General features: G+C 38.7%; 1 protein-coding gene and 1 long non-coding RNA gene across 3 annotated transcripts; both read right to left on the reverse strand.

The window, feature by feature from the left end:
* Positions 1–13,859: 13,859 nt before the first annotated feature.
* LOC109105764 (gastrula zinc finger protein XlCGF57.1-like) lies at positions 13,860–39,793 on the reverse strand. Of its 2 annotated transcripts, none has more exons than XM_019119036.2 (3): positions 39,575–39,793; positions 38,569–39,060; positions 13,860–15,063 (listed from the first exon to the last, which is right to left on the reverse strand). In XM_019119036.2, the coding sequence occupies exons 2-3, from the start codon at positions 38,993–38,995 to the stop codon at positions 14,168–14,170; spliced, it is 1,323 nt and encodes a 440-aa protein (XP_018974581.2). In that variant the 5' UTR covers positions 38,996–39,060; positions 39,575–39,793; the 3' UTR covers positions 13,860–14,167. The 2 variants fall into 2 exon arrangements, with proteins under 2 accessions (XP_018974581.2, XP_042600059.1); XM_042744125.1 differs by lacking the exon at positions 13,860–15,063 and adding an exon at positions 21,401–24,735.
* A 17,116-nt stretch (positions 39,794–56,909) lies between these two features.
* On the reverse strand, positions 56,910–65,734 carry LOC109067527. The gene is made up of 3 exons (XR_006157117.1): positions 65,692–65,734; positions 65,065–65,206; positions 56,910–59,579 (listed from the first exon to the last, which is right to left on the reverse strand). It is a non-coding gene; the product is annotated as an uncharacterized LOC109067527 (long non-coding RNA).
* Positions 65,735–72,089: the final 6,355 nt, after the last annotated feature.

Below are 72,089 nucleotides of genomic sequence, written 5' to 3' on the forward strand. Positions count from 1 at the left end.
AGAGAGAAAAATAAATGCAAACTTAAATCTCTGGGTGCGTTTCAATCAGCTCCCTAGTTCAGTAGTCAGCTCACTAGTAAGGGAGTTAGTCAGACTTAGAGCCTTAAAAGACCAAAAACACTCAAAACTAGCACTACAAATCAATAAAAGACCACAACCTACACAGACACTTAATATTTATTCATATTCATTTGCTGCTGCTTTTTAAAAGTTGTCATTATAAATGTTTGTTTGTTGTTCTCGTTGCATTTATACGGTTTTGAGTGAATAATTTAAATTGATTCAGTTGACTCATAGTTTCGAACTGCTCCGTTTCTTTCACCACTAACGTTACTCGCCAGTGATCAAAATAAAACGATTCACTATACAGGGAGCAAAAATGAGCCGCGTCTCACTTGTTAATCATGTGGATGCGCTTTACTTACACAACTAACCTTCATTAATGGTACACGACGCATTGAAATGTGCATTCAGTGGTGATTAATTAATTTTACATCGCTTGTAAAAAACATTGCCTGAACGGTTTGTATCGCTGTAAATACTAAAATGCCCGAAATACAAACCTTTTTTCAGCCGAATACAATCTATGACCGAATCACAAAAGATTCAGGAGATCGGCGCAGCCTTATGACGTCATATGCGCAAATGTGCATAAAATATATATAACTATCAATGAAAGAATACTAAGTATAATTCTGTCTAAAAGGCAAAACAGTAATGTTTGAGTGCAGAGACCATTCGTGCTAAATTGTTTATAAAATTAATTGTTATAGGCCACTGGACCCTACATACAGGGGAAAGATAAAGAAAACGAGAAAATCTGGGAATGTAAATAATCATCAAAATGTGAGTTCTGTGAGAATGTGTGCATTCTTTATCACAACATATGTAATGTAACAATGTACACTGCTGCACAGAAGTTTGGAGTTTATTTTAAAATGTAATTTATTGCTGCGATCAAAGCTGAATTTTCAGAATACAGTCTTTAGTGTCTTATTATTATCAACAATTAAAATGGTAGTGCTGTTTCATATTTTTGTATATGGTTCAAAAGTTTGGAGATTTTTTATTTTTATTTTTCCCCTCTTTGTGAAGATATTAATAGCAAGGATGCATTAAATTGATCAAAAGTGGCAGTAGAGACTTTTATAATATTACAAAAGTGTTTTATATGTTATATGTAATTTTTTTAGTTTAATTTTCTGAATAAAGTATCAGGATTTAAACACAAATATTAAGTAGCACAACTGTTTTCAACATTGATAATAATCAGCAAATCAGTGTATTAGAATGATTTCTGAAGGATCATGTGACACCGAAGACTGGAGTAATGTCTGCTGGAAAAATCAGCTTTGCATCACAGAAATATCACATAAAATATCTAATAAATGCAGCCATGGTGCGCAGAAGGGACTTCTTTCGAAAAACATTTAAAAAACCCTAAAGATTCCAGACTTTTGACTGGTTGTGTACATACATTAGTGACATTAACAAGATGATCCTCCCTTTCAGCTGGCAGAGAAGAATGATGACAGTACAGACTCAGGATGACGAAGAGGAAGAGGAGAAACACGTTTGACATATTTCTCATACCTTTGCCATGTGTTCAAACAAAAAGAAATAAACCTGACTACAAAAATATGGTAAATTGTATTAAAAGATTACAGTTTGCAAGGAATCTGGAGTCTCTGACTCTGCATTAGAGGAAGAACAAGAGCTGAGGAAGAGCCTCGTTCTACAGCAAAACACTGCATCAGTCCTCCATGAAAATATCAAGAGTGAAGAGTCACCTTCCTGTACTTCCCTCAGAAGAGCCTTGTGCTGCTGGGGTAAAGGGGCGGTCACACTGCACTTTTCATTCCATTGACTTCCATTCATACGCATTCGAATGCATCAGACCAGAAATGCAAGCTCATGTGAAAAATTTCGCATTTCGCTGCATTCCAAAGTTCAAGTTTGGTGATTTCTGACCTGCGAATTCACATCACGTGAAGACGTGTGACCAGTAGAAGATCGATACATCACTGCGTGACCTCTCTGTACAGAAATAAAAAAATGGAGGAAGCGCTAATTTTAACCGCAGCGCAGCTTAGCATCTTTAAAAGATTATAAATATTAAATAAAAATAGCTGCATGGTTCGCAGTGTCAATGGAAACAGGAACAGATGGTAAATTTGAATATGCTTTATTTTTGCGATGTGCTTGTACTGTGTCTTTTGTGACGGCATCGAAAGTGTCTTATATGGTTCTCTCTCTCTCTCTGTCACAAAAGAAACAGTACAAGCACATCGGAATCCATGTTGTGATAACTGAGAGGAAACCTAGGTGCCTAATGTGATATCCTTTTCCCGCCCATATTCGCATTTTCTTAAAAACTGTTGAAGTATTTTTTGGGTGGGGGTTGACCAAATAATACAGGAGATATGCTAGAAATATTTTGAAATATATTGTTCAATGTTATCATTTTCTATATTTCTATTAGCTTCTGAGAAGCTCAAGAACTGAAGCTCTTTGGTAATTGTAATATTGTTTAGATTTAGCTTCCCTTTTGTTCAGATCTATGAGCCCCTGGACCGTGATTTCAACTGAGGGGGTCACTGAGCTAGTTTAAGCTGGTTATGAGCTGGTCCTAAGCAACTAGCTCCTGCTCAAGACCAGCTTATGACCAACTAAGGACTAGCTTAAACCAGTTTAAACCAGCTGCTGTGCTTCAAAACATACCTAACCAGCATATGCTGTTTTTCAACAGGACAGTCTTCACCAGCCTTCAATTCATTCTTAATTATGAAATAATTAAATTCCATCTAGACCAGTTTGGATTTAGGTTAGGAGACAATGAGGATTTAACTAATATGCTTTTTCGTGAGGTCCTATTTGACTCTGTACTTGAGTCTGTACTGACTAAATATCAAATAAAAAGCCAGTTCAACATGTGCTCATGTTAAGAGTAATGGGAAAGAGGACATCTTTCTATATATCCGGATATCTGATAAAGGTCCAGCTAGAGAAACAGGACATTTTTGACTCTTTTCGGAGAAGAAGTGAAAAAGCTTCAAGTGATTTTTTTTTTTTTTTGGGAAGATTTTTCAAGAACAACCTTTATTGGAGATCCAAATGTAGTGCGTTTACATCTCTATACAGATGCATTTTAAGTGGTTAACCTTTAGGTTCCAAACGGACTGTGCATAAACTCACAGCTTTCTACTTCACTATTGAAAATCTAGAACTAAATTACAAATCTCAACTGAGACACAGACATTTATGCATACTTTTGAGACTTCAACTTCTTCAGAGATACTGTTTAAAGGACATTCTGCATTCTCTCGTTCGTGATCTGAGAAAGCTCTACGCAGATGGACTTTTGATCAGTGTGAATGGACAAGATATCAACTTAAGCTGTGCTTTGAATATGATTTCCATCTTGGCTGGATTTCTTAGCTGTTTCAGCAGTGGATGGGTGACCACATACCAAGATTTAAAATATCACGTTAATGATGACAATGTCATCATTCAGCCTTCAGAAGTTCACAGGCACCATCTAAGTGCACTCAGGGAGATTGGAGAGATCTCAAAACAGATCTCAAAACAGTACTCTTGTAAATGGTGGTAGATGGTAACTCGGAATAGAAGAATTGCGCTGCCTGTGTTAGGGTTTCCCTTTGTATGGCATCATTGCAGAAAAGGGATCCCTAAGGTTGTTGATTCACTGGAGGTCTAGTACCACCAAAGTCACATCTTGGGAAGCCAATTGTTGGCCATTGGCTGAAGAATGAAAGAACTGATTGATAGAAACGATTCAAGTAGGATTATCACGATTCAAAGTAGGACTTTTCACACTGCAAGCACACACAAACACACACACACACACATGCTTCAGACTTGTGCATCCAAATCTCAACATATTAGGATGAGAGTTTTTGATTTTTATCAAAAGGTGTAAACAATGAGGGCTGATATAAACTGTGATCCATCAATTCACGTGTCATCATATTAACAAAATTACACAAAAAAAAAATTCCCCTTTCCATCCCTTTAACATTATGTTAATTTCAGTGAGTAATCTCTGAGTCAACAAAAGAACTCTAAAGAGTCTTCTCTCAGTCAACACAAAAATGTCTCACAAAGAGTCTTGTCTCTGAAGTGTCCAGGGGCAATAATCAAGAAAGAATGCTGATTCCTACTGCATTGTTTCAGTGCATTCAAGATAGTCCAGATGTGAGTTGTCTATTTGACTACTAATCTTGCCACTTCCTTGTCCCAATTTGATAAATCTGTTCTGGATTGGAATTTAATTAGAAAGTGTCCTTTGTTTTCATATGCAAGCATTGGCTTTCTGTCTTTTTACAAAAAGAAAGAAACTTCAGTTTCTTAGACTTGCTCATCAGATGGCTGTGGCTCTAGATGGAGCAGGGCTTGAATTTCAGAGCGGGATTGCTCATAATTCTACTCATTCCAGATGGAGCAGGGCTTGAATTTCAGATCGCTAATAATCATATTAATTTTCAGTCCTTTTAAGTCTTGCCTATTTAAACATTCAAGCAAACTTAAACACTTCAAGCCTTTTAAGTCTTGCCTATTTAAACAAACAAAAAAAATTAAACACTCCAACTCTCTTATTGACTGTTTTCAGTGTGGCCACACCCAAAGTGTGTACACATAAAGCCGCCTCTGAAACAAGTCAGTGCAGCACAGCCACACCCAAAGTACAGCACACAGAGAGCCGCCTCTGTCCAAAATGCCTGTCTTGGCGAGTATTCACGAAAACATACATTGTGCCTAAACTGCCTAAACGCACAAAAAAATACAAAAAATGCCAAAATTCCCGACTATTCAAGTAAACAACCTAAACAGTCGGTATATAGCTCCTAAAAGAGGTGCTTCCAGAAGTCATAGATCCTCTTCTGACTATTATTAGGGTTGTTATTAGGATATGAGTCCCGGGCGGCTTCAAAATGGTGGGTGGGGGGAGTCATGTAAAGTTCAACTCTCCCCAAAGAACTATTATAGACCAATCTTAGAATGCCCTTGAGCAAGGCACTCGATACCCCCAAATATCCCCGGGCGCACAGCATAAAATGGCTTCCCAGAGAAAAATGGTGTATGTTCACAGTGTGTGTGTCAGGATTTAGACTGCTCTACTGAGTGTGCTCTCGGAGGGTTAAAATGCAGAGCTCTAATCATCTGAGTATGGTGTTTTAGCATACTTGGCTTGACTTATCACCGCACTTCAATTCACTTCAGTGAATGAAGATTATCATATCATTAAGTGCAATTCCTGGAGTACCTAAAGGCTCATAAAAGGCCGTTACTGCTTTACGCTTTAGTCTACCACATTGGGAGATATCATCAGGAAACACGGGCTTAGCTGTCTTTTTACAATAATGATACCAGCTCTCATTCATTCTGCCCGGCGAAACGGAAAAACGATGACGCCATGGCTGCAGCTTGCTTATTGACATCACTGTTTTGCCGCTCAATGTCATTCACAGTCAAGGAATTTTTGCTTTTTATGGAGCAAAGATTGAATTCAAAATGGCGGATTGCACTCATAATGCCGTTCATTCTTGCAGGTTTCGCACTGTAGTAACGTTACCTATACTGTTTATTAATGGATCATTTGTATGTGCTTTTAAGTCTTGCCTATTTAAACATAAGCAAACTTAAACACTTCAAGCGCAAAAAGATGTGAAATTGAACCCAACACAGTACTCGCGCACTCTCTTATTGACTGTTTTCAGTGTGCCCACACCCAAAGTGTGTTTACCATAACCCTGCCTCTGAAACTCCTGTACACAACGACGCAGCATTAGAGTTATATTTTGTTCGAGTGTGAATTAGACGGCCAAATGCAATCTCAAAATTTTGCCAAAATGCCTGTCTTTGGCGAGTATTCACGTAAACTGTCGGGCGCTCCTCCTAAAAGCTTTGCTTCCAGAAGTCATAGATCCTCTTCTACCTATTATTAATGCCGCATTTACATTAGCCTGAGAGGAGTGGAACCTTCAAACTGGCTGTTTTTTAAACATTTCAATCATTTAAACCACAACTTGACCCCAGAGAACTATTTATAGACCAATCTCGAATCTCCTTTCTGTTTTCCACGATTACTAGATTAATCTAGGTAGTATCCTCACAATTAAATTCCAACTTCTTAGAGAAAAAATTTTTATATGTGAGGATTTTTCAGTCAGGATTTAGCTATTCACTATCTTAGTACTGAGTCATCTGCTCTCCTTAGAGCTACAAGTGACCTGCTCTTATCATCTGATTTTCAAAATGTTTCTTTTAGGGAACTCTGTGAATTGTCAATTATATGAAGAAAACGCTATCAATTCGTAGCAGTCCTTCTCAGATTATTAGGTATCATATCGAAATCACACTTGCATCTGGAGTACCTCAAGGCTCTAGTACTAGGGCCGTTACTCTTCACGCTTTACATGTTTCCCAACCTATCATAAGGAAACACGGTGTTAGCTTTCACTGTTATGCTGCCTTGATACTCAGCTCGGCCTGTCTCTAAGCTTTCATTTTTATCAAAACGGAGAAAAAACGATATGAACTGCCTTTTTAAATGTCATTTTGCATTATTGACACACTGGTTTTCTAATGTTCATCATAGCACTGAGTCTTTTGCTTAAAGTATTCAATGAAGATTGTGTCAAAATGGCGCCAGTGCACTCTGTTCCGCTCTCTCTTGTGTGTTTCAGTCTGTAGTACAGTTATCTATACTGTATTCTTCTCTCTGTGAAAATGTGTTTGGTACTGGTATCATTAGACTCAGTACTGACCTACGATCGCCAGCCCTATTTAACATCAAATATTGTAGGTGGAAGTTTTCTTCATGAGAAACTGCCCATTTCTCTACTGCCTCAAGCTCTCAAGGGCCTCTTCCATTCATATATGTGCCTTTGGGAGTGCATTTACCAATGATTCATTTCTGTGTATCCTCCTGATACGTTGTACATACGCCGCAGAAAGATTCAACCCCTTATTGGCCTGGCTATGGGACAGTGAAGAATTAGACTTTCCGATTGCTTTCTTAGATCTTACAATTAAAACCCAGTTTTCCCTGGATACCCCATAAGTTGAGGGGCATAACCATGGCGCGGCGCTCCAGGGATTATCCCCAATTTTCATCTTCCCGGTTTCGGTGATTCTTCTACCTCTGCTTTGCCGCGTTTACAACTTCGCCTGAGAGGAGTGGAACATTTAAATCTTAATCATTTAAACATTTAAATCATTTAAAGGTCTAAGTATTTTTCAGATTTGATTAATACACATTCTCATAGACTTGGGTCTTCTGTTTCATCCACGATTAATTCAATACATTAATCCAGGTTGTCAGTTTCATGTGGACAGATCACATGAACGTTGTGAATTTTTTTTTTTCCTGTCAGTTTTTTTTTAGATAAAGTGTTTGCTATTCAAGCTCTTCTTTTACCCCATTGCAGTCATCAGATCTGTCACTGTTTTCGCCAGGCTCTAAGATCTTCGGCTTCTTTTTTGTTTCAGGCATTCTAAATAAGAGATAGGGCTTTTTCTATTGCGGCCCACCGTCTCTGGAACCAACATCCACTGGACATTCGGCTTGCACCTTCTATCACAACTTTTAAAGTGAAGTTGAAAACATATCTTTATTCCCAGGCATTTTAAATTGGATTTTATCTATGTTCCATTGTTTTACTGTATCATCTGTTTTGTTTATTTTATGTTTATCTTTGACTTTGTTCAGCGCTTTGGTCAGCTTTGCTGTGATAAATGTACTATATAAATAAACTTTATTTACTTACTTAAAGCGCTATATAAATAAAGGTGACTTGACTATAGGGTATTAAGTGAATGTAACCTGTTGAGAAGCAAAACACACGTGTAACAGTATTAGATCCGCACACAATGTTTTAAAAAGACAGCAGCCTAAATAAACATGCTGTTGTCTATGTCATTACTGTTTATGCTTGGTACACACCACAAGATAATAGGGCTGATTTTGGGCCGATTTGTCCCCTTCCGACAATCCTAGGTAATGTCCACATTATCTTGGAGGTTCTAAAGATTATCTTATCAGATTTTCCTGTGGTGTGAGGTGTGTTAAGAGTGACTGAATCTGCTCAGAAGAACATCGGAGGTGCCCTGATCGTGAATCGAAAATATTCAGTATGTTTAATAATTATGATCAGAAATCCTGATGTGTTGGGGGAACCCCGAGGACAAACATGCTTATGATCTGGAGATTATCACATGAAACGAAACAATATCCAATCAGAAAGCGAGCTGATAGAAGACGGAAGCATAATAAATGCAGTCATTGCAATTTCTTCCTGCCTATCGTCCACCATGTTTATTCTCAAGTCTCGAGAGATTCCTCGCGTTCACAGTCAGGACTCTGGTTGAAGATCTGTTGGTGTGTGGTGTGCTGTCTTTGTCACATCATGGCACATACCACACAATAGGAGCAAAACAGTTAAATCTAGGATTTTTTTGTCCTCCTGTTTGTGGTCTCTCACAACACTGATTTACATATCAACACCAAAATCCCAGTAAACTGTATGATGAAATGACCTTTGGCCAGGCAGACACAGCTGAGCATGCTTGGATGAGCATGTCTGACAAAGGCACACTACCTAGTGAACCCTTCTGAATTTGAAGAGTCGTGGCCTAAAGGATAGAGAGTCAGATTTGAAACTCAGAGGTCATGGTCTCAGTCTCGGTACCAGCAGGGATTGTGGGTGGAGGGGAGTGACTGACCAGCACCCTCAAAACCACGACTGAGGTGAGAACCTTGAGCAAGGCACCGAACCCCCAACTGCTCCCTGGGTTGCGCAGCAAAAATGGCTGCCCACTGCTGTGTGTGTGTGTGTTTCACTACTGACTGCTGTGTGTGTGCACTTGGATGGGATAAATGAAGAGATCAAATGGGACACCTTACTTGGCTAAATGTCGCTTTCACTGAATCAGATCAGAATGAGCTTTATTCACATGCACAAACACACAAGAAATTAGTTTTGGTTTTCAGGAACTCTGGGTACACATATATATACACGAGAGAAAGAATGAAATAAAACCTTTACATAAGTAAAAATGTATATAAATAAAAAAACAAAGTAACTTGCATTAGATCTGATGGTTTATGTACAGATGTGAGCATTATGTACTGTATACAGCTGTATGAATAAAAATATGTTTCCATATTGCCTAATGCCACAAAAGCACTGAATTATACAAAAGCAGGTAGTAAATTATCCAAATTTTGATATAACATTTTAATTAACCAAAAGGTAGTAAATTATTTAGTGTTATTTAAAATGGTCATATGATGCTGCTAAAAATAACATTATTTTGAATATTTGGTATACTGAAATGTGTTTATCCTGTTTAAGGTTAAAAAAAAACACATTATTTTCCACATACTGTACATTATCGTTTCTCCTCTATGCCCTGCCTTCTCAACCATAATTTTACGAAGCTACAAGAATACTTTTTGTGCGCAAAGAAAACAAAAATAACAACTCTGTTCAACAATTCTTCCCCTTCTCATTCAGTCTGCTGTGGCTTGCCTCCATTTTGGGGAGTATCACGACGCATCCGCGCACATCTGCTTCGTGTAAAGTTTCTGGATGTTGATCGTGGTAGTACCCTTGCTGTCTATGGGAGGATCAAAGAGCTCTTGGAATGCATAAAAAATATCTTAATTTGTGTTCCGATGATGAACAAAGGTCTTACGAATGATTTGAGGGTGAGTAATTAATGACATTTTCATTTTTGGATGAACTATCCCTTTTAAAAAATTACTAGCCTGGTGGACACGCATGCTAATTTATATTTAATGCAGTGATTCCTCACACTTTGAGAACCACTGTTCTATTGCACAGAGATCTGTAACGTCTGCCTGAGGGCAGAAGTGTAAACAGGCTGTGGCCTGGGTGTGATGGGTCTGTGATGATGTTGCCTGCCTATATCTTCATTCTGTATGTGAGTGTCCAACTTCAGGTCTTAAATGATGGTCGTGCCCAGGAACTTGAATTACTCCACTGCGGCCATGGTGCTGTATATGATGGTGAATGGGGGGAGTGCAGGGAGGTTTCTCCTAAAGTCCACAATCATCTCCACAGTTTAAAGTGTGTTCAGTTGCGTGTTTCAGGATGTAGTGCAGTTCCATGTTAACTACATCATCCACGGACCTGTTTGCTTGATAAGCAAAATGAAGAAGGTTTAGCAAGGGTCCGGTAATGTCCTTCAGGTGGGCCAAAAACTTAATGACTCAAAATTACTTAATGACTACAGATGTTACGGCAACAGGTCTGTAGTCATTTAGCCCTGTGATTTTTGGTTTCTTGATTATAGGGATAATGGTAGAGCTCTTGAAGCAGGAGGGGACTTCACACAATCAGTGTGATTCATCTTCAACAGATCACTGGAGCTTTGTGAAGATGAATGACATCTGGTCAGCACAGGCTTTTAGACAGGCCAGTGAGACACCGTCTGGGCCTTTGGCTTTCCTGTTCTTCTGTTTTCTGAAGACTCTATAGACATCTTCCTCACAGATCTTGAGAGCAGGTTGAGAAGCAGTAGGGGGTAGAAATGGGGTACATTTAAAGGTTGTGTGGTGAGACAGTCAGAGCGAGTGAGACCAGGCTTTTTAAACATGCAGTAGAACTCATTCAAGTCTTCAGCCGGTTGTTGATTTGCCTCAGTGCTGGGGGATGGCATATTGAAGCTGGTGATGGTTTTCAGGCTGTTCCACACTGATGCAGGGTCATTGACTGAAAACTGATTTTTTTTTCAGCTTTTCAGAGTAGCTTCTCTTAACCACTCTGATGTCCTTCGTCTGTGTGTACAAGGCTTTATCCCCACTCCTGTAAGCATCGTCTTTGGCCTGGCGAAGCTGGCATATAAACCATGAAAACCCCATAATAACCAATAATAATGAAAAATAAAATGGCATGAACTCTGCTATTTGTAAGGGATATTCCATGGATAGCTGTGCATTAAACAATTTTAATGCAGAACGCAGAGACAAAGAACCACCTGAACGCAAAGCATTGGGAACTTTAAGCAGTTAATAATGTTTGCTATAAAATATATGACCAGGGCCCATATTCACAAAACATCTTAAGGCTAAAAGTAGCTCCTAACTTGCCGATTTAGGAGAAAATAGTGGGCGTGTCAGTCCTAAATTTAAGACTAAATTTTTGCACTGCGAGTATTTGACAAAGCCTTTTAGCGCTAAAATTAGCTCCTAAATCTGTGAAACATTAGGAATAGTGAAGAGGACTCCTAAGTCATTAAGACCAAATCAGAAATATCCTAAAATGGCTGTTGCCAGCAATCTACCTCGGAATATAAACATTTTATTAGAAAAAAAAAATTCTAATTGGTTTGGTTTGGAGGTTATACCAACTCCAAATGTTTGATTATATTTTTAATATATAGTTGTTCTTGCGTCCAGTTTGGTTTTCTTTTATGTTTGCTATCAGCCATGAATATTTTGCTAATTAAAAGGCTGTTTATATGCATTATACCAAAATTTTATTAGTCACTTAGTCGCAGGAAAAAAAAAAAAATTCTACGTGAAGTGGCGAAATCACTCAGTCTGTGACGGACAAATCGTTAACGGCTGGTCTATGTGATAATATAGTACGTTGGGCAGGACATCCATATGCTCACCTTACATTCATCGACCTCAAATATGGCTTATCATCTGAGATATGTATGTAGTAACAATTTTACATGGCAGCTCAATCTAATCTTAGCCTAGAAAAAAAGTGTGCATGTTTGTGCGGAGTGTGGAAACTGAACAGTACCGCGCTTGGGCTACTGCAGGACAGATATAGGTGCCGATGCTATCATTTGCTATTAAAATACTTTGTCATTTTTGATCATACAGATAAGAGTAATGCATATTTTGTATCTGTAAAGACTTTGTTTATTCGTGTGCACTTAGAATATCAACGAAATATTGCACTTTTGTAAAATAATTAAAGCAAATATGTTGTGCTTTCTGCCATCTTGAGCAAGTCACTTCGAAACCCCGTGGATGCTTGCCTTATTACAGACATGAAAAATATATCTTTAGAGAGTGAGTTAAATGAACCAATTCAAACAGAAAACAAATATTTTCACATTATGTAGCACATAGGTTTCACATTATGTAGCACATAGGTGCTACAGAGATGAGTCACTGTCGCAGACTTCATCTCTTAAAGCGAAAACAGAAAGCACTAGTGTAACAATAAATTACTACATTACAATAAATTAAAACGTTAATGCAGTGTACTTGCTGTTTTTCCCCAACAAATTCATAATTATTATATTTGCCTTTTTTGTGTGCACTTGAGCTCTTATTAGGCTATTTTTGTGTGCACTTAGCTCTTATTATTGACTAATCAATTAAAGGCTCATTATTATGATTTATATGGTTTATTAATAAAAGTGCGACTAATAGTCGACTAATGCTTAAAATGAACGACTTCTAGTCGGCCAGAAAAATTTTTAGTCTAGGGCAACCCTAATGCATATTGACTGATTGTTTACGAGGTCAACGTCAAGGTTTATTAGTGACACTTAGCCTGCATTTTAAAATCTTTATTTAAATGTGGCAATTAACATTTTTATTTTAAAACCTTTATTTAAATATGGCAACATAATATTGCGCTCTACAATATTTCTATGAATAAATCTCTGACAGAGACAATCAGCCAATCACTGTGTGCATAGTTAGTACGCATGCTGACATCATCCATAGCAACGAGTTCAACCCCGCCCTTACTCTTAGCTTAAGACTTCTGTCTATTCCTTAGTAAAAGTTTGTTCTCAGCAGCTTTGTGAAGTAGGTTTTGAAAGAAAAACTCTTAGCTAAAAAACTTTTACTGCACACTTTGAGCTTCAAAACCGCAATTGAGGAGTCTATGGGTGACGTCACGGACACTACGTCCATTTTTTTTTACAGTCTATGATATTGACTAATTGTTTACGAGGTCAACGTCAAGGTTTATTAGTGACACTTAGCCTGCATTTTAAAATCTTTATTTAAATGTGGCAAGTAACAATTTTATTTTAAAAACAAATATTTTCGACATTATGGCAACATAGGTTGCACATTATTGCGCTCATAGGTGCTACAGAGATGTCACTTGTCCATGCAGACTTCATCTCTGAAAGGGAAAAACCGAAAATCACTAGTGTAACAATAAATTACTACATTACAATAAATTAAAACCGTTAATGCAGTGTACAAGCTGTTTTCCCCAACAACAAGTTCATTACTCTTATATTAAGACTTCTTGTCTGCACTTTCTTATTAAAACTTTGTAGGCAGCAAGGCTCTTATGTGATTTAGGTTTTATTAATAAAAAGTTAGCAGCTAATAGTCGACTAATGCTAGAAAATGAACGAACTCTAGTTGGTAAGATAAAATGTTTAGTGAAGGGCAGCCCCAAGAAGTGTTGACTTAGTGTTGTCGAATGAAGGTCAAGGTTTATTAATCACATTAGCCTGCATTTTAAAAAAAACCAGGTTTTTATTTACATGGCTAATTAACATGTTATTGTGTAACCTTTATTTGAATATGGCAACATAATATTGCGCTCTACAGTATTTCTATGAATAATCTCTGACAGAGAGACTATCAGCCAATCACTGTGTGCATAGTTAGTAAGTATGCTGACATCATCCATAGCAACAAGTTCAACCCCGCCCTTACTCTTAGCTATAACACTTCTGTCTATTCCTTAGTAAAAGTTTGTATCAGCATGCTTTTGTGATTATATTTACATAAGAAAACTACAGCTAAAAATATTTTTCATCTTTTACGGCTCGTTAGATGTAGCATTCTAAAAACATTATACAAAACACACAGGCCAAGAAGTGTAAAAATATTTTTCATCTTTTACGGCTCGTTAGATGTAGCATTCTACTCACTTTATATCAAACACAGAAATGAAGTAGTGTGGTAAGATCACTTTTTTTAAATTAATGAATTGTAGCATTTAGTTATTAATTAATAACTTAGTTAAAATTAATTATCGAGAGAGATTTAAAATGTGCGTGTGAATTACCTATCCATAAGTTTTCCAATGTTTGTGCAACTCTGTCCACAATGATGGCACATTATCCACTATGAGAATTTTTTACATGATTCTTAAGGTGTTTCTTTTCTGTGAAACTCCTTTCACGCTGATGGCATATAAAAGTCCTCACCAGTGTGAATCCTCATGTGATTATTAAGGTGCATTTTACATTTGAAACTCTTTCCACACTGATCGCATGCGAATGGCTTCTCTGTAGTGTGGACTCTCATGTGGGTATTTATGTGTCCTTTATGTGTAAAACTCTTTCCACACTGTTTACAAGTGTAAGGTTTCTCTCCGGTGTGAATTCTCATGTGAGTCTTAACATTGTTCTTTCGTGTGAAGTTCCTCCCACAGAGACTGCAGGGGAAAGAGCTCTTTCCAGTGTGAATTCTCATGTGAACATTAAATGTTCCTTTTTGAGTGAAACTTTTTCCACATTGTTGGCAGGTGTAAGGCTTTTCTCCAGTGTGAACTCTCATGTGGACTTTAAGGTTTCCTTGTTGATCAAAACTCTTTCCACACTGTTGGCAGATGAAAGGCTTCTCTCCAGTGTGAAATTTCATGTGTACTTTATGGTTTCCTTGTTGATCAAAACTCTTTCCACGTTGCTGGCAGTTGTAAGGGCTCTCACTAGTGTGAATTTTCATGTGGTAATTAAGGTTTCCTTTACGTTTAAAACTTTCTCCACACTGCTCACAGGTGTAAGGCTTTTCTCCAGTGTGATTCCTCATGTGGACTTTAAGACTTGCTTTGTGAGTGAAACTTTTCTCACACTCTTTGCAGGTGAAAGGCTTTTCTCCAGTATGTCTTTTTATGTGGACTTTAAGGTTTGTTTTTCGAGCAAAGATTTCTCCACACAGTTGACAGGTGAAAGGTGAAGTCTTTTTTGTATTTGAGCAATTTATTTCTCCAGTTATGAAATCATGTTTCTCAAATGGATTTTTTACTTCTATTTCCTTCAGTTCATGACTCTTCTCTTTTAGCTGATTCAGTTCTAAAGGAAAACAAAAGCAAATACATGTTAACCACGTTTTAATGGCACAAAGCAACAGTCATCAAAACCAACATAAAAGCATTAATGCATCAAAACCAGCAACAATTATTCTAGATCCTGTACGCACTAGGCTACTAAAAGAGATGTTAAAATGTTTAATCAAAATAATTACATGATGTTGATTGATTAATCAAATGAAATTGCAAATTATTCACACATCAATTTTGAAATTACCCCTCAAAAACTGTTGAAAGTCATTACTGTTACAACAGAAAAGCAACAGACAATACAAGTAGCTTTAGAAATGTATATATTTTATTTGATTCAACATAAAATTTATTACACAGATATGTTAAGACTAAAACATTTAGATTTAAAAGCCTTTTTTATTATTTAACAAACTTACCAAAACATAATATTAACATGAGCTTAATATTTGACATCTAACATCATCTGGCTTGTGTGTTTACTTCAACATGAAATGCTGCAAGAACTAAGTGCTAGTCTCTAGTTACTGCTCATTGCTGGTGGAGTTTGATACTATTAGATGCAGATCATTCTATTTGTTGTGGGATTTCACTTTGTAATTGAAAAATTAGGGAATTAATATCTGCCTTACATGCTTTTTTGGAGTGTTAAATAATGGCACAAATACCAGTCATTTGACTAGCGCAAACGTTAGTAAATTATGTTGGGATTCATTTTAATACTCTTTGTGTCTGAAAGGGAAACTCCTACAAATGCATATTCAATGAGATCGAGCACAAAAATAACTGTCCACGCCTTTTCAGCGCTAAATCTTCACTGCACGTTTTTAGTATATCCTGACAGTACTATTTCAGTATCATTTTAGGATCACGACAAGATGGCGGCGCGTGCACATGCTGCGGCTTCTCTCTCGCCAATCAGAACGGTGTTTTTGTGTTTTTTGAGCCGCAGTATTTTTGTATGTCTTCATCACGTCTACCTGTCTTTAAGCGCGCATACAGTCGTGAGTTTCTGCTCGATGTCGGCAGAACCACTTTTTAAGAGTTAAACTCCACGCACACTGAAGAGCTGCAGGATCTCGGTCTGCTACAGAGGCCTTCACCATCACCGACCCCTACTACTGCATCTCGCCCACAGCAGAGGCGCCACAAGCGGCGTGAGAGGAAGCAGAAGATGGATAAACGCAGAGGTATCCGGGCTAGGCTAACCCACACAAGCCAGCTATCCCCACCATCGTACTGGCTAACGTACGCTATTTGGACAATAAATTGGATTACATCAGATTACTACGCTCGACTCAGAGGACTGTAAGAGACTGTTGTGTTTTTGTGTCCACGGAAACATGGCTCAGCGACAGCATTCCAGACTGCGCTATTCAGCTCGATCAGCTGACAAGCTATCGAGCAGACAGAGCTCTCGTCGCGGAAGGTAAAACCCCCAGCGGCGGGCTTTGTGTTTACATCAATGAGGCATGGTGCCACGATGCTGTTGTGGTCTGCAAACACTGCTCACCCCTGGTGGAGTTTATGATTATTAAGTGCCGGCTGTTCTATCTATTGAGGGAATATACAACCATACTGTTTGTTGCTGTATACATACCTCCGAGCTCCAACAACAACAACAGGAGTGAGGCACTGAATGAACTGTACCAGCACATCAGTGAGCAGCAGACAGCCCATCCTGATGTTTTTTTCATCTTGGCCGGGGATTTCAACCACGCAGATTTAAAGAGTGTGTTCCAAAAAATACACCAACACATAAACTTTCCATCACGGGTTAACAACACTCTGGACTTTATTTACATCACCCAGAGAGGAGCTTACAAGGCTCTCCCCCACCTCGGTCCCTCAGACCACATCCCTGTCATGCTAATGCCTGCATACAGACCGCTCGTTAAAGTCGCCAAACCAGTTCACAAACAGATACAAGTGTGGCCGGAAGGGTCATCACACGCTCTTCAAGACTGTTTTTACACCACTGACTGGAATATGTTTAAGCAGGCTGCCATATACAATAACACCCCAGACATCCAAGAGTACTCAGAGACTGTCATCAGAGAGGCTAAGAGACAGTACTCCAGGAGGATAGCCCATCGTTTCAGCAACAGCAGAGACACTCTGAGCCTGTGGCAGGGTATACAGACTATTACGGACTACAAGCCCCCACCGCAGACCTGTGTCAGCACCATCTCCCTGCTGAACGCCTTCTTTGCTTGCTTTGAGGCACAAAACAGCACCACTGCACAAAAGACTCCTCCTGGTGACCAGGTGATGCTGTCATAGCCACTATCCTCCACTCAGCACACACACATCTGGAGAAAAAAGACTCATATGTCAAAATGCTGTTTCATAGACTTCAGTTAAGCATTCAACAGCTCATTCACAAACTGGTCCAGCTGCATCACTGTGTGGTATGGCACCTGCAACACATCCTGACACATCCTGAAGTCACTTCAACGCATAGTGAGAGCAGCTGAGAAGATCGTTGGTGTCTCCCTTCCCTCCCTCCAGGACATTTATGGAACCCATCTCACCCGTAAAGCCCTCTGCATTGCAGGTGATCCCACCTGTTTTTTCACAAAATTAATTAATACACATCAGACTCGGTGTGCATGGTTTCTGTGCGTGACAAACTTTTAGGATTTTGAATACAAAAAAATTTCTGATTCAAAAAATGAATTACAGAAAATTTCTGACTCAGTGTGCAGAGACCTTTAGTGTTCATCACTATAGAGAGATAATGAATGTCTGAAAACTAAAGTTGCTGACCTTGAGGGGCAAAGCAGATGGCAGAATATTCGACTGGTGGGTCTACCGGAGTCTACTGAAGGTCTGCATCCTACCTTGTTTTTCTCCAAGCTCCTATTCGAAGTTTGGGATCTCAAATTCTCTCTTCACCTCCTGAATTGGACAGGGCCCATCAAAGCCTTGCACTCAGGCCAAACCCAGCCCAGAAACTGTGACCAGTCATTTTACATTTTCACCATTTTCCAGGTAAAAGACGTAGTAGTTCTTGAGGCATGGAGAAAGCGTAAACTTGTCGTTAAACTTAGCGTTAAACCAAGGTCACACAATTTGCATCTTTGAGAACTACTGCCCTGACATTTAAAAAGTTGCACACAAAATATGGTTCTAGGTTCAAAGCAAAGCTGCGCATCACACTTCCTGATTTACAACAGGAAGTACTTTAACTTTTCTGTAATACAAGTCAGATACCTCCAAAACATGCATACTTCTAGTGGTGTTATAAGGCACACCTCCTGGAGTGTTAAAGGGCTGAACTCTAGATTGAAGTGTAATAAGATTTTTAATTATCTAAAATGTCTAAACACTAAAATTACTTTACTCCAGGAAACTAATCTTCAACCTGCAGATCTTAAAATTTGCATGGGATAGGTGGGTAAGTTTATCACTTTTTTTCCAGTAATTCCAAGGGAGTTGCTGTTCTTATTCACAAATCTGTGCCTTTTTCTGTCTGTGATGTAATCTCAGACCCTAATGGCCATCATTGTCACTGGCCAACTATGTGGGGTACCTTTTTAACTCTGGCTAATATACACTCACTGGCCACTTTATTAGGTACACCTTGCTAGTACTGGGTTCAGAACTGCCTTAATTCTTCATGGTATAGATTCAACAAGGTGTTGGAAACATTCCTCAGAGATTTTGATCCATATTAACATGATAGCATCACACAATTGCTGCAGATTTTTCGGCTGTACATCCATAATGGGGCTCTCCCATTACACCACATCCCAAAGCTGTTCTACTGGATTAAGATCTGGTGACTGTGGAGGCCATTTGAGTAAAGTGAACTAATTGTCATGTTCAAAAAACCAGTCCGAGATAATCTGAGCTTTGTGACATGGTGCATTATCCTGCTGGAAGTAGCCATCAGAAGATGGGTACACCGTAATCATAAAGCAATGGACATGGTCAGCAACAATACTCAGTGAGGCTGTGGCGGTGCTCAATTGGTACCAAGTGACCCAAAGTGTGCCAGGAAAATATCCCCAACATCATTACACCACCACCGCCAGCCTGAACCATATGAAAGTTGCAGCAGAAATCAAGACTCATCAGACCAGGCAATGTTTTTCCAATCTTCTATTATCCAAATTTGGTGAGCCTGTGCCAATTGTAGACTCCGTTTCCTGTTCTTAGCTGACAGGAGCGGCACCCGGTGTGGTCTTCTGCTGCTGTAACCCATCTGCTTCAGGGTTCGATGTGTTGTGCGTTCAGAGATGGTATTCTGCATACCTTGGTTGTAACGAGTGTTTATTTGAGTTACTGTTGCCTTTCTTTCTTCTCTAACCAGTCTTCCCATTCTCCTCTGACATCAACAAGGCATTTTTGTCCACACAACTGCCTCTCACTGGATATTTTCTCCTTTTTTGGACCTTTCTCTTTAAACCCTAGAGATGGTTGTGCGTGAAAATCCCAGTAGATCAGCGGTTTTTGAAAGACTCAGACTAGCCCGTCTGGCACCAACAAACATTCCACGTTCAAAGTTACTTAAATCCCCTTTCTTCCCCATTCTGATGCTCGGTTTGAACTTCAGCAAGTCGTCTTCACCACATCTAGATGCCTAAATGCATTAAGTTGCTGCCATGTGATTGGCTGAATAGCAATTTGTGTTACCAAGCAATTGAACAGGTGTACCTAATAAAGTGGGCTGTGAGTGTATATGGCCCTAATTGGGACAATGATGCTTTCTTTCAGAGATTTTTATTTTCCTTTCCCGAGTTAGATACCAGCCAGCTGATTTTAGATGGTGATCTGAACTTCTGGATGGATCCGGTTTTAAGCCGCTCATCAACCCGGTCTCCTGCTCAGTCTAAATCTTCTAAATCATACATCTTTTTTTGGAGCAGTTCTCAGTTTCTGACGTTGCTTTTTTAACCAAAAGTACAAAGCATTTTTTATCACCGTTATAACAATCCTTTTCACGGATTATCTTCTTTTTGATAATAAATTACTTTCTTCAGTCAATTCCTGTTCATATTACTCCATTGTGACTTCTTACTAACCAACATAACTCGTAAAAACAAAATTACCTGGTAGATACATTACTCGGTCACCTTAGTGTTTTCAGTCTCAGAGTTTAAAATGATAAATATCCATATTTAACTTTTATTTCTACCAATATAACTCCTGATGTCTCAGCATTGACAATATGGAAGTCATATAAGGCCTTTCTTTGGGGGGAAATAATCTTGTATTTTACTCACTGCAATAAACTTGCCACAGAAAAGACTTCCAGTCTACTTATCTGAACTTCAGTCAAGATGTGCCAGTTCGGTGTTGAAAATAGGCCATCAAGTTTCTGACCGGACAACTCAATACCAACAGTGTTAAAACCTATTTACGCAATTTGGTCTCATATCAGGCTATACATCGAATCTACACAAGAGTGAACTAATGCCTATAAAAGTGAAAAGTGAAAGTGACGTGGCCAAGTATGGTGATCCATACTCGGAATTTGTGCTCTGCATTTATCCCATCCTAAGTGCACACAGAACAGTGGGCAGCCATTTTTGCTGCGGCACCCGGGAAGCAGTTGGGGGTTTTGTGCCTTGCTCAAGGGCACCTCAGTCGTGGTATTGAAAGTGAGAGAGAGTGCTGTACATTCACTCCCCCACCTACAATTCCTGTCGGTACGAGACTCAAACCCACAACCTTGGGGTTATGAGTCCGACTCTCTAACCATTAGACCACGACTTCCCCACATTAAATTCTACTGTATCCACTGCACAGATTGCCCTTTAAAGCATCACTATATAACTTTAAATATTTAGGCATATGTGTGACAAAAAAACTTTCCGATTTATTTGATGATAACTTCACTCCACTGATTAATAATTTAGCTTAAGATTTTAAGCATTGATCTCTCCTGCCCTTGTCTTTTGCTGGAAGAATTAATTGGATTAAAATGAATGAACTTCCTAAATTATTATAGGTTTTTCCATGCCTCCCAGTTTTCATCCCAAATCTTTTTTTTCACACTCTTAACAGTTCGATTTCTCAGTTTATTTGGAATAGTAAAGTTCCAAAGATTCGCAAAAGTATCCTATAAAAACTTAAACATTTGAGTGGCCTTGGACTTAACAAATTTTTATTTTATTATTGGACAGCAAATATGTGGTCTATGCTCCATTGGTTTCATGCAGATGGGTCTGAGATTGACCCATCTTAGCTCTGCATCGAGCTCTCCTCCTTGTCTGCACTCCGCTGTCTCTCCACTGCACTATTTGCAGTGAAATATTCCAAAAATATGTAAGTGATTATAGCTTTAAGATATAAACCCGGTCTTGTCTCTTTTGCAGACTTCTATATTGATGATAACCATGGTTGGAGCATTTGCCTTTTAGAAGGGTGGTCTTGTCTCTTTTGCAGACTTCTATATTGATGATATTTTTGTGCCTTTCTCACAGTTAATTTATTCTCTTAACGTTCCTAAAAATTCTTTTTAGTATTATTTACAGGTTTGAGATCTCATACAAAAACAAATTCCTAAATTTCCAGGAAAACCTTCACCCTCAGCGGTAGATAGGATTCTAAGTGTCAATTCATGTCAAAGGGGGTCCATTTCAAAGTTGTACAGTGCAGTCTTCTCTTTTCAGTCTACATCTTTCGACTCACTTGGGCAGAACTTCTCAATCTGGTTTATTCCTTTTCTATTTGTGTTCATCATGGAGTGATATAATGTATAGTTGTCGACAGAGCACATTCGTCTAAAAATAGACTGGCCCATATTAATCCTGCCATTGACCCAGAATGTGATGATGCCATTCTGGTCCTGCCACTCTAATACATGTTTTGGTCTTGCCCTGCCTTCTCATTTTGGTTGTCTTTTTCAATTCTCTCTCAGTTATTTCCTCTTCAAATATTCAACCCTTACCCCTCATTGAACTGTTTGGTTTCCTGCCTGATGATTATTTTATACCCGGCTTTTTTACTAATTTTATTGCTTTTCTCAAATTGCTGGTCAGACAAAGAATTTTGCTTAAATAATTGGAAAAACTCCCATCTTCCATCACAGTCTCGGTGGATTAAAGGTGCCTTATATTTCATTAAAATATATTTTCATTAATCAATTCTCTTCACTGGCCCAACAAATCATTCTCCAAAATCTGGAAGCCCTTTTTATCATAAATACAAAATTAGCAAAATCTTAAATTGTCTGTTTAACCCTTTTCATTCAAACTTATAGATTTACTTTTACACTGATATTTAGAAATCAGTTTTAAGTGGACATAACTTTGTTTGTCTTAGTATTTCCTAATTTTCCATTGTTATCTGCTGATAGTATGTATTTATATATTTATTTTACTACTTCCATTTTTACTTGTCATGCTTTTTATTTTTATTACTGTTACTTTTTAGCTATTTCTTTTTGTCCACCGATTGTATCACGAAAATTTTTAATTAATAATAAAAATAGGTTTACTTAATTTTTTATATTTAAACTGCTTTTAACTTCACGTTAGACTGAATAACATATCTGCTCACAGACAGATCCACTAATAGACGCCTGCTTTAAAACACTCCCATGTGTATCTGTGTAAACATTCAGTAAAGAGCATGCGTATTTGATTATTAAGATGTGTATTTACAATGATTTTGAAGCGATGGTCACTGTAGCCAAATCACAGACATATCTGTTAAATGCGTGAACACAATGGCCAATAACAGATATTTAAGACTCAGCTCAACAGCACTCAAAATGCTCTTGGTACCGATGATTATACTTTTGACAACACAGTTATATTGACAAAAGGTGGTTGTTTGAATTGTCAATAGTGAAGTCAGATTAGTTTTAGGAATTTCCACGACAAGTCAAGTTAGTCAACTTTTAAAGAGCTAAGAAAAAAACCCTAAGGCCAATTCAGGTTAAAAAAAAAAAAAATTCTACGAAAGACAAAATGTGGTTATTCAGTTAGAATCACTTCAGTTTTGATACAATTCAGTTCAGTACCTGTGTCAGTGGCTGCATTTACTACACTTGGCATTAACATGTGACCCGTATCTGGATGTTGTCCACATACACATTGAAAAGACAAATGTACATATGCTTCTGATCAAAATCTGATCAGTGTGTCCTGGTCCAGAGGTATTCGATGAAGCATTGTGATTGGATCTCAGTGTAATGTAAATCCAGCCATCGTGTCTGCATTCGCAGGTAGACGTCACGCAAAACCCCGCCCCCCTACCGAACTGCCAGAAGAAAGATTGAGGACACCAGGCCGTGGAGCGTTAGTGAGATTCGTACACTTAACACTGTCTACACCGGTCATAACAGATGTTGTGCCGCACCACAACAGCGTGAATCTGTCTACACTAGATGCAATAAAGTGCCTGTTGCAAATCATTTTAACTTTGTGTCAGTACATCATAAAACAGAACGAAGCAACAGTTTACTGTCGGGGATTTGACGTGTCGTGTCGTGCCACACCACATCCAGTGTAGATGGCATCACTGATTAGAATTTAATGGTTTCTAAAGTATTTCATCGCACCATGCCACTCGCGTCCGGTGTAAGATTATTTAAATATTGAGCTGGAATTGGTTATCCAGATAGAGAAGTCACTTGATGTTGCCAAGTGTAAACATGCTGTGTCCTGATTGCATGTTAATATGAAGTGTAAAAGCAACTTTACAGATGTTCTACTTGTCTGTAAAAAAATAACCCACATTAATGACATTTAAAATGGTTCTTTCGAGGCAACTGTCATGTGTTACTTAAGGTTTCCCTTTCAGTTTAAACATTTTTACACTGTTGGCAGGTGAAAGTTCTCTCCAGTGTAAATTCATGGAAAATTCTACATGAGGGGCAAAGCACACTCTCCACTCTTTTGGCATCTCTAACGCTTTTCTCCAGTGTGAGTTTTAAAGTGCCTGTTAAGGCTAACTTTATGATTGAAACTTTGTCCACACTGCTGGCACGTGAAGGGACTCTCTCCATTGTGAATTCTCATGTGGACTGTAAGGTTTCCATGCTGACAGAAGCTTTTTCCACACTGAGGGCATGTGTAAGGCTTTTCGCCAGTGTGAATAGTCATGTGCCTTTTAAGACCTATATTACGAGTGAAGCTTTTTCCACACAGCTGGCAGGAAAAGGGCCTCTCTCCGTTGTGTATTTTCATGTGGATTTTGAGGTATGCATGTTGACTGAAACTTTTTCCACACTGAGGACAAGAGTAAGGATCCTCTCCAGTGTGAATTCTTATGTGGACTTTAAGGTTTCCTTGTTGAGCATAACTCTTTCCACACTGAGGGCATGTGTAAAGGTTCTCTCTAGTGTGAAGTCTCATATGAACAGTAAGGTGTGCTTTTTGAGCAAAACTGTGTCCACACTGAGGGCATGTGAAAGGCTTCTCTCCAGTGTGAACTCTCATGTGCTTGTTGAAGTTTCCTTTTTGATTGAAACTTTTTCCACATTGTTCGCATGTGAAAGTCTTATTTCCAGTGTGAATTCTTATGTGGTCTTTAGGGTTTCCTTGTTGAGTGAAACTCTTTCCAAACCGCATGCAATTAAAATAACTTGCTCTTTTTCGTGTGGAAGTCTTTTCAGTCTGAGAGCAACAAAAAGATTTTTCTCCTGTTATAAAATCATGCTTGTCATATTGATCTTCCTCTTCATTTTCTTTAAGTACTACTTTCTCCTCTTTCAGTTTTATTAGGTCTAAGGTGAAAAACAAAGAAAAGTTAACAGCAGTTTAATAGCACAGGTCAACAGATATCAAAACATCAACATGAAATTTAGATCATATGGGTGGGGTTTATTCAGAGTTTGCGGCACGATGTGTGTTATATAATACAGTACATCGTGTATACACTCACTAAACAAAGAGTGATAGCTTTTTAGTGGTTATGAGCACTCTTTGCTAGATTTGTAGTCTATAATCCATTTAAAAAGTAGAACTTTGTTTCACACACACATTGCAAAGTTTCGGGAATGACATATTTATTTGGGATTCGCTCTCGAAGTAGCAGTGATTGACATAGTGATAACCATAGCAATAGACAGGACAAAATATGTGAAAATGTGCATTAAGAGAGCACCCTCACTAATTTCAGAAGCACCCTCAGTGATTATTTCTGGAAACTGGTTGATATGTTTTTATTGCATACAAAAACAACAAAATACAAAGGCAAGCACTTAACTAAAATAAGTAGGCTATTAATAAAATAAATAACTAGAGAAGGCGGATTATAATCAGCTTGCTTCCATTTTGTGAGATAAGCCTACTCCTCACCTGAATTAGAAAAAAAGCTCTTCTGGTCATCAGTGATGCAAAGAAGAGGTTTGAGCCTGTACTCGCAATATCTGAACGAGAGCAGAGACAATTCATAAAAGAACAATGTATATTTAAAAGCACACGTCCAGTTTTGTGTGAGGAAAATCCGCTTGCGAGTGGAGACACGTAACTTCATGCACTCTCAATATTTGTCATATCACGCTATAGAAACTGCCCAAAATTAAGTATAAAGAGGAGAAGAAAGGCAGCTGCCTACACATGTCAGGATCCACCACTGCCAGGTGCAGTTAGAAATTTCCTAAAAACAAGCCTATCGCAAGATATCTGGTAGGGGTATACTTGGCCACCACATAAACACACCCCTGGACCTTGAGGGCCAGAGTTGAGAACCGCTGCGCTTCACCATATTTCTAACTATTTACTTTCTTTAGGACAAGAGTGTTCAACTGGGAGTCTGCAGCAGTACAGCAGGGTCTGCCAATTAGTGTTTGATCAAATAATTTTTTGTTTAAGAAAAATAAAACTTGGGTGGGGAAAAAACAACGAAACAAAAGCATTAGTTAGTAGTACAGTTGATACTGTAATGATAAAATATTATTGGCAAAACCGATTTAGCAAACGCTCCATTGCATTTTTGCATTTGAGCTTTAGATATCGCAAAAAAAAAAAAGTTCTTATTTATAGTGTTTTTGCAGCGGTGAGAAATTTAGCCAATCACAGACATGTTTGTTGAGCTCTTGAATGCAATGGCCAATCAGAGGAGTTTAAGTTAAAATCCACTCACCTCTGAAAATGTCAAGAGTTTTTGTTTTGCGAATCCTCTCATTAACAAACAATGTCACGACGTAAGTGAAACACTATTAATAAAAGTATTGTTTTTCATACTGCCAAGAGAACTGATGGTCAATTACACACTGGAAAGTTTTGGAAATATAGCTATAATCCACTGAATTAAAGTATTGTTTTTCATGCTGCTTGATGAAGATTGATGGCCAGTTACATGCTGCATAATTTTGGAAGTGACATCTACATATAAATGCGTGATTCACACATTTATACGGCATTCCAAAATAAACGGAACAAATGTCTTGTTATTAATATTAAATTCACAGAAATTTGAGTGACCAAACCACACAGCAGAACAATGCAACGCATGGCTTAATTTACATTTAAGAGCTCGATCACGTACCTTATTAATTCGGCATTAATTTAAATGTTTCCATGGTCACAATGTAATATTTGCCTGCTCACCCAGTTCTACTTGGCCGTCATTGAGTCTATCCTGTGTTCATCTATAAATGTCTGGTTTGGCTCAGCTACGAAATCAGACATCAGGAGACTACAATGGACAGTCAGGACAGCTGAGAGAATTATTGGTGCCCCCCTCCCCAACCTCCAAGAATTTTACACCTCCAGAGTGAGGAAAAGGGCTAAGAGAATCACTCTGGACCCCCACACCCAGCACACTTCCCCTTTGAATTGTTGCCTTCTGGCCGGTGCTACAGAGCACTGTGCACCAAAAGAGTCAGACACAAAAACAGCTTTTTCTCCCCAGGCCATATTCCAGCTGAACAACACATAACATCTCAGGACTGTACATAACTTCTCAAAAAAATTTATCTGTAAAATAGTACATTTGCATTCATAATTCTATTCTATAATTCTGATATTAGCCTGTTTTATTCTTATTCCGAGATCACTGTAGCCACCAGTCTGTGGATCCAGTCTCTATCCAGATCAAATGGTCCCTGCAGTCACCTGGATCCAGTCCAGATGGTGGATCAACACCTAGAGAGGACCTCTACAGCCTTGAATGTCAGAGGAGACCAGTACAACTAGATGAGCCCCAGAGACAGATTCTCTGTGAAGACCTCGTCACCGCGACAACCATCAGCACAAAACCACTGGAACTAGATAAGTCCACTGCTCAATCTGACTTGTGTCGCAGCCTGGAATCAAACCACATCACGCTTTACTGTTTCCATGGAGATGCATCATGTTTTTCATGTGACACACCGCAGCCACAAAAGCGCTGAATGACAAGCATCACTTTTATATATTTTTTTACTTTTTTATTCAAAATATTCACTGACCTGTTCACTATATTATGAAATGTCTAATATTCAGATTCTCAAATACCTGATAGTAAATGTACTTGGGTAGTTTAAACCTTCATAATAGCGGGTAATGGGTTCCGCCATGTTAGTTCGTGCTGAACCCGGCGAAATTATGCACAGGCAATATAAAAAAAATAAAGACAAGGATGTGACAAAAGAAAGCAGAGTTTTGAAACTTTTATGATACAAGCCCTCATGTTTTGCTTGTCACTGTAATACACATGAGTTCTGACACATCACACTTCCACTGATTGATAGCTTTGGGTATGTAAAATCTATGATGTGTCTCCTGTCAGCATGGAAGTATGACGAATATCAATCTAGAGTGACGTAAAAACTGCATGAAATCCGACATGACCGACATGTTAAGTAGCACACTGCGGTTTGTGCATTCCAAAACAAAAAAATAAATCTGAATGGATTCAGAAAAGGTCAGAGCACATATTGAAGTGGCACAAATCAAAATGAAAAAGGTCAGATTCCATGCAAAAAAAAAATAAATAAAATAAATAAAGAGGAAATAAATAATCGATGACGGTGTTACATATGCATGAAATTTTATTTCATTTCTCAAGTGCAGTGTGAACATAGCCAGTGATGCACCTGACTCAGATGCGGCCGATCTAATGACGGTGTTACATATGCATGAAATTTTATTTCATTTCTCAAGTAATGGCTTGTACTAATTACCGCTGCCCCCTAGTGGCCATAAGTTTTGTTATGTGTCTTTCTTCATTAGGTGCCAATTTCATTCACCTGTGCTCCTTATGAGCTGAGCGGTATAAATACTGTTGTGACGCTGGAAGCAGTTGCGGGACTTATGCTGGCAACTAGAGGAAAACTGGACCAGGGTCTGAATCGGCAGTTTTGCTGTGATTTTTCTTCTCTCGTTATAAGCTTTTAGCATATTAACGTGACAAATCCTGGTGTGTTGATGGCGTTCAGGAGTATAAATAACAATCACGATCTGATAACTTCGTCTTAATTTCTTAAAGACCACTATATCGAGCTTGGAGCGATCCCCCAGACACCGGCAACAGGACCAAAACTTTGTCACCCGCAACAAAACTTCTTTTTTTAGCCTTCTTGTCAAACCAAGACTTCATTTTACTTTGTGCCTTTTCAACGTTTTTTCTTGCCATTTCACGTACCTCGTACAGACGTGTGCAAAATTTGGTCACATACTCGGGAAAAGATGTCTGTTTAACATCACCAAGCCATTTCTCATTCAACATGGTTAATGGTCCCTGTGGTCTATGGCCAAAAACCAGCTCTGCAGGGCTAAATCCCATTGATTCTTGCACTACTTCACGTGAAGCGAAAAGTAACCATGGTATTCCCTCTTCCCAATCTCGGACAAGTTCAAAGCAATAAGCACGTATCATCGATTTCAATGTTTGGTGGTACCTCTCCAGTGCACCCTGACTCTCAGGATGATAGGCACTGGAAATGTTATGCTGGATGTTATCTTAAACTCAAAAATGACATCATCAAAATATTCCTTTCATTTTTAAAGGTCTGTCATGGACCCAGAAACCCACGTGACACTGTTTGTAAGTTATTTACACTTAATTTACAATTAATAATCCCTTGCTATTACTTGCATGTGCAAAACACAAAGTACTGTAATGATATTCAAAAATTTGGACAAATGTTAAAACATCCATCAATCCAGATGACACACATTAGCAGAAAGTGGACACAGCAGCGTGCACGGACTCGTTTGGAACTCTGAAAATGACTTCTAAAAAGGGAAAAGAGCCCCAAAAGAAGGTTTTTATTGGGCCAGAAGCAGTTTTGGAAGAGTTAGATCGACTGGCAATGATTCAATGTGTGAGGCAGCCTTCATTGAAGGAGAGGATCCTGATCTGAATAAGTCAGTGTTTATACACTTAGCCAATCCAAAGGTTTTTGAGATTTATCATTTTGTCCCCCAATTTATGATTCCATCAAATCATGATCACTTGCTAGTCAATTGTTTTAATTACTTTGCCACGATGGCACCAGGATGCAAAAAGCCGTTTGAGGGGAAACGACATGCCCCTGTTCACAAAGTTTTTATGCGACAACTTATAATAAATAGTTATTTTGCTGAACCTGAAAACATTCGTGAATAAAACTGATTTAGAACAACTTATTTAAAATCTTAGTGTTTATTTGTATTAACCTCTGATTTGAAGGAATACAGTCCGAGTTAATTCCCTCATGGGACAAATTAACAGGTGAGTGGTCAGGTTCCTTCCTGAAAGGCCAAAACGACAACAAATTCAAGCGTGATACTTAAAATAAAAGGTTATAATACAACACAATGATTGTATGGGTACATGTACAGAACTAAAACACAAATCACAGTTCTGTCAGCTTGTTTAACACAACTGATTTAAAACAACTTATTTACATTTCAAAGCATTCAGTTCCAGTCTTCACTCATGTTCACCCTTCCTACATCCCACCCCATATGACCTAATATCCAGGAAAAAACCGCATGGATTCCGATTCTCAGATCATTCAGCCTGCTTACTTAATACAAAGCGATCAAGTTCATCTTGCCTGTAAGCAGAAAATCTTTTTATTATTCAGTAAATGCGAGGTACGTCTTGTGACGTCAACTCAGAAACTTATCACTTATTACATGGAAGACGAAGGATACACACAGTGAAAATGCGGAGGTTTTTAGTCTTTGGGTGAAGAGACAGCTAGAAATAAATCCGTTTTGAAGAATTTTCCACGAGATATGGGGAGGCACGGTTTAAGCGCGCTTTTTTCTCCGCCGTACGAGACCAATGTTTTGCTGATTTTTTTTTTGACTTTTTCAAAATATTGTGGAAAGCAAAACACTGTATAATTTTATTTTGCATCTGCATCCATTGTATTTTCGTGCTGTTTTTACTTCCTTTTCCCGGGTCAACCGTCTACGTTGGGTAGTTTCAGCAGTGGTATAGTGTAAATGCAAAAATCGGATACGGGTCCTTTAAAGATGATGTAAGCGGGTCGTCAGAAAATCGGATATAGCGTTCAGGCTCAGGATTTTTTTCCACTTTAACCCCTGCGTTTACCTACAATATTAATTCATAATAATTAATTATAAACACACTTTACGTTTACCTACATTATTCATTGATTAGACTTAATGTTACACTCAGTGTACACCTACCAAATCTTACCTTTACCTTACATTTTGCATATACACTGTGCAGAATTACTAGGCAAGTTGATTTTCTGATAATATTTTTTGGTATATTTTACCAATTCCAAACCACATCAATCTTAATAACTATTCATTTTGTATTTGATCTTTTATAAGTGATATACAATCTTTTTTGGCTCATTTTATCTGTAAAAGAAAATCTGCCTTATAATAATAAACACCTGAATATAAGGCGTTTTTCACTTCCAAGGTTCAGCCTCCTCCTTGTCTAATGTGTAATTTATAAATGTTCACTCACCTTACTCCACTGTACAATTAAGAGATTAGACAAAATACTTAGTCTGATGATGGTCATCAAGTCAGCAGCTGTGTATGTCACAAACACGTTAATATACTTTTAAACATTTATAACTTAGTGAATGTTAACAGCACAAAAAAACTAACCAGCACCCACGCTGAGAGGTTTAGACTGCTCGACTGGCTGGATGCACGTTCGTTCTAACATTACCCACGTTAACAGCGACGGTGGATGGGACAATTTGAGACCATTTGATAGTCTTAAGAAATTTTCATCGTGCTTCCAATTTATAACATTTAAGGTATTAACGTTTTTTGTCATTTCGCCACAGTTATAGCAAGCTATAAACAATCGTACAACTACTGAACTAGGTACCGGACGTGCCGTATCAGTTTAGCGGAAGTCGGATGACAAAAGGCGGAAATGCGAAGTATTAAAAGTGGGCGGGGCGGAATAAGGTGAATACTGACATTGTTTCCGTTTGCAAGGCATATTTTCATCCACGAAAGCAGCTATCAGTGGACGAGCGTATGGTTTCTTCAAAAGCCAGGATTGGACTGAAACAATATATGAAGGACAAGCCCACCAAATGCGGCTACAAGTTGTTTGTCCTTGAGGTTTCTATTTGCACTTGGAACTTTTATGTTTATGAAGGAAAGTCCTCTTCAGAAACAGGGAAAGGCTTGCGCTATGAATCTGTGATGCAACTTCTGGATTTGAATCGTCTTAGACAGGGCTATCACATTTTTATGGAAAATTTTATACCAGCCCGACCCTCTTTTCTGATTTGCTGCTGATGCACACCCAGGCATGTGGCACCATACGCCCAAACAGGCCACGCTTGTCAATGATCTCAGCAGAATGGCCAAAAGAGGGGAAATTTGTTGGATCAGAAATGGGAAGCTCCTTTTTGTGAAATGGAAAGACACCAGGGAGTTCACCATGTGTTTCATGATTCACATATCGTACAATGGTGACACTGTAAACCATCGGGTAAAGACTGCAGAGGGTGGCTGGAGAAGGGACCCGGTTCCTGTTCCAGTAGCAGTTATGGAGTACAACAAGTACGTGGGTGGTGTTGACCTCTCGGACGCACTCATTTGATATTACAATGTGCTCCACAAAACGAGGAAATGGTATAAAAGGTTCTTCTTTCATTTCATTGACATTGCTGTTGTGAACAGCTATATTCTTCACAGTGAGCTGTCAAAACTCCAAAATAAGACCTGAGGGACACTCAAGGTAACTGATGTGTCTAAACTCCAGAAGTCTGGACAAAAAACAGAACTGTCTGCAGTTTGTTAGAGCACACAGGACCTGAAGTATCTGCTTTCAAAGACAGTGTTTAGAACACACAAAAAGCGCCTTGTATTGAGGTAGTTCATCATATGATAAACAACAAATAATATTTGTCACAAACAGCAGCTTTTTATGTAACTTCAAAGGGTTTTCTGTAAAAAGTTATAAAGATATTGCATTTATTCCACTGTATGTGAGTATGGGGAGACTTCAAATTTGGGCAGGCGGAAATTGTAAGGGTATTATTCCTCCCTTCAGTTAGAATAGAATAACTTTTGCATAGATTATGATAGAGACAAATTTCCCTTTTCCTCTATTAGTTCACATGTCCTGGAAACCAATCCATTTTTTATATTTATTATAACACAGACAACATATAAAATCATTTTTATCACTTTCAACAGTGTTTTATGTAATTTCAAAGGGTTTCCTGTAAAATGACACCAAACTTTTGTATGTACACCACTGCATGTGGGTATGGGAAGCTTTTGAATTTGGGTAGGCCAAATCCAGGCGGAAATCCCCAAAAATAGCCCCTGTGCTTTTTAAGCAGCCGAGAAAAGGTACGAGAAGTGAAATTTGTTCACTGGTAGCTTTGCTTTATTTCTGGTAACCCAAAAAGAGTGAAGAATTTAACGAGTGCCTTGACAATCGCTCTTGCATTAATAGAACGTAAAGGAACCGCTTCTGGTAAACGTGCAGCGGCGCACATTATAGTCAAAAGATAGCAGTGACCAGCCTTTGATCGCGGAAGCGGCCCTACACAGTCCAGTAAAATGTGCTCAAAAGGTTCACCCACCGTAGGGATGGGTTATAGTGGAGCAGGTTGGATAGTTTGGTTGGGCTTACCAACCCCTTGACACACGTGACAAGATTGACAATACTGTTTTACGTCTTTCTTAAGACTGGGCCAGTAAAAATGTTGCAAAATTCAGTCAAATGTTTTTGTCACGCTTTTTGAGAAAGTAACCCTGAGATGAATTCTGAATATCTTTCTCTGGTTCAATTGTTTCGAACAACTGGGCGAGAGAAGAATCCGATTTTTGTGCTTCAATTAATTCATTGCGCATTAACGGAACATCTAAGCTTTTAAAATCTTCTTTCTTTCGAGACAAATCTGATTTTTCCATTCGAGGACACAGTAAGCATTTTGCTTTCAGTCGCAAGGAAAGTATCAGCCAAATCTAGTTCTTTTGAGGCGAGACTATTCAACTTCGATATAGAGCGTGTAACTACACATGCAGAGAAAACATCAGGAAAATCCTTTTCGCACTCATCTGTGGTCGACACTACTGGAACGGGAACCACTTTAGGCAAGATATTTCAGCAACACCACACATTACCACCAGCTAAATCATTACCTAATATGAATGTTATGCCAGGAACTGGAAGAGATGGTCGAACACCAACAACCACGTCTCCTGACACCAAGTCTGACTCCAGGTGAATTTTGTGTAACGGCACCTCCATAACCGCCATTTCAAAACCTCGGACGATTACTGCGCTACCAGTGGCAGTTTCCCCGGACAAGGGCAGTACTCCTTCCAGGTTAAATGACTGTCCATAACCAGTTGCATCATCGTCAGCGGGCTTCGACCTTAAGTCAACTGATGCTATACCGACAGGTTTTGTATTTGACTTTTTTGAGGACCGGACAGTTTGCAATCAGAAGTCCTGTTGTTTTACAACAAAAACAGGCTTTGTCAGGCGGACTAGTACGCATATTACTTAATGAATTTCGAGGTGCTTACGCCGACGGCATAGGAACTTTTTCTCTGGGTTTTTCTCTGTACATGACTTTGTGCATTAAAACAAAGTCATCAGCCAAAGTGGCAGCTTTTTGAAGGGTGTCTGCTTTCTGCTCGTTGATGTATGTACTTAAAGCAGTAGGCAAGCAATTCTTGAAGTCTTCAATGAGAATCAGTTGTCTAATTTGATCTTTATTTTCTGCTTTCTGTGATACACACCAACAATCAAAAAGTATTTCCTTTTCATGTGCAAACTCAGTGTAAGTTTGACTTGGCAGCTTAGTATAATATCTGAAGCGTTGTCTGGATGCCTCAGGCACCATTTCTTGGGCTTTTAAAATAACAGCCTTTACCGGTTTGTAATCTTTTGTTTACTCGATAAATAAGGATAGATATGTAACAGACGGACATAACACACAGATGTCCAACATTCAATGGTTAAAAACCTCGTAACTCCACTTCAGCTTCATTTTGGTAAAATGTTAATAATATAATGACACATGCAAGTGTCTGACCATATACCAAGCCATAATATCAACTACGACAATTAGGGATGTCAAATTTCGATCATTTCCATGATCGATCATCGTTTAAATTAACAATCAATTAATTGATTAATCGTTAACCTTAACGCTGCAAAATGCGTCTATTGCAGCCTTGCAGACAGGATGTGCAACAGCGATGAAAAAAACAACAACAAATAAAACCTTGGACAAACCATCAACTCTTGTTTAATGCGAATGCAGTATGCTCATTTATTCCGCCATCACCCGGGTGCTGATAGCGCGCGTGAGACCTGAACAGCACACGTTGATATTTGTGTTCAAACTATACTCATTTAAGTTTTGCCAGTTTAAACATTTAATAGCCAAAGAATGCAAGCTTGCATGTGCAGTGAGAAGATTTGTGTGTGCCCTCAACCGCAAACTCGTGCCTCAGAACTCGCGCAAATATTAAGCTTTCTCTTAAGTATTGTGTTGTTTAAATGGACAAATTCACACAAATATTGTCAAAATGCCCGTCTTGGTAAGTATCCTACAGCAGACATTGGCGGCTGAACGTTGGCCTAAAGTATCAGTGCACTGGATCAGTGCATTATCTTAAAGTGACAGTCTTTATATTATTCGAACAGCAACAACAAATAAATCACTCACTGCTCTTGATTGAAAAGCTTTTGTAACTTTAACAAAGAATCATCTTTAATTTATACAGTCCAACATGCAATGCTGTTTTATATTCAATTACTTTATTCAATTTCTGTACCTAAACACTAAAGACCTACCTAAAAAACCCTGAAAATCACGGTTTATTTTATTTGTATCTTTACTCTATTGTTTTTAATTGTGCTGTTGCTTGTAGTTAAAATTTTTTTTAATAGAAAGTATAGTTTTTCCATAAACATAGCACATACTGAACCATTCAGAAAATGTGAAAAAATTGAACTGTTCCACCCCTAACACACACACACACACAAAAAACACTTTCTCACTTGAATTAAAGGGGTTTTAGTCTGAATAAAATGCTAGTAGCAGGATTATAAAATGAATAGACGTGATTATGATCATTTGATAAAATGAAGAGAGCGCGCCATACGTTTGAGATCATTTTACTTTGTTGACTGTTTTCTATCCTGGCATGGAGACCGTTGAACGCGCCTCTTTAAATGGTTTTGTGGTGCTCGTTGTTGTATTTTAAAACACAATTGCAATGTTTTCAACTGACATTAAGGCATTTAAAATAAAATTATCCCAAACATAACTTTGGTGTGCGTGTAGCTGTGCTGCGCAGCAAGTGAACCGCTTCCATTGGCGCTGCTGCAGCAAAACACAATGTTGCTCACATTCATTTGATCCTTTTGGATTCTGTTCTGGAAAATGTCAGATTTTGAATTTTTGCGTTACGGTAGGCCTATTTGTTTTAAAAATCTGGCATACAGTGCATTAGATTGTGACAGTGCATGCATGCATGTGTGCATATGAGGACGAGTGAGCATGGCTTTGGCTAGATTTATTTGGAGGTTATTGTTCATGTCTCATTTGGCACAAATCCAAATGTTTCCATATTCGCAATGTAACTGAATGTTAAACTATTATTTATAATGTAAACTAGGCTTGTAATTTACACGCATTCGCATCTACAGGTGCTGGTCATATAATTAGAATATCATCAAAAAGTTGACTTATTTCACTAATTCCATTCAAAAAGTGAAACTTGTATATTATATTCATTCATTACACACAGACTGATATATTTCAAATGTTTATTTCTTTTAATTTTCATGATTATAACTGACAACTAAGGAAAATCCCAAATTCAGTATCTCAGAAAATTAGAATATAACTTAAGACCAATACAAAGAAAGGGTTTTTAGAAATCTTGGCCAACTAAAAAGTATAAAAATGAAAAGTATGAGCATGTACAGCACTCAATACTTAGTTGGGGCTATTTTGCCTGAAAAACTGCAGCAGTGCGGAGTGGCATGGAGTAGATCAGTCTGTGGCACTGCTCAGGTGTTATGAGAGCCCAGGTTGCTCTGATAGTGTCCTTCAGCTCTTCTGCATTGTTGGGTCTGGCATATCGCTTCTTCCCTCTTCACAATACACCATAGATTTCTATGTGGTTAAGGTCAGGCGAGTTTGCTGGCCAATTAAGAACAGGGATACCATGGTCCTTAAACTGGGTACTGGAAGCTTTGGCACTGTGTGCTGGGGCCAAGCCCTGTTGGAAAATGAAATCTCCATAAAGTTGGTCAGCAGCAGGAAGCATGAAGTGCTCTAAAACTTCCTGGTATACGGCTGCGTTGACCTTGGACCTCAGAAAACACAGTGGACCAACACCAGCGGATGACATGGCACCCCAAACCATCACTGACTGTGGAAACTTTACACTGGACCTCAAGAAACGTGGATTGTGTGCCTCTCCTCTCTTCCTGCAGACTCTGGGTCCCTGATATCCAAAGGAAATGCAAAATTTACTTTCATCAGAGCACATAACTTTGGATCCACTCAGCAGCAGTCCAGTCCTTTTTGAAGCGAGACGCTTCTGAAGCTGTCTGTTGGTTTAAGAGTGGCTTGACACAAGGAATGTGACAGCTGAAACCCATGTCTTGCATATGTCTGTGCGTAGTGGTTCTTGAAGCACTGACTCCAGCTGGAGTCCACTCTTTGTGAATCTCCCCCACATTTTTGAATGGGTTTTATTTCACAATCCTCTCCAGGATGCGGTTATCCCTACTGCTTGTAGACTTTTTTTCTATCACATCTTTTCCTTCCCTTCGCCTCTCTATTAATGTGCTTGGACACAGAGCTCTGTGAACAGCCAGCCTCTTTTGCAATGACCTTTTGTGTCTTGCCCTCCTTGTGCAAGGTGTCAATGGTCGTCTTTTGGACAACTGTCAATTCAGCAGTCTTCCCCATGACTGTGTAGCCTACAGAACTAGACTGAGAGACCATTTAAAGGCTTTGCAGGTGTTTTGAGTTAATTAACTGATTAGACCAGCACCAGGTGTCTTCAATATTGAACCCTAGTTGTCAGTTATAAACATCAAATAAACATAAAAATTAAAAGAAATAAACATTTGAAATATATCAGTCTGTGTGTAATGAATAAATATAATATACAAGTTTCACTTTTTGAATGGAATTAGTGAAATAAATCAACTTTTTGATGATATTCTAATTATATGACCAGCACCTGTATAGGATAGTCTTTCTGTCCTATGTCCTGCAAAGCGCACGACATGAAACAATTATCTGGTGAAATGACTTAGTTACTAGCCTACATTTCTATTGCTTTCCATGTTGAAGAACTTTAATGTTGTTTCTATTTTAATGTACTTTTAAAGTTTAAATCACATTAAAAGCTTAATTTGTACATTGTGAATGAATGTTGATACATTTATATACCGTCACCGTCACTCACAGCCGCTCACACGTGTTGAGTGCGCATGAGCCGAACGCAACCCAACATTAAATCAGTTAACCGACCATCGACAGCTTTAATCGATTGCATCTCTTATCAACAATTAATCGATCATCGATTAATCGTTGACATCCCTAGTTCCACACAATAAAAGTGCTAAAAAATAAATCTAGAGTCCAATTTTTTGGTATGTATACAGTATATGCTTAAGGTTGAACATTATTTGTGTATGTTCACATGCTCTATATTATGCAATAAGGTACTGAATGAAAAACATTTGTTATTTGATTAAAAAAATGTGCAAAATGTCTGTGTATTTGGGAAATATTGCATCTAATTAATTTAATCTGGGATAAAGTATACGTGTTGCTGCTAAACGTAGTTTAAAAGTGAAAGTCACAACAGATGTTTTCATTGGTGAACCATTTGAGTCACACACATTCAGCTGAAATCATCTATTTTGTGTCTGCTGGCCATTTATTTGCTCATCAAAGATCTTCAAAGAAAGAGCAAATGTAGACAGAAGCAGTAACTCGAGCAATATAAAATCAGACACAGAATGGTTTTTCATTTACTTGTGGGGATTTTTTAATAATGAACCATTTGAGTCACACATTCAGCTGAAATCATCTATTTTGTGTCTGCTGGCCACGACACTCATGTGACATTTCTGTAGAGCTGGACATTTCAATAAGAATCAAATGAGTTCAGCTTTCAAAACCAACCTGTTTGTTCCTCAGTATCTTCACGTTGGACTCCGAAAGCTTCTTCATTACTCATGTCTTCACTCTCCTCTTTAATAATCACCATCTCTGTTTGTGTCTCAGTATCTTCATTTTGGAATCCGAAAGCTTCATTACTTGTGTCTTCACTCTCCTCTTTAATAAACACCATCTCTGTTTGTGTCTCAGTATCTTCATGTTGGAATCCAAAAGCTTCATTACTTGTGTCTTCACTCTCCTCTTTAATAAACACCATCTCTGTTTGTTCCTCAGTATCTTCATGTTGAACTCCGAAAGCTTCTTCATTACTCATGTCTTTACTCTCCTCTTTAATAAGCACAATCTTTGTTTGTTCTTCAGTATCTTCTTGTTTGACTCTGAATGTTTCTTCAATCTTCACATCTTCACTCTCCTCTTTAATAAACGCCATCTCTATAATAGTGTGTCACGTGGATCTTAGTTGCTCTCAGTTTTTCTGTGTTTGGACACTTTATCCTGTTTAAAATGAGGAAAAATGAACTAAGAATAAATACAAAGTTCTACATCTGTGCATCTCAATCAGCTCCCTAGTCCAGTAGTCAACACACTAGTAAGGGAGTCGCAGTCACAGTGAGAGTTTATGGCCTGATTAAAAACACTCAAAACTAGCACTACAAATTAATTAAATAACAATTTATACTGAAAATCCATAACTAGGTATTTGATTTACATTTTGTATTTAATGATTAGTTGGTTGCATTAAACTCTCATTAGACCCCCATAAAAACATTTGTAATTAGTTTTTGTTGTTGTTCTCGTTGCATTTACACTGTTTTAATCAGCATGTGACGTCAGCGTGCGGAGATTCGAATCACTGAAACAATTAGCAAATCAATTCATTCAATACGATTTTTTTTTTTTTTTATGTTATGTTATGTTAAACTCAATTTCTCCATCACTACTCGCCAGTGACCGAATTTGAGTTTATGATGAACTGATTCACGGTATAAGGAGCTGAAATGACACGAACCTTTTCTGTTACTCGTGTGGATGCGCTTTACTCACAAAAATAATGTGCATTAACGCTAGATAAATCACTAAAACGTTACATTCAATTAAATTTAATTCATTTAACAGCGCTTGTAAAAACAATAAAATAGACTGAACGCTCTGTATCGATTTAAACACCGTCAATGCTGAAAACACAAACCTTTCTTCAGCCGAATCACAGCGCGGCGCAGCCTTCTGACGTCACATCGCCAGCCCAAATTAAAAGTCCGGAATGGTGTATAGAAATTTACTTACAGAAAAAAATAATTTATTCTTTATTTATTAAAAATAAACAGTAGTATGTTCAATCAAACACACCTGAGCATGCTAATCAATGTCTTCAGGTTCATTAAAAAATCACAGGTAGGAGATTTTAAACAGGGTTGGAGCTAAACTCTGCAGCAGATTACATTACATGAATACATTTAGCAGATGCTTTTTATCCAAAGCGACTTACAGTGCATTCAGGCTAACATTTTTTACCTAACATGTGTTCCCCGGGAATCGAACCCACAACCTTTTGTGCTGCTAACAATGCTCTACCACTGAGCCACAGGAACACAGATTGCCCCCTCCAGGTCAAGATTTGAGGAACCCTGTCCTAAACTACTGTAAAAAACAATATTTGAGAAATAATAATAATAATGTTTATTACAAACTTTTAAATGTTATTTTAATAAAAAAGTAATCATTTCTAATTTTAAGGAATTTGTAATTTGACAATCAACATCTAAATGAAATAAATAGCATTTCTGTGGAGATCTCTTTAAATATGCTTATTCAGTTTGTGTTGAAATGTGAAGGATTAAATTAAAGATGCCCATTTCCTTATTAGAATGTTTCCAACTAAAGCTTACGGCTCTGTGATTGGTGGTCCAGCTATGAAATTACAGAGGACCAAGGCAAGCAATAGTCCATGTGAGAGTAATTTCAAAATTACAGAAAACTGACCAATCGTATCTTTTCTCTAAATGGGTGGGGCTTGTTACAGCTAACTTTATGACAAGCCCCACCTACTGTAAAAAAAAAAAAAACTGGTACCTGTAGAATAGACTACTATTCACATCATAATGGAAGCCGCAAATATCCTAAGTGAGGGCATTCAACAGGCCGCTGTGTCGATCTAATAATATTGTTTATCATCAACCGTGCATATTTGTCATGACGTCCACCGCCAATTTGATTTGCTTTGTGTGCTGTCATGATGTTGGTTTTGTGTGTCTGCTGTTCACTGTACACTGATTTTGTCATGATGCAATTATTTATAAGGAAGATTTACATTTGACTTAAATTTAGCTATGTTTTATTTTGTGGCATCAATCACTCTTGCTATGCTGTTTTCTGGTTGCATTTCTAACAGGCGCTTGCACACCGAACGAGAAGCACAGTGCCGCACCGCAACTAGAACAACTCACTGGTATCGCACACAAGACACATAGGTGTGATTGGCAAAGGACAAAAAAGCAGGAAACTATACGGTGGACTTACCATGACGCGGCGACACCCCCCACCCCCCCCACACACACACAGTGACATAATTTATATACATTTAATGAAAAAATAGCAAACAGTGCAAAACAGTGCACATTCAATTAGACTACTTCTGTTTCTTGGCAGTAGTGTTGTCACGCTACCAAAATTTCAGTATTCGGTACCGATACCAGTAAAAATCCATGGTTCTCTGTACCAATTTCGGTACCAAAGCAAAACACAAAAACATAATTAAAAAATTTGAAAACATTTTAGAGTTATTCAGCAAAGAATAACATCTAAGTAAGCTAAAAATAAAAATTAAATAAAAAAAAACCAGAACTGCTTTTCTGACTGTTATGACACAATGTTAACTATTTATTCATTCTCTAAAACGCATATCTTAGTTTCATAATTAATTTAAAAGCCTCTTGTATGTAAAAATAGTAAATAGCATCATGTCCTCTTGTTTTTTTAACCTAATAAAAGTTATAGGAGCATTAAATAGTTAAAATAGAAACTTCATTCTAATGCTCATTATATTTATAGTGGTTATAATTCATTATACGATTAACTACTCTAATAACAGCATTCATTTCAACCCGACATTCAAATTAAAATATTTAATAATATTCATAACAGAAGCGGTGTTTTCCACAGCCTTCCACTCTATTTTTGGCGGCATATATATGCAAATTCATTTTCTGCCAGCAGGAGGCGCTTGTAGAGCGCGAGAGAGGTTTCCTCAGTAACGGCTGTAATCAGATAAGCGCTCCTTTCCTTAATTCCTCCTTTTGATGTAGCCATGTCTCACTGCTTTTCTGAAGAGAGCGCATCTGCGCACCTTTCAGATAGCGCATCAAGAACCGGTCTGACCGGGCACTCGGTACCACCGGTACTTTTGACAACACTACTTGGCAGCAAGCTTTTTCAATGCTTTCAGCCGCAGCTTTTGATAAGTCAGAATACGATTCCATACGTTATATTTCAGCACGAATTTCGCAAATGGACATCGACTCTTAAGTAGCACGTAGATCGCGTTCATGTCAAGTAAATTTTTTGGGAAAAGTGCGTGGAATTGCGGCGAGCGTTTGTAACCTTGCACGTAGAGAGCGCTCTTCAGAGCTAAGATACATCGTTATCAGGAAACTCGACCCAGATCAGTTTTAAGCATTCATCAAAGTGAATCGGTTCAAAGGAGTCATTAGTTCGCAAATTGTACGTGTCATTAGTGGACAGATATGCGCATATGCTCCGCACATATAACGTTACTCCCAAATATATTTTTAGGTCGCACAGATTAAATTTCAGGAGCATATGCGACAAAGATGTTGGCAATTTCGAGCCTTGTAGAAGCTGCTAAGCTTTCTAGCTAGAAGTAAGCAATAACCAACATGGCGTTACTTTGCTAAGTTAGCCCAGAATCGTTTAACATTAATGTTATGGAATCATGACAAAAATGATCAATAGATTGGTAAATTTTACTAGACCTGCATATAAAAATGAAAGACAATATATTGTATTTGATCACCTGAATCATCCGTGTTCACTGTCTTCGTCAGTCAACTGAAGCTGTTCATGTGAGTAGATGCTTGGGTGTGCGCGCATTCATAACGGTGCGCGTACACTTAGAACTTCAATCGTGACAAATGATTGGACTACTTGCGGAGTGACGGCATGAATCAGAGGCACAAAAAACGTTGACAGCGGTGATCGGTCATTATGTTTACCAATACCCAACCCATCGCATCATTTTCAGGTCGGAAAAGCTGGATTTCCGGATTTTTCCGGAAGAATCACACCCCTGAAGACACCTAGCGTTCAGTTCAAGATAGCAAGATGATGAGCAAGTGCTGTCGATGAGTTTGAAGTTCAATGTTTGAAGAAACAGGTCAAACGGAATGACAAAGTGCAATCTATAGTAATCTGTATGAAGCACAGACTTTACTAGAGACACAGAAAGACAAATGTTTTGTTGGAAAAATGCTTTGCACTTTTTGTGCAAAAAATCTTCAACTGTGTTCTCATTACAATTATGTTATTGCTTCTGACTGAATGGGAGTCTCTCTGATCCCAAATCATAAATATCAAACGTTTAATATTTACAACTCTTGATCAGGCTGCCTCTGACAGGGTAACTTCAATAGCCAATGAGAGTAAGCAAGTTTCACTCACAGGATGTTGCATGATTTTATGGCTGAATATTCTGCATATCTGTTAACTGATCAAAAGCACGATGGGAAATTACTGGCTGATGATAGCTTAATGCTCATTGGCTAAAAACGTCAGCTGGTAATTTTTACTTAATTCAAATAAGTCCATTACCTATAATACTTTTTTTTTTTGCGATTTATACGTTAAAAGAAATCTATGTGAAATCAGACAAACTGAAAGTAATATATTTATAATTATTAATTGGATGTGCTTTATTTAGTTTGTTTTTGCTTTTATTAAAAAGCAATTTTAATAAAAATCCATTAATTCACTGGTGGGAGTGGCTAATCGCTCCACAAAAACAACAACACCGCACACATTCCGGATTTTGTTTTTTATTATCATGCTCGTTTTGGAGACAGGGCCAGGAAGTGTCGTTTGCCATGTAATTTCCGTGGTAGAAGTACCACACAGTCTGTGAATGCTGTGGACATACTGGCTGCCTCTCTTCATTACAGATGATATTTTGGGAAGAGATTTTCTCTGTGACACTGGGGCTCAGGTGAGCTTACTGCTGGTGACTCCTTTTGAAGCGTGTTTTGAGCTTAAGAGCCCCCTAGTGGAGGCTGCTAACGGTAGCAAATTCCCAACATAAGGTAAACGCCAGGTTAAGTTGTGTTTTAACGGGCACCGTTAACTTGGGATTTTGTTGTGGCTAAGGTAGCTCATCCTTTGCTGGGGGCCGATTTCCTGTGCGATTTCCGGTGTGTTGGTTGATGTGCAGAATCGCCGTTTAGTCGATGCCAAAGATTTCAATTCCTTTCTGTGTACGCACAGTGTTTTTTCAACTTTGTCAAACGCTTCCCATGTATGCTCGTGCTCGCCGTCTTGACTCATCGAAATTAGCAGCTGCCAAAGCTGAGTTTGCGTACATGGAAGAGTTTGGCATTGTACAACGTTCTAATAGTCCTTGGGCTTCTCCTTTGCACATGGTGCCCAAGTCAGATGGTAGTTACCATCCATGTGGTGATTATCACAGGCTCAATGATGTCACAATTACCGATCGCTAATGTTCCGCATGTTCAAGATTTTTCTGCGCGGCTAACTGGAAAAAAGATTTTTTTCAATGTAAACCTTGTGCGAGGGTACCACGAAGTACCAGTCCACCCGGATGACATACTGAAAACTGCCGTTATCACCCCTTTTTGGTTATTTGAGGTTTTGCGAATGAGATTCGGTCTGAAAAATGCCGCTCAGACTTTTCAGAGGTTCATGGACTCTGTGTTACAGGGTATGGAGTTTCTTTTTGTCTACCTGGATGACATTTTAGTTGTGAGAACATCCAAGGAAGAACATTTGTCACATCTCCGCTTGCTTTTTGACCGCCTTAATGCTCACGGCATTATTATTAATCCCGCCAAGTGTCAATTCGGCCTTTCGTCAATCGATTTTCTGGGACACAGAATTACGAGCACCAGCGCATTCCCTTTGCCTTCACGAGTGGCCGCAGTTAAGGGTTTTGTGTTGCCGCCTACGATAGAAGCTATCCAAGAATTTCTGGGAATGGTTAACTTCTATCACAGATTTAATCCCAAAGCAGCTGAGTTTATGTGTCCCCTCTATAGGGCCCTTAAAAGTGGTACCCCTCGTCACATACTCAAGTGGTCCAATGAAATGATTGGAGCTTTTGACAGCACTAAACAGGCTCTAGCAGAAGCTGCCATATTGGCGCATCCACTTCTTGACTTTTGCTATGTCAAAGGTTTCAGAGCCGTGGTCTGCCCGCCAGCAATGGCACCTGGCTTACATTTTCAGAATTATTACGGATATTCAACACGTTGCAGGGAAATCCAGTGTGGTAGCAGATTGCCTGTCACGGGCGAGCACCAATGCAGTACAGTTGGGGGTGAATTATTATGGTATGGCCACGGACCAGTGTTCCGATCCGGAAGTCCAGTCCTTGAAGACAGCAGTCACAAGCCTTAAATTGGTTGTCATGTTTGATAAGGCTGGCGTTTCACTTCTTTGTGATGTTTCATTGGGTTGTCCTTATCCCATTGTACCCAACAACTGGAGACGGCACGTTTATGACATCATCCATGGTTTGTCACATCCTGGTACGAAGGCTTCCCAAAAGTTGATGGCTTCTAAATTTGTCTGGTGTGGCCTAAAGAAAGATGTGAGAGCATGGTCTGCTTCATGCATTACCTGTCAAAGAGCGAAAGTGCAGCGTCATGTTATGGCAGCGTTAGCACGTTTTGAGGTACCGGAGCGTCGTTTCGATCATGTGAACATTGACCTTGTTGGTCCTCTTCCGTTGTCTCGGGTACGCTCACCTGCTCACGATGGTGGATCGGACTACTAGGTGGCCAAAAGTGGTTCCTTTGGTGTCAACGTCAACTGCAGACACTGCTCTAGCTTTTATTGGCACCTGGATCACCAGATTTGCCACCCCATTGAACATCTCTTCAGACCATGGTTCCCAGTTCACTTCTGAGCTTTGGGCTTCAGTTGTGCATAGTCTGGGCATTAAGCTTCATCACACTACAGTTATCACCCACAAGCAATTGGTCTGTGTGAATGTTTTCACCGATCCATGAAGTCTGCACTGAGAGCTGCCTTGAAGGATGACAACTGGTATGACCGGCTCCCATGGGTGTTGCTGTGAATTCGTATGGCACCTAAGGAGGATTTATGTGCATGTTCAGCGGAACTGGTTTACGGGCAGACACTTAGGGTTCCTGGTGACTTTGTTCCTGATACTGACAACCCATGGTCTGGCCCACCTAACCGTCCCACCCTGCGCAGCCATGCCTCCACTTTCGTTCCAGTGCCCACCTCTCAGCACGGCATTCACAAGACTTGGGTTCCCAGCAATCTGTTGTCTGCAAAATTTGTGTTTGTTCGACATGACGTGCACAGAGGGCCATTGAAACCTCCATATGATGGACTGTTCCAGGTTCTGGAATCCTCGGACAAGACATTTGTTATTGATGTAGGAGGGAGGTCGGAGTGTGTATCGATTGATTGACTTAAACCAGCTCACAGAGACCTGGATCGGCCAGCTGAGGTGGCTGTGGCACCCCGACGTGGACTACCTGCCTCTGTCAACCCGTCAGACAAGTTTGTTGTTCGAGCTTCTACTGCTGATAGCTCACTACAGGTGACCCGTACAAGGGCGGGACGCAGCATTCGTACTCCTGACAAACTGAATGTGTAGATATATCTGAATTCTGGGGGGGGCTTGTGTAATGGGGTCGTTTTACAATCAGGTCTCATCTTTGTGTGGTTTTATGTGAGAAGTGACTGAGGGACGTCAAAGATCTAGATGAAAAAGAAGTTCCATTTTAAGAGGGTCTCTCGACATTGTGTACAGAGTAAGCTGATCGGATTGGGGAAACACCTTTCTCCTCAAATACTGAAGCCTTATTCACTTAATGCCAATGCATCGCAATGGCCAGTGGTGCTTGACCATGCAAAATGGGGTGAGAGAGCGCCCTATATAAGTAAATATGCTTTGCTAATCTCTTTATGCTTTTTGGTGGAGAATGGATTGAAGATATCATTTGGGTTTACCTGATCTGCGTGGGACCCATCGGCACCCCAACGGACTCGAACTATGCATCTTCTGCCTGGCCGCACACACGCAGAAGCCTTCACTGAGGACCTAACTGCCTGCATTGTGATGCTAAAAAACTAAGAGTCAGAATTCACCAGCATCAGTTAGCCTTCATACAGCTGCTCTCTTCAAGCTGCTAAAAAAGAAGGAGCACCGAAATCCTGATTTGAAGCACAAAATATTAAGTGGCGAGTTCAGGCTGGCTCAGACCCCACATGCTCATAGGAAGCGCATACCTAAATAAAGAAACAAACTTGGCCCTCATGCCACCCAGGTTTTGCTGTTCCATAGCGCAAAGTCACATAACTCCCATTATTCACATCAACCCCTTTTTTGCACAAGTCAAAAACCACCTCAAGTAAGCGTAAAAACTTTTTTGCGAATTAAGGGATTTTTATTCAAAATTCAGTGTTTCCATCACTCGATTCTGATGCAATACTTCAAAATGCGCATAAAAGCAGGGTGGAGGAAACCCAGCTTGTGGGAATGAGTAGAATTATGCGCAATCCCCGCAGTTCTGCACCGAAATTCGAGCCCCGGCAGTAGAGGCAGAGATGTTAACATATGCGGCATTCTCATTCCTCAGGAGTCAGAAGAGTATATCCGAGCTGCATGGGTTTTGTTTAAGAGGAGGTGACTGGAGATTGTGTGCTGGGTGGTACAGTTCTGATTGGACAAGGTTAACAAATCAGATTGTCAATCTTGATGAATTAATTCAGCGATCTCCCCTCATCCTGGCAAGCCAGTTCAGATAACGGCTCAAAGCTGAGTCCCTTGCGAAAGAGAAGTTTAAGCATGCTCTCCACCCAGTCAGTTTGCGCTGCAAGAGTGCAAAATGTCAATGTGTATTCTGCTGCAGTACTCTTGCCCTGGCATAATGTAAGCAGTTGATCATCAGCACTCATACCTCCCTCTGAATGCTCAAATATTTCCTGGAACCATTGAAGAAAGATGTCAAATTATGGAAAAGCAGTACCATCCTCTCTCCAATCTGCCGTCACCCATTCCAAAGCCTTGCCAGTGAGAAGCAAGCATACCAGGGAGATCTAATGTAGTTAAATGTGCTGCATACCTCTTGCCTCAGGACCGGGGCATTTTGAGGCAATGTTAGAGACTGCACCGTGCCATTGAAATGGGGTGGTCTGAGTCTGAATTGAAGGATATACTCACACTCTATCACCCCGAGTAGCTAGGTTCCCGGAATAAATTCCCACACGATTAGGAAACCAACATAGAGGGTTTAGCGGCTTGGTCGTTGGATGCGCCAGTGAGTGCTGCATGACTATAACCTATGTGGGTGGCTGCATACTGCTCTGAGGTGGGGAGAGTGGTGCACACATTGACTGGGTGAGGAGGAAAGTAGGGGTGCGCCAAAATATCGATATGGCGATATATCACGATATTTTCTCCCGCGATCGATTCTCGATGCGCTCTTGCCAAGTATCAATCTTAAAAGCCGTTATAAAACGCTCTATTAGTATTCATTATCCCTTGACCCTTCTCCAGAAGTAGATAGGGGGCGAAGCTACCACCTTGTTCTGCTAGGGCAAAGTCAATCACAAATGGGATCGCTGTTTACATGTGTAAAGGGATCCGTCCGTACAGCGAGGTGGAGAACGAAGGGTTCTGCTTTTTAATGAATATCTTAGAGCCACACTTTGATATTCCCTCTCGGAAATGTTTTGCTGAAAAAATGATTCCTGCACTTTATGACCAGACCAGGGCTAAAGTTGAGTCGGCACTCGAGTCGGCAGAAAGAGTGGGGCTCACGTGTGACGGATGGACATCGAGAGCCACAGAGTCCTACATAACGGTCACTGTACATTTTATAAACGAAGACTGGGAAATTAAGTCATATGTCCTGCAAACCCGAGCAATGCACGAAACGCACACTGGGACACACATTGCCGATGTACTGAAAGCCACAGTGGGGGAGTGGAATCTTGACGCTAAGAAGCCAGTGGTTGTCACCGACAATGCATCAAACATGCGTGTAGCAATGGACTTAACAGGATACCAACATGTTAGATGTTTTGCTCATGTTTTAAATCTTGCATCCCAACGTGCGCTGAAAATAGCTGCTGTTACCAAGGTACTTGTCAAAGTTAGGAGGATCTCAACATTCTTTCATCGAAGCACAACTGGAGCAGAAGCACTGAAAAGAAAACCAGGAACTCCTTGGCCTCCCCCTTCACAAGCTCATCACGGACATGCCTGTTCGTTGGAATAGTGCCTATGAGATGATCTCCAGGTTTCTTGAGCAACAGCCAGCTGTCTGTGCTGCCCTCTTATCACCAGAGGTAAGAAAAGTTTGCAATGTAGAAGTTGTAATCTATATGTGTAATAAATGTGAATAATTTATTGTATACAATTAATAAGTTTGTAAATAAATACTAATTCATATGATATAAACTTGCTTGATACAATGAATAAACAATGAATAAATACTGCGAGACACAACCAGCACGAAGAAGATTCCCCTCTGGTTTGAGTGATTAAGGGAGCCATCAATCAAGACCTTTCAAAGAGATATCAATCAGAGGTGGAAAAAGATCTCCTACGCATGTCCTCAGCCCTGGACCCTAGATTTAAATCCCTTTTATTTCTGTCACCTGAAGAAGTGCAAGACACTTATGCAAAACTATAGTCAAAAGCTGCAGCTTTAAAAGAGGATGATCCAGTGCCTTGTGGTGATGTTCAGGGGGATTTAGAGGCAGAGGAGACCTGCACAGCAAAGAAAAGAAAGTCTGCACTTGTTGATCTTCTTGGTCAGACCTTCAAGAAGACCTCTTATGTCTCTACATCAGCAACCTCAATTGCAGAGAAGGAGATAAAACAATATCAAGATGCTCCTTCTCTGCCTCTCACTGAAGATCCACTGTTGTGGTGGAAATCTCAGCAACATGTCCTCTCCCTCTCCTTTCCAAGCTGTCCCATATGCATTTGTGTATTCCTGGGACCAGTGTAGCAGCTGAGAGGGTCTTTTCAACTGCAGGAGATATCATCAGTGCCCAAAGAAGTTCACTCACTCCTGAACATGCTGACCAACTCCTCTTTCTCAAGAAAAATATGAACATATAAAACACATCACATGAAGCTGTTTTCTATATTGTTCTGAAAAATGTTTATTTTTGGATGCACTTTAAGTTAGGTACATTTTAGATGTACTTTATCCCTGATATATTTATTTTATTTTTTATTTGAAAGCAGTAGCCCAAAGGTTTATGTTTCTTGCACTTAATAGTGTCACTGTTCATGTTTATGAAGGACAATCATATAGTATTGTTTACACTGAATCTGTCCTCAGCCTTACAGCTATTTTGAACCCAAATGGTGTCACCGTTTGTCGAAGACATAGTATTACTACTGATTGCAGCAATGTTACACTAAAATAGTGTCTGTGACTGTTTTGTTGCAATTAAGTCACAAGTTGTTTTTGTTATTGTTTCATCCAAAAATAAATAAATGGAGACTCATTTTACTAATTAAAAAAAAAAACCTTTATTTCTTAAAACATGATATATTGTGAGTTATTACTGATAATATATTGATTATCGTGATATTATCGTATTGTGAGCAATGTATCGTGTATCGTATCGTATCGTGAAGTACCCAGTGATTCCCAGCCCTAGAGGAAAGAACTCTTTTGTGAGAATGTATGCATGTTTATTGAATTAACACACAAACATTTGAACACATGAACTCGCGCACTCTCATCCTCTCTTCAGACCATCAGGACAATGGCTTAGCAACTGGCGCTGGGTGAGAGTCATGGCGCAGGCTTCTCTGCTGGCCATGGTGCTCCCTTCCAGGACCCCATGCCTTCTTTCGGACATCTGGCTCCTGGTGAGGAGCAGCAGCAGTCACCACCACAGTCGCTGGCCTGGGGTAATTAAAAGAGCCAGGCGCCGACGAAGACCTGGATCTCGCCGTCTGCTGCTGGAAAGTATGCTTCGGGATCACGTGATTTGTGTGGCTTTGGCAAGCTTTTGAACCTCCACGAAGCATTCAATAATGGACTTCATGGCATCACCAAAGAGGCCAGAGGGAGTCACAAGAGTGTTCAGCAGCACTTTATGGTCAGCATCCTTAAGGTCATCCAGGTTTAACCATAGTTGCCTCTGAAGGACGAACATAAAACAATTGCCTTACCCACGACCTGGGCTGCTCACAGATCCTTAATGACCTCAGCAGTGAGGGCTCCGCCCTCTGCTGCCTGCAGGAGCTTTGCCTGGAAAACCTTCAGCACTGCCATGGCGTGCAGTGCGGAAGCCGCCTCGCCATCAGATGCATACGCTTTGTTAGCGAGGTGGACGGTGGTCCTGCATGGCTTCGAGCTTTGGGTCTTTGCTGCTGTAGGACATAGGTGCGCAGCAATGGTCTCCTCAACAGGGGGGGGAGCGCACATGCCCTTGGGAAAAGATGGCCTGTGTGGCAGAGTGTACAAGTGCCAATTTGGGCGCAGACCACATTTTCACCAGCTGCTCCTGTATCTCGTGGAAAAAGGGGAAAGACGCCCTCGAGTCAACTTTCCAGGTGGACCTGAAATACAGGAGTCAAGCTTACTCCTGGAAAGCTCCTCTGGAGGACTTCAGGTCATCTCCACCTCATGGGCAGACTTCGACAGAAACCTCATGAGCTCCTCCTAGAGGTCTGGGGGCCCCATGCTGTCTGGTTGATCAGGCTCTGATCCCGCCCAATCCTCCCTCTCCGAGGCCGAGATGGACATTGAGGACACCTCCTCCTGACCAAAGGACACAAACTCTGCAATGTTGGATGGAGGGCGGAAGCAGTCCTTGGGGAAGGAAGCCGGTGAATGGGACGACCATTGGGGTTGGTGGCAAGATGACGGTCCCAGCAGCATGCTGGCGGCAGTGGGCCTCACCCCGACTAGGCTGCAAGCCACATCATGGCAGGTCCAGAGCACGTGGGCCAGTAGGTCCGCGCAGCACCTGTTGTCGGACTCGTCCAGTGCTGCCTCAGCGTGGGCCAGGCCCAGGCAGGCGTCACATTGGCCATGTTGATCCGGTTATAATATGCAACACTGTAAAAATGCATAAATAGAATCATGGTGCAACGCTGAGCAGATCTAGATTTAATGCCGAAATTAACACTTTTCATTTCTTTTTCATTTTATTTCTAACAGTCATAATGGATTTAGTTTACAGAAAGAGCCGTAATAGAACAGACGATTCTTTATGCTTCTGAATGGCTCTCACAGTAATTTTATGTCACACACCGATCGTCCTGCGCAGCTCCAATGCATCTCAAACAAGCCTATTATTTAAAATTGGAATTTACAAATTCTTGGGAACTTTTGGAACAACGTAAGTGCACAACTGCATGAAATATATAACACTGTGCAAGTGTTTTTTGGATATTTTATTACAAAAATCTTTAGGGCTGTAGCTATGGAATATATTAGTAATTGAGTATTCTACCGAAAATTTTGAGTAATCAGATAAAACATATTTTTGCTTAATTAAAGAGCAATATTAAATATACAAGAGAAAATAATACAGGTCTCTGAAAATGAACAACAAATTGGTTTCCTTTTTTAGAAAAATCAACGTTTTTATTTTTTAAATGCATAATATGTAATGCATACAACAATATTTTCTATCAAAAATAAACATTTAGTTATTACCCATTATTTTACTGCCTGTACTTGTACTGTTAACAATGACAATAAAGTTGACAAATTAAGTGCATTTAAGTGCCATACATTCTGTGTTTAAAATAAAGCATTTTCTGAGATACAAAAACAAAATAAAACACAACTTTCAAATTACTTAAAGTATCAAAACTAAGGCATACAATTAAAATAAATAAATAAATAATAATACAATAACACTGCCTTTGAGTCGTGCAACTTAACTTTCAGAACTAAAAGTTTCAAAATCTTAAGCTCAGGAATAACATAAGCCTTTACTGAATTTAGGAGACAAAAATGTGTGGACAGGAACTTGGAACAAGAGTCCATGCATGGTTTCACAATGAGGGCTTCATGCCAATATATTCATGAGAATATAAATGTCTCTCTCTCGACATGCGTGTGTGCAAGTCTTTAAAGGAGCATGTGATTGCAATGTAGAAAGGTAAGCATGTCAACATGCTCAGAACTGAGGCTTGCCCTGCGCTTTCAAGCGATGGTGTTGATGTGGCCGGAATACACAGCATGGTCTTTAACAGTGTTGGATAGCGCACTGCATTCATTTTCCACCATGAAAGTGGATTCTCCTTCTTGGACAGGGGATTTTCCCCCAAAAAAAACAAAAACCTTTGGAATAGTTGAATAGTTATGATGGAAAAGAATTAACACTTGCGTTTTTATTTTATTTATCTTTAGCAAAACACTAATTTTCTGTTTCTGTATTAAAAATGTTCTATTATGTGTTCTGCCCTTTTATGGAAATTTTTAAAGAGGACCAGAATTTTTTTTTTTGCCTACCTCCCTCTGCACAGCTTGGTTTAACTGCTGCTCCTCATCTTCTCAATCACTGGTGCTAAAGTCTGATCCCAGTATGCCAAGGAACGATGTAACCCTCTGGGCATGCACTTCTGGGGAATCATGTGCTTTGGTGGATGGATGCTCCATTTTCACTTGCAGTGGGGTGCCTCACTTGCTTTTTGGCAGCAACAGCAAGTGCCATGATTTGTAATGTACTTTGGACCTTGAAAACTTGGTCAGCAGGTCAGTTTTTGAAAACCTTAGATCCAGAGCAGCAGCAAGCAGGGTGAGATTCAGGTGTAAACTCTGTCAGTCTTTGCCATCTTGCTGTGATCTGTTCTGTTGCATGAGCCTGGAATGACCTCACTGGTGCAGTCTAAAGATCTGGACTCTGTATGTTGTTCTTAATTTTGTGCACTAGCTGTGGAAGTGCAGAGAGTGTAACATATTGCTGTCCGCTCTGAAACACTGTAGCTGCTTCAAAGGGCTCAAGGATCTGGTTTAGCTCCTTAATCAGATTCCACTGTTCAGGCTTGAGATCAAGGTAGTGTTTCCCTCTCGGAGTCACTGTTGAGTGATTTAACATAGTGTTTATAAGCAAAACCTTTGTTTAAACAGGTAACCACAGAAATGCTATATTGCTTCTGATCCTTAAGCACCTACTGGCAGAGAGTGAATTTGCATTTTCATTAAAAATTTCACAACTCTGATGTCAGATAATTCTGTTTTCACTTAATATTTAAATCAAAAACTGTTCAAGCTAAGTTTGCTATGTATGTGCAAATTTTCTTGGATTGTGATTAAAATGCAGTGGGTGCCTCTAATTTTAAATGTTTTTTGCTAAAAGTTTTGAAAATTTGTAGTTGCAATTGGAATCAGCCATGAAAAATTAAGATCGGTGCAGCATTATAAGTGATTGTCAGCCACATCAAAAAGTGAGTTTTGTTTGATAAAATAAATAGATTACATTAACCCAGATTATTAAACATGCATATCTTCCCATTTTTACCCCATGCCTACATAAAGCACATGCCACCTGGATGTAACCCATAACGGACCCATATATAAATGTTGGCTGGGCTGGACTGTTTCTTTCTCTCATTTTATGGTCATTACTGGAATGATCATTAAAAGGGAGAAAAGGTATATAAAAGTTCATCAATTAAATAAAAAAAAAAAATGTATATATTATTCACATGACAACATATTTTTCATGTTATTCTACACAAGACATGTAAATTTACGAAAAAAATATTTTTTTCTTGTTTATTCACAGTTACATATTTTTCAACATATAAAACACAACACATGTAAATTTACATTCCATACATTTAATCCAAAATTCAAAAAAAAATTAAAAAACACAAAAAAAATATTTAAAATTATATTTTGTAATTTATTTTTTACAGAATACCCATCACAGAATACTGGAGAGAGAGTTTTCTGTGGTGGGTAGGTTTAGGGGGAGGGTTAGGTTTATCGGATAGTAAGAACTATTTAGAGTTATTAAGTTAACAAAGCATTATGCATTATATACTAAGCAACTCAACAATAATAACTGTTAATTACATTGACAATGAATGAACTCACAATTTGTATGGAATCTATTAATGTATTAACTACAATTTATAAACTATGAATAAACTATAAACCAATAGTTTGTTAATGATTTGTAAGTACTTTATTAGTGTATACTTATTATAAAGTGTTACCATCAATATCTTTTATCAAGAAAAAATTATCGAACTGTATTTTTGGAGGTAAAAACATAAAAGAACAATCATGACTTGATGAGATTAATAATGAGAATTTTAATTCCAATATTAGTTACCTGTTAAGTGAACACCTGTAAACCATTTATTAAAGGGATCATATGACATTGCTAAAAAGAACATTATTTTGTGTATTTGGTGTAATGCAATGTGTTTATGTGGTTTAAGGTTAAAAAACACATTATTTTCCCCACATAATGCACATTATTGTTGCTCCTCTATGCCCCACCTTTCTGAAACTTATCGATTTTTACAAAGCTTATCGTTCTGAAAAGCGAGGTGTACACTGATTGGCCAGCTATCCAGTGCGTTGTGATTGGCTGAATACCTCAAGCGTGTGACGAAAATGTTATGCCCCCTTAATATATTGTGATGCCATCTGCCAGCAGGATGAGACAAAAACCATTACAAACGAGGCATTTGTTGCATCCAGTGGAGACATAATTACTGATTATAATCACATATAGTGTCTTTTTATGTGCTGTGTATCGCTCCGCGTAAACATAAAACCATGTCTGCATCAGATCCTTTCTAACGGAGCATGCGGCACAACTTCTTGTCCAGGCCCTTGTCATTTCTAGGCTGGACTACTGCACTGGCTACCGGTTGCGGCTCGCATCAAGTTCAAGACATTGATGCTTGCATATAGAACAGCCACAGACTCAGCACCCGCCTACTTCCACTCACTACTATGACTCTACATCCCCTACAGAAATCTGAGATCCACTAGTAAGTGACGTCTCGTGGTACCATCACAGAGAGGCTCAAAATCACTTTCCAGAACATTCTCGTTCACCATATCTGGATGGTGGAATGATCTTCCCACCCCTATCTGGAATGCTGAATCCCTGGCAATTTTTAAGCGACAGCTGAAAACTCATCTCTTTCTAAGCTACTTGACTTAATCGTAATTTAAAAAAACAAAAAAACACTTTCTCTTTATTTATTACTTCTCTTTCTAGCTTGTACTTATTTAAACAATGCCTTAAACTTGGTATTACAAACACTTCCTGTATCTGTTTGCTTTGTGTATCCCCCAATTGTAAGTCGCTTTGGATAAAAGCGTCTGCAAAATGATTAAATGTAATGCATTTGTGATCAGAAAAACGACAAACAAGCGCTTGTCTACACTGCTCAAAACTCTCGTTTGAATCATCAGTGGCAAATTCTTTAAATATAAAAAAACATACTTACAGACTGTGAGTCAGAAGCACCAGACTGTCTTTGTAAAGAGTGAGGAATGGCCGGCGGATTCGACAAAGGAACATGTTGCGCATGTGCTGGTCAGTCTCGTGAAAACCAGCGTTTGTTAACAATAGCAAAGGAAGCAAAGTTTCCTTACTTTAGCAAAGGAAAACCAGTCTCCTATTGTATTATATTGAAATCCTCTGACATTCTTCTTTACAAATCCTCGTTTTGTACTTCTAATTAGTGACCGTTGTTTTGTTTTGATCTCTCCCTGTGCTTCCACGTTCATCACTTATGAGCGGTGCATGCGCAAAGCTGACCTCATACGTCATCCGCCCGGAACTGCTTCCATTCACAACAGTGAGCGCAAGCTAGATTAAATTATTACATTTTAAATATGGTTATTTTTCTTACAAAAATGCATGGATTTGCTACAGGAGGACTTTGTTCAAGCCCCAGAGTGGTGTGAGATACTTTATGTTATGGATGGGCACTTTTTATTTCAGTTCTTTTGGACTGATGCACTGCAACACCCGCTGAGTTGAGTTGCATTAAACGGCTTGAAAGATCAAAGACAATTTTTAATATAACTCCAACTGGATTTGTCTGAAAGAAGAAAGTCATATACACCTGGTGTAACGTAGGAGGCATGACAGCAGCGTTGAGAATCCAAATGCAGCTTTTATTTACAAGGATGGTCAAAACAGGCAGGGTCAAACACCAGTAAACGGGTACAGTCCAGGGCGAGACAAAAGAGTAATCCGATAACCAGTCCAAGGTCAAAAAACAAGAAGGCAAGGCAAAGCAGGGAAACACAGAGACTAGGAACAGGGTACAGGCTAAACAATAATCAGTAATGTGTGTGTGGATGTGTGCAACTAGGTAGGGGTTTATGGTAAATGGAGTCCGGAGAGAACCAAGATAAAACCCCTTATCGTAACACCTAGGATGCCTTGAGGGTGAGTAATTTATGGGCTAATTTTCATTTTTGGGTGAACTAACCCTTTAATATTCATTGTTTTTTTGAGGTCATACCACATGATATCTAAATGTGGTGACTACATACCAACCATTAAAAAGTTTTTTCTTTTTTAATTTGAGAGTTACAAACTTTCTTGCTGCTTCCCCGGTTCCATGGCAAATTGGTATATGATGCAACATCCTGTCTTTGAATGGATTTCAACATAAAATCCCCAAAGTGGTAGTTTCTTGATGGTCACACCTCAATATTTCATAAAATGGACATCAACAAACAAAGTTTGTTTGTATATTATGATGGAAATATAAAAACAAATGATTTGCAATTTTGTACAGGATTACATAAATCTCGCCAAATAATGAATAAAATAAATGTTAAAACATTTAGAATAATTTCAAAGAGGTTTCCAAAACAGCAGTTATGGTCGGAAGGTCACAACACATGATATTTTGACACTTTAAATAATACACAAATTACAAAAAACTAATGGGATTTTTTTCGTAAAGTTAAAGTGAGTACATACATGGGAGAGGTACTTCTTATATATAGTATCTTTTTACGCATTTAAACCCATTTTTAAGTGAAAAAATTCAATCGGACAGACAATTTAGGCGTCACGTTGACCCCTATACAATTGAAATTAATTTACCACAGATAGACATTTTCTGGTGCCATTTTAAATGCTTTCCACACATAAGAAAACAAATAGGGTCTCACAAACACATGACTTTTGCAGATGCATCTTGAAGCGAATCAGCTCAAGGGGGAAATATGAATAATCAATCATAACTAGTAATAATTAATTACAAATATTTAGATCTGCTGTAAGTATTTACTTGACCTCTCAGTGTCAACTGTCTGTCAATTCTAAGAACAATACTTTCATGCTTTTTTTCTGCCTTTTGGGGGAAGGGTCCATAGACCCTTTGGTTAAATGAGGAGGCGTTAGATATTATTTGTTAAATATAACAAATAGTTGTGTGTTTGATTGGTCCAAATGCTACAATTGCTACATGTGAAGGCAAAATAAATTATCCTAATTAAATATTTATATATATTTATATAAATTTCCAAAGTGAATGAGCAGGATGTTTTTGATATTGATTTATTTCAAAAACCTTTTGACACAATCCTAAAACTGCAGTTTATTTCCCTGATGATTTTATAAATGTTTGAGGTCTCTTTGATTTGTATAACTCTTCTCATACTGAAGACACATGAAACCTCATGTGACTGTTAAAGTTTCCTTTAAATCTGAAACACATTCCACAGTGAGTGCAGGTGAAAGGCTTCTCTCCAGAGTGAATTCTCATGTGAGTCTGAAGATTTCCTTTAACCCTGAAACTCTTTCCACACTTAAGGCAGGTGAAAGGCTTCTCTCCAGTGTGAACTCTTATGTGATTCTGAAGCAAGGTTTGCTTTGTGAAACACTTTCCACAGTGATGGCACATGTTAGGCTTCTTTCCAGTGTGAGTTGTTACATGATTTTTAAGGTGATTTCTGTCTGTAAAACTCCTTCCACACTGCTGACATATAAATCTGTCCTCTCTTGAGTGAATATTTGTGTGGTAATTAAGTGCTTCTTTACATCTGAAACTCTTTCCACATTGAACACATATGAAGGGCCTCTCTCCTGTGTGAATTCTCATGTGAGTTTTAAGACTTCCTTTTAATGAGAAGCTCTTCCTGCACAGTTTGCAGTTGTGAGGGCTCCCTCCAGAGTGAAGACTAATGTGAGTCTGAAGGTTTCCTTTAGTTCTGAAACTCTTTCCACACTGATCACATGTAAAAGGCTTCTCTCCAGTGTGAACTTTCAAGTGAGTGTTCAGATTTCCTTTTAGTGAGAAGCTCTTCCCACAGTGTTTGCAGGTGTAAGGCCTCTCTCCGGTGTGAACTCTCATGTGAATCGCAAGGTATTTATTGAATCGGAAAGTCTTTCCACACTGGTGGCACATGAAAGGTTTCTCCCAGAGTGAGTTATTACATGCGTTTTAAGGCATTGTGGATTCCTGTGGATTTCAAGGTTTTGTTTTCGTGTTTGATTAGAACTGTTAGATTTGGTCTTCTGAGCTCCTTTTCGTGATGAAATCTTTTTGGTCTGTCTGGTTCTTGCTTGATTAGAACTGTTAGATTTAGTCTTTCGCGCTCCTTTTCGTGATAAAATATTTTTTGTCCGTCTGGTTCTTGCTTGATTAGAACTGTTAGATTTGGTCTTCTGAGCTCCTTTTTGTGACAAAATCTTTTTGGTCTGTCTGGGTTTTTCACCAGTCAATAAATCAACGTGCATCTCATACTGATTTTTCTCTTCCACTTCATTGATTTCTTGACTCTCCTTTTTCAGCGCCATCGGGTCTAAGGTGAACAAAGAGACAAGTACGAATTAACCCCAGTGTCACAAGTTCACCTGTCCATGCAGTCTTGATAAATGATGGTGAACAGATTTGGCTGTGTCAGTGTGTAAGTATTGGACAAAGGGGAGAATGGGACTCTAGCGGCCTCTTACGGCCTGGTCTACACCTGGAATTAAGCAGCGTTTCTGTCATCAGACCACAAGCAGATAAGGAAGAGATTTCCTTTTACACCTGGTGTTTAAATTTAGTCTCTTTTGTCCACTTTCAACCACTTCTGTCCTAATTTTTTTCGTGGGAAGGTTCTATGGGTGAGTAAATGGATGGGGTTTATCAAATCTTTTTCATTCTAATAGACAAAATAAGCTTTTGCATAGGGCTGTGCAAAAAATCGAATGCGATTTTCATGCGCATCTCATCAGTAAAGACGCTCCTGTAATTAGTAGTATATCTTCAGCACGTGCGTTAAGATCAGGTTTGCCAGGTTTTCACAACAAATCCTGCCCAGCTGCTTCTCAAAACTAGTCCAAAACTAGCCCAGTCGCGTTTCCAGGAGGTTCCGTGATAAAAATTGCATCCAGGGGTTAAAATATACATTTTTTGGCAGGGTAAAATTGGTAAAATTCGCATTTTAGGGGCTAAATATCACGTTATTGGTATTGGGGTTGCTTCAACCCACGGACATGGAAAACAACCGCAGACTTGGCAACACTGGTTCAGGTGGAGCGGCATTTACTACACAGAGCCGTAGTCCACCGACAAGCTACACAAAATCGCTTCCAAAATCGAGAAAGAAACGCCTGCGATTTTAAAATTGATTTTGTGTAGATTGTCAGTGAATTACGGCTCTGTGTAGTAAATGCCAACCAGTGTTGCCAAGTCTGTGGTTGTTTTTCATGTTCGTGAGTTGAAGCGAACCCAATACCAATAACGTGATATTTAGCCCCTAAAATGTGACTATTACCAAGGGAACCCTGCCGAAAAACGTGTATTTTTATCGCCCAGAACGAAACCGATTAGACTAGTTTTGAGAAGCAATTGGGCAGGTTTTGTTTTGAAAACCTGGCAATCCTGATCTTAACGCACGTGCTGAAGATATACTACTAATCACAGGAGCGCCTTTACTGAGGAGATGCGCATGAAAATCGCATTCGATTTTTTGCACAGCCCTGCTTTTGCAATTTACATATGAATGTGGCCAGAGAGGATGGAAAAACATACAGAGAGCAGCAGCTTTCATTTCTGCTCTAACAGCTGTAAAGTCCACACATCTACACTATGAAAGCAATTCAGTCAAACGTGTTTTCGACTGCCTCTTGAAGTGGTTGAATGTGGACAAGCACAAGAACATTTTAGACCCTGTTCACATCTGTATTCAGTGTCATCCACTTGTGATCCGATCGACAAAAATGCATCTTAATATCAGGTGTAATCAGGGCTGAAGGCTCCTCAATCAATAATCTAATTTGTGATCGAGGTTTTTCTGACTGACTTTTTTTAGTGACCTATGGGAGTAAAAATTGTAATTGTAATTACTAATGTAAATATGTAGCAAATTTTTTTTTGGTTATCAGATTCAAAAGACTGGAATAAATCAAAATTTCCACCACTATATCTGATGGTAATGTCAGTAGTTACTGAAACAAGTCTGAATGAGACCTTGCTGTTTAGATGCAAGTCAGTATCACTACCAGAACTTTTCTGGTGTCATTGCAGTAAAATTATTAAAAAAAGGTAAAACAACGTCAATTATATGGAAGTGGTTAGGGTTTCTTAAAAGTGACAAATTGCAGATTAAGGTCGGGTTCACACAGAATGTTTTTGTGGTTTAAAAAGTAAAAAAGAGATTAAGTTCAGTGAAATTTAAAAAAAAAAAAAAATAAATAAATAAATAAATAACAAAACTTGGCACACACATTTTTAGAAAGTGGTATCAAGCATAAGACTTCAAAAGACATAATGGTCAATGTCCTTGTAGCATGTTTACATAGAGAACAATGAAAAAGAAGCACATTCCATTCTTCACTTAATGGAAGAAATAATTGACAGATTTAAACATACAGATTTATAACAGACAGATTTCTTTCACCATAGAAATGTTTTAGGATCAATAAATACGCTCTAGTTGGTTCAAAACGCAGCAGCTAAAGTGCTTACTATTTCACATCAGCTCAATTGTATCTCTACACTACATTACAATCACTATACTGACTATGCTTGTTACGTTTTGTATTAGTTCTAAGACTTGAAGAATTCATTTTTTTTTTCTGTCATTCTGAAAATGCTTAATTTAAATAACTTTATAAGAACAAGGACTAAAATGTAATGTATGTATATATATATATATATATATATATATATATATATATATATACACACACACACACAGTGGGTACGAAAATTATTCAGACCCCCTTAAATTTTTCACTCTTTGTTATATTGCAGCCATTTGCTAAAATCATTTAAGTTCATTTTTTTTCCTCATTAATGTACACACAGCACCCCATATTCAGTTTTTCTTTTTTAATAAATCTGCAAAAATGTGAACAATTCTGTGTTTTTCTGTCAATATGGGGTGTTGTGTGTACATTGAGGGGAAAAAAATTTACTTAAATGATTTTAGCAAATGGCTGCAATATAACAAAGAGTGAAAAATTTAAGGGGGTCTGAATACTTTCTGTACCCACTGTATATTAGTACCGTTGTACCGGGTCTTTTGACAACACTAAGTCAGTATTAAAAAAATCAAAATGTTACAGTACCAGATTTTTTTTTAAGTATCGGTTGTACTGAGTACCCAGTTCTTGGTGCTATACCAAAAATGCGCACATACTCCCCCCTCATAACATAACAGAAACGTGGCAACATCAAAATGAGGAAACACATCAAACTAACAAAACACTATAAAAAAAAAACAGACACCCAGACCGCCACAAATAGATTTTCCAAAAGGATTTGACTTCGTTGAATAAACATGATTACTGCACGTGTCAAAGTTGAAACCAGGTGCAGGTGTTTTTATATCACTCTATTTCTGAAGGAAAGCGACAGTCTTCTGAAAATTATGGATGTCGTTTTCATTTAATCTTGCCTGTAATGCCTGAGCAGTGTTTGTGAGCGCAGCGCTTATTTGATTACAGCCGTTACTTGGGAAACGTCTCTCACACTCTACAATCGCCTCCTGCTGGCAGAGAAGAAATTTGCATTTATATGCCGCCACAAATAGAATGTGAGTCTGTTCTGTTATGAATATTATTAAATATTTTAATTTGAATGTCGGATTGAAATGGATGCTGTTATTAGAGTAGCTAACCTTTACCTTTACTATTTTTACACACCAGAGGCTTTTAAATGAACTGTGAATCTAAAATATGCATGCTAGAGAACGTACAAATGGTGAACATTGTTTGTGTCATATCAGTCAGAAAAGCAGTTCTGGGCTTTTTTTTTTTTTTTTTTTTTTTTTTTTTTACTTAGTAAAAACTTAGTTGTTATTCTTGGCTTTAAAATTTAAAAGCCCTTTTAAATTAAATATGTACACAGTTTGGATTAAATAAAAGTATAGTAAAAATTTTTAATTAGCATGTTTTTGTGTTTTGCTTTGGTACTGAGAATCGTGGATTTTCACTGGTATTGGTACCGAATACTGAAATTTTGGTACTGTGACCTCACTAATATTATATATATATATATATATATATATATATATATATAAATATACATATATATATATATCTTTTGGCCTGACAGTGGAAACGTGGCTAATGCGTTGGTTGGGGCCAATTGCCTCACACCTCGAACCGCAAGGCCAAAAATCACTGTCGGGCCAGTAGCCCCAGTCTTTAACATGTTGCCTCCATTACACCAACATGAGTCTAGCTGACTGAAAACTAGCTAGATCGCAAAAATTAACATGGTTGTTCTGTACTTAAAGACACAAGACTCCATCATCCATAGCTGACCAATTATTTATAATTTCTTTAAAAAAGTTCTGTAAGTTCTTTAGGTGGTCTCAGGTCTTTTTATATTTTCATCATATGTGCATTTATAATTGCAATAACAAACATAATTATACCATAAGTATACTAGTGTAGAATACTAAAAGTATTACATAAGTATGTAAATGTGTTTGTAGGATATTTAGTATGAATTAAACATATTTCAAATATATGTATATGTATGTATGCATGTACAGTACAGGTCAAAAGTTTGGAAACATTACTATTTTTAATGTTTTTGAAAGAAGTTTCTTCTGCTCATCAAGCCTGCATTTATTTGATCAAAAATACAGAAAAAAAATGTAATGTTGTGAAATATTATTACAATTTAAAATAATTGTTTTTAAATTTATTATACTTTAAATTATCAGTTATTTCTGTGATGCAAAGCTGAATTTTTAGGATCATTATCACATGATCCTTTAGAAATCATTCTAATATGATGATTCATTATCAAAGTTGGAAACAGTTCTGCAGCTGCTTAATATTTTTTCAGAACATGTGATACTTTTTTGGGATACTTTGATGAATAAAATGTAAAAAAAAAAAAAAAAAAAAAAAAAAGCTATGTTTTTAAAAAATATAAATATTTTTTAATAACTATACACTACTGGTCAGTAATTTGGGGTCAGTATTTTTTTTTCTTTCTTTTTTTAAATAAAATCAATACTTTTATTCAGCAAGGATGTGTTAAATTGATAAAAAGTGATAGTAAAGAAAAAATATTATTAGAATATATATTATTAGAATTTTTTATTTTTATTTTGAATAAATGCAGTTTCGTTTTAACCTTTTATTCATCAAATATATTAGACAGCAGAAACTGTTTTCCAACACTCATAATAAATCAGAATATTAGAATGATTTCTAAAATGATCATGTGATAGAACTGGATGTTACATGTGACACTGAAGGCTGGAGTAATGATGCTGAAAATTCAGCTTTGCATCACAGGAATAAATAATTTTTTTTTTAAAGTATATTCAAATAGAAAACTTATTTTAAGTTGTAATAATATTTCACAATATTTCTGTTTTTTCTGTATTTTTGATCAAATAAATGCAGGCTTGATGAGCAGAAGAGACTTCTTTCAAAAACATTAAAAATAGTAATGTTTCCAAACTTTTGGTCTGTACTGTATATGTGTATTTGCTATTGACCAGGATAGTTAAAAAAATGTAATTCTCAGTTTTCAATTCAGATGTTGATTTGGAGTTTAATGTTACAGAAAACAATGTTTCTTTGGCTACTTCTGTATTATTTACTGTATTATAAGCAGGATCTTCTCAGCTGCACTTGAAGGCAGTTGTTAGTATTTGTCTGGTCACGTGATCTCAACATGTTTGTCCACATGAGGTTCCATGTCAAATAAAACTGCTTTAATTAGGACATTCATGTGACATTGTTCAAAAAATACAGTTCATTTCTGTAGAGATGGACATTTTAATAAGGATCAAATGAGTGAGTTCATATTTAAGAATGTAAACCAACCTGTTTGTTCCTCAGTATCTTCATGTTTGACTTTGAATGTTTCTTCAATCGTCACATCTTCACTCTCTTCTTTAATAAACGCCATCTTTATAATAATGTGTCACGTGGATCTCAGCAGGAGTTTGTGTTTGGACACTTTATCCTGTTTAAGACAAGAATAATAAAAAATAAAAAGAAAAAAGAAAAGAAAGAAAGAGTAATGCAAACTAAATATCTGGGTGTGTCTCAATAAGCTCCCTAGTTCAGTAGTCAGCACACTAGTAAGGGAGTCAGTAAGAATGAGAGTTAATAGACAACCAAACCTAGCACTCAATAAATAAAAAGACACAATCTATAAGGTTCACATTTGTATTAAGATTTATATGCTGGCATGTGATTATTTGAAGATCACATTTAATAGATTTGCTATCATGAAAACATTCCTTAACGTTACTTGACAGTGATTGAATTCATGTTTATGATGAACTGATTCTGATACACGGAGCGAAATGAGACGCACCTTTTCTGTTACTCATTCGTGGATGCGCTTTCACAAAAAAACAATCTTAAATAATATCACAGAATAAAGCATTAATATGTTAAACTCGGTAATAATTCATTAATTTAAATGATTAAAAACACACAAACCTGTCTTCAGCCGACGGAGCGCGGCGCAGCCTTATGACGTCACACTATCAGAACAAAATAAGAGTATTTTTCGCTAAAATCTGAATTTTACATTAGAAAACAAATCACAGATATGGGGTTAATTTTTGGGATGCTATTGATATTTAAATGTAATGGGAAGTGTTTTTAATTCATGATAAACTACAGAGCATTTGTGATATTCTCAATCAAGGATAAACTACATAATCAAAATACAAAAAATACAAAAGACCACACAAAAAAAAAAACAAAAAAAATACTATAGTAATTTACAGTAAATACTATAGTGTTTTTGAACCATTATATAATAAAGTGTATTATAAATTACAGTACAAAACTTTGTTAATGAATGCTACAGCATACTGTAGTATTAAAGGGATAGTTCACCCAAAAATGAACATTGATTGCTGGTAATCAAACAGTTGGTGGTTGCCATTGACTTCCATAGTATTTTTTTCCTAGGAATGCGGAGGTGCCATTTCATCACTGGATTAACAGCTTATACCACGGCTACTTACCAAAGGAATGAATTAACTGTCAAAAAAAAGTTGTGACTGGCTTTTACGATAAAACATTCTTGATATTTTCTTTAAACCATGGCTTGGATGAGTTGATACTTTGGTTTGAATACTGAATGTTGAATACATTGTTGTAATCATGTCGCTTAGTCTAATGTGCTCCAATACTGCAGGTGTGGTAATTTAGTTTGATTGCAATGAATAGGGTTTATAAATGCACAGCCATGACCATTACTGTATGATAATGATATTTTGCCTTAGTAGTAAAAACCATCAATAATTATTTTTTCACCTCTTTTTCAGTAAAATATCACAGCTTCGTATGGACGGATATGTGCGGACAGCTACTTCATGATTGTCACAGACATGCGCCCACTGACCATGGTGGAGACTGATGGCTTTAAAGCAATGATTTCCACTTTTAATCAGTGGTTTAGTCTACATGATACACAGGTATATGCCGGATACTCACTAGGTAAGGTCAAGCATTTCCGTATACCCACTTAAAAAAGCGTGAGGGTACATAACAACATCATTTTGTAAAAGAACTTTCACACGCTTATTCATACCCCATCTGTGTTGTGAAGCGCCAACTTTTTGAAAATCACACTGTGTTGCCAGTGCAGCATTGAATTTGAATCACTAAAGGAGATATGAAATGAAAGCAAACTCTAACTACACACTTTCAATGTTTTCGTAAGCCTGCCCCTGAAGCTGCTGGTGGTTCAGCTGTAGCAGATGACACAAATCGCTTGAATGTTTTATATGTCAAGGCTTAAAAAAACATTCAAATTATAAAGTTTTGTGAGGACACACCAGTGGCCCCATCGGAGCAATAGCTTTGTTCCCATCCAAAGATTTGAATTTAACGTATGCGCAAAACTGGAATATCGCTTAAAACATTTGTGAACAAAGCACCGTTTCCATCCAATGAGTCAAAGAGAACAAAAATGGCATTTCCTGATAAACTGGCACTAAATATCACTAAGAAAAGTAGAAGAAGCTAGCCACTTAATATAATAATTTTCATATATAATGAATTACTTGTGCCTCAGAGAGAGCACAAAACACAATAAATGCTGTCATTGCTTTTGGAAGTTGATGTTTGCTATTTGGGAATGCAGTCATGTGACAGTTCTGGGAAAAAGCTATACAGAAGTAGGCTACTTTGATGACAGACTTTGCTCAGGCATTTCAGAACATACAAAACAGCATTTCAGATGCAGTGCAGCGAGATTTGTCCACTGGTTCTTCAAGTTATTACGTCCCATGGTGCAAAGTCACGTGTTTTTTGATGCGCATGGTGGAATTTATTTGGTAAATGTGTTGCCATCGTAGTTTATGTGCATTTTTTCTTATTGTATAAAAATTTTATCCTACTCAATTGTGTGCATATGTTTTTTATGCATATTTGTAGAATTTATGTGCATCTTGGCATTTCCATGCAGCATCTATAAACCAAAAATCACAAATATATGCAATATAACTAATGTCATATTGTTGTTTTGCAGACAAAAAACGAGTCTATAGCAAGAAGTCACAGCGCTACCGTGTCTACACAGTGAAGGAGCAAAAAGACTACAGTTACTGCAGACTAAAATATTACAGAGTCAACTTAATTCAGCAGGGGGACTCCCAAGAAGGAGGAGTCTTAGGCCAGATGACCCTCGGGCCCTCTGTCTTCTCCCTGGAATTGTGCCCCCACCTACAGCAGACATGGCCCAGATACAAGTCTGCAGAGGACAGGTAGGTCAGCCACATGCCCACAGTTTTCCACATAGAAACAATTATTACTAGTAACACAAATGCTTATTCTTGGTCTCTCTCTCTCTCGTTGTCTCTCCAGGACATGACATCAACAACATGAGCAAAGAGCAGCAGAAAGGCAACAGTAGCTACAGTTAAAATTAGTTTATTATAAACTGTCAACCAAAAAAAAAGTGTAAATATGTACATACATGTTACTTTACATTAAATTTTTTTTCAGATGTGGTAAACTGTACATTTTTAATTTACTCTAAACGGTGCTTCTTTGAAGCCAACATAGTTCCCAAATGGGTCAGGGAATGTGTCTCTTAATTGCCACACGAAGCAGCTTGGTATTACTATACGATTCCCTGGGCCCAGACGTCCATGCTGCCAAATCGTAGTTTGACGATAAGCAGAATACCGATATTCTCGGTTATCTGCCCCAGGGTCTCGGCTGTCATGGAGTGCAAGGATGTCGTTCCATGTCTGCCGAGCTAAGCGGAGGATGCCTTCATCCAGACAGTACAGTTCCATGTGGGCGCTCCTGCTGAGACAATCTGCTGGATTCTGTCTGCAGCATTTGTTCTCCAGATCAGTAGGCATTATTCTGCAGTTTAGGCAGGTGCACCACGCTGGCTGACCCCTGTTTGGTGTGGCTGGTCCTGGTGTGGCCTGTCTGTATTCCATTACATCTAGAAAAACACCTGGCAGACGACTGACCATCCTCTGAAGTACCTCATCCTTCTCCTCCAGGGATAGCTGCTGTAACTGTGCCTAAAACTGGAACAGCAGTCATTGTTTATTACATATGTCTATTTGGGTGTGTGTGCTGTTTTCTAGATAGTGTGACCATTATGACAAACCTGTATCTCTGCTGTCCTGGCAGCAGTCAGCTCCTCCACTCTCAGTCTGTCTTCCTCACTGACAGCTCCTGCTCTTCTTCTGCCCCTCCTCCGTCCTCTTCCCCTGCCTCTTTCTCTACTTGCACCTCTGCCTCGCCCCCTTCCTCTCCCTCTTGCTCTACCTCTGGCTCCCCCCCCCCCCTTCCAGTGTCACTGCTCTCCTCAGTACTCTGAGGAATTTGAAAGTCTTCTGAGCTGTCCTAACAGGGAAAAAAAAAACTAATTATTTACAATGACGAGTGTTTTTAGTGCAACATTTCATGTGGTATTTTGAATGAAAATAAAGCATGACAAGCTCATACATCAAGGTTAGAGTTCCTTTACCTTACCATAATGGTATTGCTATTCTACAAATAGTATAGTAGTACAACTACAATAGTAATTGTACTGCATCTAAAAATAAGCATAACGTCTTCAACTCAGTTATATAATTTAGCGTCACTCTACATTAGTCAAAATAAGAGGTCTGTGAGTGTTGGGAGTGTGTGTGTTACAGTGTTAAAATACTTTCAGAAGTAGACTTTAGTTGATAATATAAAGTAGCACTGCAACATTCTACTAAAATATGGTCTGTCAAACAATAACCTTACTATACTATACTAAGTACTATACTATACTAAGTACTATAACGTTTCTTACCTCAAACATGCTGATGAATCTCGATGAGCCGTCAGTGGTTGCTGCGGCAACCCTGGTTGATGTGGTCGTGCTCGTACGAGCGTGCGCACTGAGAACGAGCATGAGACTGGCTGCAGTTCCTCTAACGGCCACTGGTGTCAGTAACGGTAAGAAATTTCAGAACCTATGCAATGCTCCTTTAAGATATTAGCCAGCTATGTTGGTGTGGTGGATCAGTAAATGAACGGCTAGTCATGCACCACATCAAGTCTGCCCCCCTCCCCTCCTCCCTGGACCCCTTCCAGTTTGCATATTGGCGCATGACCGATGATGCCATCGCCACTACCCTCCACTCAGCACTCACACATCTAGAGAAAAAAAGACTCGTATGTCAGAATGCTGTTCATAGACTTCAGTTCAGCATCCAACACAATCATCCCTCAACAGCTCATTCAAAACTGGTCCAGCTGGGGCTCAACACTTCGCTGTGCAACTGGCTGACTTTCTGACTGGAAGACCTCAGGCAGTACGGGTCGGCAGAAACACATCCAGCACCATCACACTGAACACTGGTGCCCCCCAAGGATGTGTGCTGAGCCCCCTCCTCTTCACTCTGCTGACCCATGACTGCACAATGTCACACAACTCCAACCTCTTTATTAAGTTTGCTGATGACACGACTATGGTGGGTCTCAATAGCAACAGAGATGAGACAAACTACAGGAGGGAGGTGAGCTGCCTGGCCGGGTGGTGCAGTGACAACAGTCTCTCTCTGAATGTGGAGAAGACAAAGGAGATTGTTGTTGACTTCAGGAGAGTGCACACTCAGCATGCTCCTCTGACTATCAATGGTGCGACTGTAGACAGGGTGAGCAGCACCAAGTTCCTGGGTGTGCACATCACAGAGGACCTCTCCTGGACCAACAACACCACAGCACTGGCCAAGAAAGCACAGCAGCTTCTCTACTTCTACTGTACAAGCTAACATTCAATTCACGGGCAACAGCTCTGGTGGACATTCCTGTAGTCAGCATGCCAATTGCACACTCCCTTAAAACTTGCGACATCTGTGGCATTGTGCTGTGTGATAAAACTGCACATTTTAGAGTGGCCTCTTATTGTGGCCAGCCTAAGGCACACCTGTGCAATAATCATGCTGTCTAATCAGCATCTTGATATGCCACACCTGTGAGGTGGATGGATTATCTCGGCACAGGAGAAGTGCTCACTAACACAGATTTAGACAGATTTGTCTAAATCTTTCTTGAAAGAAATAGGCCGTTTGTGTACATAGAAAAAGTCTTAGATCTTTGAGTTCAGCTCATGAAAAATGGGGGCAATAACAAAAGTGTTTTGTTCAGTGTATAAAATTTAACATTAGAACCACCAGGGGTGATTGTATACCTAAAACCGCCAAATTTACCCATGCACATGACTACAGTTTTGAAATGACTAAAATACTTATTATGTCACTATATTATGCCACATTGCCATAACAGTAAAGTATGTATGAGTATTTTGTAAACGGGTATTTCTCTTTGTTTGTAGGGTATAAAATGTACAGATGACACAGTGGATGTTTCAAAAGCTATCATTATCACTGCTGCTATTGTGCAAGGATTATGACTCATGTTCAGAAATGTGGGTTAACTGACGTGTCCCTGTTTCTCTGCAGCCTCCAGCATCTCTGCATCCTCTAGTACCTTTGTGTCTCTGCACGCTCCAGTATCCAGTGCTTATCAGCCCATAGGACAATTTTTATCCAACAGTCATTACACTGTCTAGCAGTGATGACACACCTGCCTCACCAACTCCAGCCCAAACAACCTTGTATGAGTAACCCAAAAATACTCGTCCAGGCCCAAAAGAACTACATGCACATTCTGTAATTTGATTGTGAACAAGAAAAACATCAAATACACATTCAAAGACATCACTCATCAACAAATACAAATGTAACAGCAAATCACCATCTTCCATCCTAATGCATACACTGCAATAAGGGCATTTTCGTCTAAACCAGACATCACACTTAAGGAAGACGTTCTGTCAGATATGGTAAAAAGAAAGTGGATTTCTGACAACTCATAGAAAATGTGTCTCACTAGAAAGCAAAAAGCAGAGTCTGTTAAATGCCCACTGATTAAAGAGATCTCAATAGGCAATAGAACATAGAAAACATTTGTGTCAGACCTGGAAACATGCACAACATATTATTCTCAGTTATGGTGAGTAATTGTTTATTTTGGTAGAAAAAGAAATAGAACTGCCCATATTCTAATCCACCCATCCTATTTTAATAAACACATGACTTACTTGTTTTTATCATGTACTGTCACAGTCATGGACTTTCTGTTCCTTTTGTGTTATCCCTATTTGGTCATGTTCCGTTCCTCGTTTTGTTAATTGATTACTCCCCACCTGTTTCCACTCCTCTGATTACTTTCCTGGTGTTTAAAAGCCCTGTTTGTTTAGTTCCTCCGTGTCCGCTATTGTTGAGGTTTACGTTTATTGTTGAGTGTTAATGTTATTTACTATTGGATGTGCCCTTTTCTTTCCCGTGGATCATTAAAAGCCTTTTTGTTATATCCTT

Source organism: Cyprinus carpio, chromosome A4, assembly GCF_018340385.1.
Source record: "Cyprinus carpio isolate SPL01 chromosome A4, ASM1834038v1, whole genome shotgun sequence".
In the NCBI taxonomy this organism is placed as follows: Eukaryota; Metazoa; Chordata; class Actinopteri; order Cypriniformes; family Cyprinidae; genus Cyprinus; species Cyprinus carpio.

What these genes read in the sequence shown, in the direction of transcription:
- LOC109105764 (XM_019119036.2), bottom strand. Translation starts at nt 38,995, where the DNA reads ATGGCGTTTATTAAAGAGGAGAGTGAAGATGTGAAGATTGAAGAAACA. An exon ending in AGATACTGAGGAACAAACAG is followed by an intron (nt 15,064 to 38,568) that starts GTTGGTTTTGAA and finishes GTTTTCCTTTAG; the next exon opens with AACTGAATCAGCTAAAAGAG.